General features: G+C 39.5%; 1 protein-coding gene and 1 long non-coding RNA gene across 4 annotated transcripts; one reads left to right on the forward strand and one right to left on the reverse strand.

Moving 5' to 3' along the window:
• Positions 1-7,258: 7,258 nt before the first annotated feature.
• Positions 7,259-60,388, reverse strand: LOC120762173 (uncharacterized). 3 transcript variants are annotated; one of them, XR_005703851.2, is made up of 4 exons: positions 60,256-60,388; positions 10,952-11,037; positions 9,162-9,462; positions 7,259-7,338 (listed from the first exon to the last, which is right to left on the reverse strand). It is a non-coding gene; the product is annotated as an uncharacterized LOC120762173 (long non-coding RNA). The 3 variants fall into 3 exon arrangements; XR_005703850.1 differs by having other exon boundaries at positions 7,325-7,456; XR_009208466.1 differs by lacking the exon at positions 7,259-7,338 and having other exon boundaries at positions 8,493-9,462.
• LOC120762172 (testis-specific serine/threonine-protein kinase 1-like) lies at positions 13,186-14,160 on the forward strand. The gene has a single exon (XM_040084296.1). The coding sequence runs from the start codon at positions 13,186-13,188 to the stop codon at positions 14,158-14,160; it is 975 nt and encodes a 324-aa protein (XP_039940230.1).
• Positions 60,389-72,089: the final 11,701 nt, after the last annotated feature.

Raw genomic sequence — 72,089 nt, forward strand, 5'->3', positions numbered from 1 at the left:
AAATGCCTGCTTTTTCTTCAGCATAAACTGAAGCATAATTATGCAAGTGATGTTTCTGCCATACCATTTCATTATCTGAGTGCCACCAGAGAGGGTTTCTGTTCCCTTTGGATGGAGGTACCCCAGTCAATCCAGGCTGTGCCAGCGTGGAAAAATCTGAAGTTGCCCAGTAATTGTGAATGCAAATATAAATAACAGAAAAACAGAAATGGAGCATTTGTAGATGTGCATGCTTCCTGAATAGCCACCGTTATCTGGAGATAAAGACTAGCAGAGTTATCCCAAAATGCATTTATAGGGTGCAATTTCCTTCTGGTAACTTCAGGGGTTGTTGTGTTTCTGTTCCCTACAGTGCACATAAAACTTAACTCTGAAGTTTGCAGACCATGAAAAACGAAGCTAAAATAAGGTACTCCAGACTAAAGTAAATCCAGAGTATAAAAGGGCAAAGAAGGGCATGTGATAAAATGTCACCCCAGCCGCAAAATAAGATTATCAATAAAAATTAAAAACAAGTATTAAATATTTTCAAAGTAACTTCAGCTCCACTCCTTTGATCTGGAATGACTACTCTTAACATTACAATATAAAGCTCCTAAGACAGAATTATATACTTCACAAATGGGTGAGGGAGTGAATACTAACTGCCTTATATTTTTCTAGGTATTCAAACTGTTTTCTTATTTTTATGTGTAAGCATTAGGTGCTTGCAACGGTACTAAAAACATTAATGGATGCCGTCAAGCTCCAAAGTAAACTGCAGGAACTTTTTAACAAATCTGTAGAACTTTTAAGTTTGCCTTGTGCTCAATTTGCATGCTAAATACGTGATTAAGTTACAGCATCCCACAGATGTAAAATGACTAGAGGAAATAAAAGGGGAGGGGAAAACAAGGGAACTTAATTTTTACATACACGGATAAAAGGAGGGCAGACATGGCCGTGAAAGCACATTTGCAGAGAGCAAAAGCAGGGGGAATTCAAAGTAAAGAACACCATCTGGGTATCCTGGATGGTGCCATGCTTCTGTCCCCTTTGTCCAGCTGGCTAGGGGCTGGGACGTGGTGCAGCTAACACTGCTAATGTATCTGAGAACTCGGCCAGCTCCAGGCTGCCCAGAAACCTTCGTGCCTGGCTGCAGCAGGAACGAGGGCACTGGCACTTAATGTGCCAAAAATGCGGCTCCTGTGATTCAGGATCGCTTTGCTATCACTTCAATCAGCATCAGATCAAGCCCTGAAGTTAACTGGCTCAACAACACCCATCGTTTTGAATTAGCTTCTCTTTGGATTGGTCACTTCTTTTAGGGACTAAACTCCTAAAGGAGCAGACTGAAGGAAAACAAGAATGATTTTTCGTGTTTGCTACTGCAAAGAAAAAGTCTCTCAGCTGCTCTCTGTGTCCATTACATTCAGAGGAGTCATAATGAAATGAAAGCACAGCGAGGAGAATTTACACGGGATTTTGCCACATTTTCTGATTAGGGCAGTGGACATCGGTAGAAGCCACTGGGGACACTGTGGTACCCATCACTGTATGTTTTCAATAACACGTTGGAGAACTTGGAGGGAAAGCTTTAGGTGCAGTCCACTCTGATTCAGGAAAAGATGATGGAATGGTTGGAACAGCACAAGCTCTCAGAACCGCTCCTGACTCAAATTCTTATGACTGTGACCTCCTGGGGTAAACAAAAATGGTGGATATTTGGTGAGATGACTACTTCTAACACACAAAAATACCACCCCTTTATGAGAGCGAGTTTCAGTAATTTTGCTTTAAGTTATAATGCAGCTGTCTTCATTCTTCAGTAACATTTTTCTGTTCTGTTTCCTAATTATCTCTTAGAATAATTACCATGTCATGGCTCGCAGTCTTTCCTCAGCTGTAATCAGCAGTAATTTGTCTGAGAAAAAGACAGCAAGTTCAAATTTTGCAAGGATCTGAGGACTAGGACGACCCCTCCAGAAAAAACAGCATCACAGGATGGTCTTTTATCTGAAGTGATTCTTTCAAAGGGGCAGAGTTAAACTGTTAACTGTTAAACATTCCAAACATGACAGCAGAGTCCCAAGGAGTCCATGGCTCTGCCTGAGTGTTTTGCCAAGTCAGGATGGTGCTACTGTTGGGTTCATAGGAAACTACCTTTTGTGTTTCTCTTTTCTGCACTGCCCTTGCACCCAGAAGTGACACATGACCCCACACCTGTGTTGTCTACAGCATTGAGATGGCCACAGCACTCAAGAGTGCTTCTTTAAAAACTTCAGGGGGCCTCAAGTATCAGTACCTCGATACCTAAAATACCTTCTCTGCGTTGCAGTGTCACGTTATTTATAAAAGTTTTCCATACCTTTGCTATGTTGCAGTTCCATGAGTTGCCCTACACAGCTCCGGCTCTCCATCTTTTTTCTCTGCATTTCCAGCTCACTGCTTTCTGTCCCTTCCTCCTCACAGCACAGCCAACAAACTCCAACTGACTCTCTCCCACCAAATTCACTCTTTTATCCCCCACGGCTGTGAGGGCAAAGCTGCTCCCACTCTTGGGTAATTAACACGGCTGAAACGCATCAGGGGCACGATTGCCTTCAGCACCGCCACTGTCTGTTCTCCCACACACCTGGGGTTAAACCGGTGGAGCAGAGGGTCTTTGTACTCAGCCTGTGCTGACCAAAACCAGACCAGCTCATAACCAAGAGGGTATTTTTCACTCCTGTGCAGTACATGACAGCTCACAGCAGACAGGTGTCAGCCAGGAGTTCCTCCTCGCACTGAAACGTGCGCTGTAGAAATTGCACCCTTCTGTCCATCACACCTCACAGCGTTCAGCTATCGCCCAATAAAATGTATATGCAACCTGAATATGCCAAAAAAAATTCCTCCTGAGAAATAAGTGATTTCATTAACTATGCCTGAAATAGAATGTGCAGGTATAGCTCAACCAGCAGCTTTTTCCAGAGAGAAATCAAGAACCATTGCCAAATGATATGTCAATTGATGTGATCAGGAACAATGATATTAGCGTACAATTGTCACCATTTAATAGTTATCTGGTGCCAGATGCTATTAAAATTCTTTTTAAAACCTCACTTTAATACAGATGTTAATATGCAAGATATGTTGGCACCATTTAACAAACTTCCAGTATGAGGTTGTCAAGAGTGTCAAGGATCAAACAGAGGTTAGTGCGAATTCCAGGCTGTCAAGAAATACCTGACAGAGAATAAAGAGCAAAATTCTGCAATCCGTTTTAATTTGACACTGATGGTTTTTACCTCAGAAAGAGCTAAAGCATGTAAGATTTGCTCTAGGAGGTGCAACAGTAAGGGATTTAGGGCTAGACACAGAAAATGCAGAAGGTATTTGAATATTGTGCTCCCAACTGGTATTTACAGACCCTTATAAATGCACAAACCATGAGCAAAACAACACAAAAAGAAGTGGATGGTGGAAAAAAAAATGCTGAATGGAAGGATGGGAATGAACAGTGGCTGCAAATGAACATAGCTACAACAGTACCAGCTCTACCTCCAGGAAATAAATTAAGTTTATAACTCTCAACTACGTAACACCCCATAAGCAACAATCCCCACGTGCCCTCCCTACTGGGCAAGACTATTTATTAATCCTGCTCCAAAACAAAGTGACCCAGGGAAGATGGAACTAACCCCAGAGAAGGCACGTTCTGAGTGGATGCAACTGGATCTTTATCAAACCATTTCATCCTCTCACTGTGTTAGCTGAGGAAGGTTAAGCAGGCAATCACCTCACACCTTTTGGCCCACTAAACACAAATGTCTTCCCTTGATTCTGCCTATAAATAGCAAGAGCTTTGTACAGTAGAGATTTTATTTTATTTTTAAGCTTAAAACTGATTCTAGATTGTTACTTTAAGACAGCACAGTCAGCTCAAGATGTCATTGGCACCAGGCCACTCAGAGATATTCAAACCTCCCATGGGCTGCCTTGGCACATGTACAGTACACAGTGTTTTTGTTCCGTAAGTTCTTAGCAGGAAAATGTAAAATTGAGGTATTACAATTTACAAAAAAGGTTCTAAGCAGCTAATTCAAGTAACTTCAGGATGAGAAAATTTATCTCTCCCAATGCTCAAGCGGTGAAATGAGCAATAGCTCTTAAAGTAAGAGTGGTGTTGGAATCCATTCACTCCCTGGTGACCTTGTATTGGCATTGAACTTCAGCTGGCACCGAAATGGAGAGGAGAACCAACAGAGCTTACTGATGAAACACAAAATGAATGCAACCTGCTTGCTGGGATATCTTCTACCTTGTGCAAATGTTTTGATTTTCTGGTATCTCATTAATTCTCTTGCTTCTCCATTAGTGAAATAATACTAATTTTTATTAATTTTAGCAGCTTGTTATAGTGCCTTTATAGCATGCTTAAAGTTTAAAAAAATTATCATGATCCTGATATAAATTCCACAACCATTAAGCTGTTAATATCCAAAAAACTAATTTAAAACTAGAGAACTCATTTTGACCTGTAACACAGTGGAAACTTATTACAATAGATAAAAAATTATGCCTTGAAAACTTCATCTGTTTTGCAGCCTACTGTAGCTGAAACAGACTTATACTAAAAAAATTAATGCATTCAAACTAAAATTTAAGTGGCCCATTCTCATTTACTGCCTGGGGTAATTAGATTTTTTTTTTTCTTCTTTTTTAGAGTTCAATTACATTTCAAAAATACTGTTTGTTTTCTTTCACTGATATAATGAAACGGGGATAAAGATCACCTAACGTTCCAGCTAGAGGGCTTTTTTAATACTTACAAGATGAAGAGCACACAGATGACAGCGAGAAAGAAAAGATGGCTTTTTGTACTGCCATGAAATACGCTGAATATATGACTAAGAAGTTGTTAAAAAGCAAAGAAAAATTGTTGAAACAAATTTGGTTTGAGGCTATGTATGTTTCACTAGGAACATCCTTATTATTTTTAGAAATAGGAAAAGTATCCTGAGCTTTGAAAACTCAGATAACAAATGCTATTGAACAGGAAGGTATTTTAATCTCTAAATTGGTGTCCATTAATTCAACAGGGTCTATCAGGCTCTGTTTCATATTCTCAGCCAAACCTGGCTCACAGTACAGTTCGTTATACCCAAGAGAATAACAGAAGGGACTAATTTTACTGATTTTACCAAATTTGGGTTAACACGCTTGTACTGAATCAGTTTACTGATTTGAAATGTTACATCGCTAAGATTGCACGTAACCACACAGAACACCTATCCCAAAAAGGAATAAAAAGATATTCAGAATTTCCTCAACATCTTGGTAGGTGTAAGAGTACAGGTAACTTGTTTTGAGTTGCAATCCACTGATCAGTGTTTGTAGCATCATCTGGCATGGAATATCACGTCATGGAAATACAAATTTCTCGTTGTCCTTCAGAAACCTGCACCCATTAAAGTTAATTTCTCCATTGACTTTATTAATGAAATTTAAAAATGTGGGCAATACTTCTCTGCCACATTGTTTTCTTTTCACTCTGCATAAAAAAAATAGGAGCAAATGATTTTTTCTTTACACAATCTGAGCATCCACTTACATTATCAATAAAATACATCTGTGTCATTTCTGAGCGCCAGAATCCCTTTCCTGCATGCACAACACCCCAAAGGGAGATTTTTTATTCCAATTTCTAATCTTAATAAATATTTTCCTTCTTAATGTAGTTTCATGTGAACTAGAATGGAACTCAGATAATTTTCTTACGAATGTCACAAAAAACTCAAGATGCCCATTGATTTCTGTCCCTCTCCCAACAGGATCAAAGTTGCCAATTCATTTATACAAGATGCTTTTGTTTTCAAGTCATGTGGGCCAAGCCAAAATTTTTAACTTGCCTTTTAAATTCTTAGTTTAACACAAAAACTTTTAATGAACACTGGGGCTTTTCTCGTTTCAAAGGCTGAACATAGCAAAATGCACACTGCAGTAGTGGGATAATATTATTGGAAAGAACAGAGTAAATCTGTTTTACCTGTAAGAGAGTTAATGTTTCGTTTAAATGCTTAGTCCGTTTGAAGATGTAGAAAGAGCACGATACTAAAATGTTTATGTTAATGCATTTTGCCTGATAACCCTGCTTATATTTGTTTACAGTTCAGCAACACATTAGCAGTAAAGTAGAATAAACATCATAAAGTAATGGTAAGACTTGACTGCCTTAACACAAATAAGGAAAAGGTTTCACACCACACTGAATTTATATTAAAACCTCTCAGTGTTTTGAGAGGAGCATACACACAGACACAATTAGAAAAGGCAGAATAGGTCCTAAATTAGCTCTGTGAATTCTGTCTTACCCTTCCTTATGCACTACACCAATAAACTGTTGGAATAACCATGCTGGTGCCAAGGCTCCCATTGTGTTTAATAAGGTTTTCCATTGACAAAGCAAGTGCAGCCTCATGCAGGCAGGTAAAAGCAGAATACTTGATGGAAAGTGTCAGCTCTGAAGGGACAGAGCTATTTCTGGGTCCACCAGGAAAACCAGCCCTGCAATGGCCCAAACACGGTAATTAATATCGTCATCCAAAAGCCAACTGGCAGGAGAAGTTCAATCAGCTTTACCTCTTAATAAAAACCTCATTAGCTTGATTTGGCTTCTATTATGTTGTTTTCACAATTCCTGTCTTCAGCCATTGTTCCTCCCCTGGATTCTCTGGGTTACTCACAATTACACTTCCACTGTGAGACCTCAACAGGAATGAGGAAGCCCTTGCATTTCAGAGACAATACAGAAGCTTTTCTACTAATTCAGCCTTTGACTGACAAAATTATTCCATCATTTGTATGCAACCTTGTGAATATCTGCAAAGAACCACAGCATTACTTATTCACAAACTAGACTGTTTGATCATTAGGAAATGTCAAAGTGATTTTGGGGGACTTACACTGTGGTGCCAAAAACCTGGGACCAAAATTTATCGTAAAGTCTGGCTCAGTTTTGCAAGGAAAAGCTCAGAAATAGGTCACTGTCACACCAGAGCCAGCCTCAGCTCCCTGCCACGCTTTTGGTACCATCACACAGCTTTGTAGTGCAAAATAAAATAACTACATTAGTAGCTGCATCCTGAAAAGGAGCTTAACTCTTTCCAAGGCTAAAAACTGATTAGCTAACACCTACCAGAGACATGAGTTGGAAGAAAAACCAGTCAACACATTAAAATATAAAACACAACTTGGGAATGATTAAAGATGCCGTTTTCAACACATCACCTTCATGCTCCATGCTTGCTGCTCCCTTTCTTTGCATTGAATCTGTGGCCTTTGTCCAGATGAGGTATGAGATGTTCATATTTCTGTCTGCAAAAATGCAAAGACCCATGGAGAAGTGAGGAATGCAGGCCTGGTGCAACCCAGACTCCACAGAGCAATCACCAGGGCAGCAGCATCATCTGCATCCTCCAGGGCAGGAGCCTCCCTGGAATGAAGGGACAGAGCATAATTTATCTGACTCACAGGTATTTATAGCTGTTCATTGCCCACCAGAGCCTACATCCTGTTTTTATGATGGAAAAAAATGGAGGATAAAACACAGTCACTGGTAAAAAAATCCAAATTTGGAGTTTGAGCTAAAAAAATCAGATGAAGTGGGGTACATGAAAAAACTATTTGCAAGTCCTTGGAAACAATATTTCATATTGTACATGATGACTTCTACCCTTAATGATTTAATGTGGTTTGATCTGTACCCAAGAACTCCTAAGACAAACAAAAATACTGACTTGCAAATCACCTGTAGACACAGTTAATGATTTCCAAAAGTTCATGTTACTGAGTTTACCAACTTTCAGACTATTAAGTAATTTTTTTCTTTAAACTATAGTCTGTGAGCTATTGTTTGTCTTTTGCTCTACATCATCCTTTTGGACAGTTCTAAACACAGCTCAGACACTAATCCTTCATGTCCCTTAATTAGTTACCCACCCTCTGCTGTCACTTTTTTAAATGCATATAAACATCTGGTTTGACAATTATTGTCATAACAGTTATTTTATTGGAAATGTCTTTTTTTCCCCACACTCTCCTCATTTCTTTAGCAAAATTCTCTCAGAAAGCAATTGCACGGGTATCAAGGCAATAACTGGAGTCTCTTGGAAGCATTTAACTTGTTTGTTAGTTTCAGTGCTCCTTAATATTATTCCTTCTGAGTCAGGTCATCACACTGCTGCTCTCTGCTGTCCATAAGAAGAATCCACAGGAAATTATTACAGACATGGCATTCATTTTAGGCTCTATAACAAACGTATGTACACTGCAAATTTCTCATTTCTAATTTTTCTTTCTTGCGAAAATCAAATCTAATTGTAACTGGCAAGAAAATCCATGTAATTGCAAATGCCACGAGTTAAACATGAGAGGAATCAGAGGGTTTTGCAGAGCAGTTGCACTCGCACCTGAATTTTGTACAAACTACAGAATACATGGTCACCTTTAGTCCTTAATTCTTTATTTCTGTTTCACCACGACCTGATGAAAAATTCATTCAACAAATACTTTTTGGTATGTAATGAATGGATAATTAGGTCCAAATTTCCACATTGCAAATGATCTCTGCATGGGCCGACTTCAAAATAGTACAGAGAATACAGCTGTCACTTAACAGTAGTTTGCATACCTTCCATCATGACAAGGCAGAAAATGAAACTTTTAAGAACAGGAAATCACTGAACACCTCGAAGATTCAACAATAGAAGATGAAAAACATTACCATTCTTGCATGATTTTTAAATTGGATGGTTAGAAGTCATTAGAATGAATCCATTTCCAGGGCAGGAATTCTTCTAAAGGGAACAATCTTTCACAGTGAGTCTCTATACTGGGTTCTCCTACCTACATTTTAAGAACAAATGCTATATACGAAAGAGAAAACAATTCTTGCCAACTGATGGCACAATCCATGATAGATGTAATTGTGTGAATACATGCATCGAGTGAAAAACCTGTACCTGACACAAGTACAGCAACATTTGTGAGAACATAGGTTTAGCCTACAATAAGAAAAACGATGCAACTGAAAACAGGAAATTTTACAGGAAGTGGCATTAGGTGTTCCCCATTCCTATGGCTTTATTCTCCTGCGATTCAGTTAATGCTGCCCCCCTTTTCCTGTGCCCATCACTTACCATTTCACTTTAATTGCACTACCCATGGCCTCCTGAATAAAACCATCCAGTATCCTGAAAATCTGACAGTCATGCCTAATTATATGTGCAACACCAAAGAGAGGCACAGCTTCGACAGAAGTTGTGAATCTATTTTTGCACGGGCGTATCAGAGATATTCTGATTTAAAGTTTGGCTGGGAACACAGTGAGCCTATTTAGATTTTGGCCTCTTACTCCAAAAATCCCTTCATCCATTTTATTTAGGATGCTTCTTCTGTTCCAGTTCTTGATATGACGGCGAAAAGAGCCTCTAGAAATGCCTGAAAAAACACCAATGAAAACAACTCACAAATAGAAATTTTTCAGCATTCTGAGTTAACAATAGCAGCTGGATTGTCCCCAACACATGGATGGGATCAGTCAGTCTTCCAGGTGCTCATGGCTACAAGCAACAAACAAAACTGTCTTAATTATGATTTAACATAAATTAGGATTAGCATGCCCAGGAAGGCTTAGTGGGTTATCAGCAGCGTGCATTTTACCCAAGCTAGCATTTTGTGTGCTCTCAGTTCTGCCATCTGTTTATCTCCTCATGTAGGTTGACTCTGACACAAAAGGAATCCATGACAGGTAAGGCTGGATTTATTAAATTCTGTATAGAATAAAATCCTAAAAGAACTACCACACAAGCAGCCATGTACTTCATCCAGCATGTGGGATTTGTTTTTAATTAAAATGTTTATTTTCAGCTTAAATGTCTAAAAATGCCCTACATACTCTGAAGAAAATGTTCCCCAAGTAGTGGTCAATACCTGTGACAATTTCACAGAAACAGACTGTTCTCATTTTGTTTTTATGCAATGTTCTTATGAAACCTGGACTATTTTCACGCTTGATGTTCACAGCATGTGCTTATTCCAAGAACTGTGTTCATAAGCAAAACATTTAAAAAATTTACAAAAGGACTTTTCTAGTGTTCTTACACTCATAAGTGACAAGCCTGAAACACAAATGTGTTTCATAATTGCTTGAAATTTTTCTCTTTTTTTTTTTTTTTCCTTTTTGCTTGTTTTTGAAGTCTCAATTCACTGAACATTTATTGTGGAAAACTATTTTGATAGGTCTCAGAATAAAAACACCTGTCAATCCAGAGAAGAATATCCACAACATCCAAGTCCACCCAGTGGAGAAGATGAAATATAAGGATTTCAATTTTCAGAATTCTGAAATCCCTAATTCTGACCCAAGAATCACCTTTGGGTCACCAAAAAACCCCATTCCCCTCACTAAGATTAGCAACTGGCTTTTCAGTGTCCCCATTCTTGCCAGATTTAGGCAAAATATGATGAATGGCTTTGGCAGAGCTGTCACCACCAGGATGTTAACATTCTCCCAGGAATATCAGCAGCTCCAGCTCTCCTACAATGCAGAATTACAGAGGAGAACAGAAAGCTGTGCAGAATTCAGACCACACAATGAAATTCTACCTTAGGGTTTGCACATAAGATCTTGCACTTTAAGAACAAAAACCCCACACGTGCAAGGTTGGAAATAAAAGTCAATCTGGAGTTTTATATCTCCAAAGAAATTTTATACAAATAAATCATATTTTAGAGTCCCTTCAGACACTGAAAAATATTCCAGGAAATTGCCAAGAAAAAAATTTGGTGCCAGCAGAGTGCTTCCCATGACAATACTCTAAAAAACCCACTCAATTTATTGTGCGATAATTCTTCCATATTAGAAATCCGAGACAAATGCGTTGTGAAACATCTGCGAAAAGAAATCACAAATACTAAAAATCAATACCTAATTCCGGTAGGGCTGGAAAATGCTTTCAGTGGTAAAACCCAGGACGGCAACTGAGCCCCACGCAGCCTCTCACTCACTTTACCCTGGGGTGGGTTGGGGAGTGAATAAAAGTAAGAGAACATGGGTTTGTCTCAACCAATGGATGACATGGGTTGAGATAAAGGCAGTTTAACAGGAAAGCAAACCAAGGGACTCACTCCCCACTCCCTGCGGCAGGCAGGTGCTCCATCACCTGGAACAGTGACTTGGGAACACAAACACCATCACTGCAAGCGTCCCCCCTTCCTCCTGCTGCCCAGCTCTGCCTGCTGAGCGTGATGCCAGATGGGCTGGGACATCCCCTGGGTCACCTGTCCTGGCTGTGTCCCCTCCCAGCTCCTTGGGCACCCCCAGCCTCTCTCTGGTGGTGAGGAAAGAAAAAAAGCTCTGTGTTAGTGATGCTCAGTGATGACAAAACCAGCCCTGAATTATCAACTGCATCCCTTTATATAAATTTCAGAAGGATGACGATAAGAAAATACGCAAAGAACAGGCAGAGCATGCGTGATGCATTTTGGGTAACCTTGCACCAAATATAAAAACGTCTAGATGCAAAACGGATTTCCTAAAGAATTAACAGGCTGACATGAAGATCAGCCATCTACACTAAAAGCTGGAGTGGTTTTAAGCATGAGTAGGTGATATGAGGCCATCCAACATTTAATACAAGGCCACATTTTTATTTACACCTGAAAAGAGCCAATTAAATTAATGCCCTGGAAACAACCAGATGTAATAGTCCGCTGTAAATCTTTATGCATTCTTGCATGTATTTTAAAGACTTTTCCCCTTCCTTGTTCTTTGCAATGTCATCACAATGGTTTATGCCTTCCTCTCACAGTTCAGATATTGGCTGCACCTTCAGGACAAAGGCATGATGCTGAATAGTTACACCTATAATTTGAAATTGTCCATGCCCTTAGGAACATTTGCTACAGCATAACGTCAGGAGTTGCTCTTTGCCCCTTCCCCAAAAATTTTCCCTTCTATGTGGCTGTTGAAAGACTAAAACAAAAACATGCAGGGCAGCATGTGCTAAATATCCACTGGAAATCCTCCTTAAAATCAAAACAAAAGACTTGATGCAATAAAAATATCATCACTTAACATGGAAAAACCCCAGGTTTAATCCCTTGAGAACATTCCAGACCTGCAGTTTAACTTTCTGCTTTGTTCATATTTATTGTAACCTTAGAGACTCTGGAATAAAATCTTTAATAGAATGCCATCTCTTTGGAAGCAACCCAGAGTATTTTACCTAATATCAAAGAACAGAACTACAAAATTATTATTATTACTGTTGTTATTATTATTATTATTGAAAGTGAGTGCAATTTTCTGTGATTTTCAGTATTTAATCTGGTTATGTGGCTGTACCCTGCAATGTTGTTGTGGCTAATAAAAATTAACTTTTCTCTACGGTTTCTTGGGAGGTTTACCAGCACTAAGTGCTAAAAGCAAGGAATGAAAGGCACATACACTGTTCCTAAAGGGAGATTATCTGCAGTGGCAATTTTGAATTCCCATAGAATTATTTTCTTCTGAAATGAGGAACAGATTCCTAGAACTCCAGTAAGAAGACTGACATAAAACACTGAACTGCTGGGACTCCAGGTACACCCTGGAAGACTCAGGTCGGTCACTTGTTATTGCAATCAAACTCAAAAAACAGCACTTATTAACAAACCAGGATCTATCACACCACCAAAAAAAAAAAAAAAAAAGAAAGAAAGAAAGGCTTTTGAATGCACTGCTCCACAAATTCTCATTCCTCAGCTGGCTTTTGTTACTCTCCCAAAAATCACACAGTATATTGCAGTAACAATGCACAGCAACGGCACAACTGAAAAAAAGCGTTACAAAACGAAGATATAAAACAGTTCCCCTCCTTGACCATCTTAAAAAAGAGAAATGCATCTTTGAAATGATCTGTTTTCTGATTGCCATGCATGGGGGCAACCGCCAGTGAGGGCAGAGCAGCCAGTGCCCCCACGCCGAGGTTCGTCCTCCGTGATGTCACAGAGCAGTCCCGAGAGGCGACAGAATCATCCTTCCAGGGCGACTGCTCGCGAGATCACCCGCACACGCTGGCCACCAGTGCCCCGGCAGGCACCACCGGGCGCGGAGCACAGCCCAGCAGCACAGGATGCAGAGCAGCTCCCGCTGGGGCAGGTCCCTGCAGCTCTCCCAGCATGGACACTGTGGTGCTTAAGAAGAGGGGCTACAGCCTCGGGGACGCTCTTGGAGAAGGCTCCTATGGAAAAGTGAAAGCCGCCTACAGCCACCGCCTGAAGCGCAGAGTGGCCATCAAGATCATCGACAAGAAGAAAATTTCTCCGAACGTCCTGGAAAAGTTTCTCCCCAGGGAGATGGAGGCTTTGATGCGACTGCACCACCCCTCGATCATCGAGACCTACGAGATTTTTGAGACGTCCTCTGGGAAGGTGTACATCGTGATGGAGCTGGGGGAGAAGGGCAGCCTCCTGAGCTACCTCACCAGCCAGGGGGCCATGGAGGAGAGCGTGGCTCGCAGCAAGTTCCAGCAGTTGGCTTCTGCCATCAAGCATTGCCACGACCTGGACTTTGCCCACAGGGACCTGAAATGCGACAACATCCTTCTCGACAACGATCTCAACTTCAAGCTGTCGGACTTTGGCTTTTCAAAAGCCCTGGCTCGGGATGAAAATGGAAAGACCGTTCTCAGCAGCACCTTCTGTGGGTCTCTGGCATACTCAGCCCCCGAGCTGCTCGAGCACGTTCCTTGTGACCCCAGGATTTCGGACATGTGGAGCCTGGGCATTATCCTGTACGCAATGGTTTTTGCTTCACAGCCATTCGATACTTCCAACGTCAAGGAAATGCTCCAGGTTCAGAAACAACAGAAGATCCCCTTACTCAAGTCAAAGCATCTCTCTGCGGAATGCAAGAACCTCATCATCCACTTGCTCCACCCTGACGTGTCTCAGAGGCTCTGCATAGACGATGTTTTGAGACACCCCTGGCTGCAGCCCCCAAAGCTCACGCACAGCCTGCGAGCTTCAGGAGGGGGTGACCCCAAAGCCAACGGCAAGAGAAGCCCAAAGAAAAACACGATATCAAATCCCATTGTGCGTAAGTGTAAGGAGTGGAGGAGGAGATCAGATTCCCTTAAGGATACTTTCCTTTAGCAGGGCCACAGCGATGGCCTCGCCTGTGAACTGCGTTAGTTTAAGCTCACATTAAAGAGAACCTGTCTAAAATTCCCTATGGCAGTTGTGTCCCCGCTCCTGCACAGCGCACCTGAAGGAAGAGCTTTAGCACCGCCAGAGCCAGGACCGTGAAAGAACGGGGGAAATAATGAGCGGGAGAAGTTTTAGAACACGCAAATAAACTGCAGAGGAGCCCTTTGTATGTGATACTTGAAGGAGGAGTGTATTTCAAACGTGACAATGCAATTTTTTTAATATATCTGAATGTCAGACCTGGTGTGCTTTATAACAATTTATAACTATTTTACAACTCAGACTCTAGGATCTGCCTAGATGTACTGCTTATGAATCAAAATTTAGCTGGTTTCCTCTTTCAAATTTGAGTCTTTCAACAACAACAAAAAAAAGTGCAATGGAAACCATCTCCCTGTATTTAAAAAGTAACAAAAATTACAAATCAGTTGTACCGTAGCAGAGGTTTTAAGTCAAAAGGAATGGGGGAAGAGTTTTCATTAATTAGCAAGGGAAAAATAGAAAAAACACAGATCCAAACATCAGCTGCCTTTTAACTGAATCTTACTGCCTGAGCAAAAGACATGCATGAATAACAGATTTCTTTTTCCTGTAACAAGAAATATTATGTTAGACATTAAAAGATAAAACATCTACGTTCAATGCTACGCTTGTTTAGCCTAAAACTTAAAAAATAATGCTAATTATTTTATTTGCATTACAGTCCTTCAAGGTAGTCCTAATCAAGGGTCATTTTTAAAGCCTGCAAAATAAAAAGTCTTCTGTCCCACTGGTACATTTACCTCTAGGTCCCATAGGATTGATTCAATTGGATAAGTTATGTGAGCACACATTTACAGCCCAGTCGCTTCCCGCAGAAAAACACCAAAAAATGTCATATAGGTAAAATCTGATCCCAGTGGAGACTGTGGGAGTTTTATTACTCAATTCTTTGGTACTCAAATAATTGCCTATCACTAAAAACAAAGCAAAACAATTATAATTTCATGGGTCTGCTTGGCCAGAGACATTGGGCCAATTATTGATCTATGAGGGTATCAATCCAACACCTGAGACATCACCTGCACAAATGATGACCTATTCATAATTTAGTGTTGCTTAGAAAGGTCAGGCTACTACCTTTAACTCTTTATAAAACAGAGAGAAAGTAAAGTTGAAGTGCTACTGAAAAGTAGCAAAGTGTCAGAAAGTACTCTAACGTACAATTTGGCAAGACAAAAATTATGTTTATCCACTATTTCATCCATTACTCTTTACAGAAAATATGCTGTTCCTACCAAAATATTATCCTAAAACATCAAACATAAAATATTGCTATTGACAAAGCCATCAAATAAAAAAAAAAACTTACCATAATTAAAACTATTATTTCCATTTAGTATGCGTGGACAACTAAATCTAATCTGGGGGGAAAAAAAAACCAAGAAACTTTTTGCTTAATAATGTAAGAGATTCTTTTTGATGCTAAGAAATCAAATGCACTCTGGAATAATTACAAACCCTACTCTGAATAGTCTTCTGCCTCAGAGAGTGGATTAAAAGATGGATTGTACAAACAGCCATTCAGCAGAGCTCTTAGTATCCTAAATAATCCAAGGAGAGACAAAGTCAGATCCAGCTCTAATTAACACTCATTGCTCGTGGCAGGAGAACATTGACATGGCACATTTCCACTGCCACATGTTTACAAGTCCCTGCCACTGAGAAGGACACTTGGACAAACAAAACTGAGCTTATGAATTCTTTGAGACGGCATTTCAGTAGAAAGCTTAAAATATAGCTTGTTATTATTTTGCTTTCATCATTTGCATTCATTTACTACCAAAACACGGCAGTAAAAGAAGGTGAAGCCATGGAAAATACTTTCTTATTCCAGTTTAACATTTCCACTTACATGAAGTTTGCATTATCAGACACAAGAGGAGACAACGTGGCTGGCCATGACCCCACGGGATGTGCCACAAAGAAGGTGTGGCACCTCCTCCTGCTGTTCTGGCACCTCCTCAGACGGGATCACGAGCCCCACGCTGCAATGCATATCCAGGGCAGGACTGCTACTACAGTTCAGGCACACTCTTATCTCCCGCTGCGCGTCTGCAGCCAAAATCTAAGTGCACAGCCAAAATCGAAAGGCAGGACAGCTCTCTTACCCAGAGGCCTTTCCAGCTGGATTTATTACAGATGTGAGCTGCTCTGTTGTGGAAATTGTATTAAAGATAAGCCTGACAGGCATCTAAGGAGGGTGCACTTGGCAATTCTGGTTTACTTGGGAATTCAGTTTTATTCCAGTCCTTTTAGGACATGCCATTGAAAACAAACATACTTAAGTCCTAAAAAACCTCTAGAGGAAGAGGAGCTATGAACTGCGTTGGTGAATATCACGATAATAAGCATATTAAAAATATAATTTCAGTTGAATGCAGTAAATGGGATAAAATGTGTCCTGTATAACTCCCCTCAGATTTCAAGAGGAATCAATACCATGAACTAGCACTGGGGAATGAAAATGGAGATTGTTGTAATCACTAACGCTTCAGATACAAAATCTAATTTCCACTTTCCTCTGCACATTAAAAGCGATTAAGTGAGCTTTAAAATCATCTTTTCCTTAGCCAGAAGTGTCCACACTTTCCTATCTTATATCATTGGCGCTTACAATTAATGGTTTTTATCTAACAGATACAGCAGTCATAATAAACGTTGAAGATAACTATTTAAATTTTGTCTGCATTAACATTATAATGTAACGAACCCTAATTTTATTTGCCTTGATAAATCAAAGATTAAACTTACTCAGACATTTTATCTTGCTTGCCCTTAGAATAGTTAAAGAAATTTACTTTAAATATGAATAATATGTCTTCATTTTATGAGCTTTGTTCATTTCCATGGATTTAGTTTGAAAATAAAATTATTTCTAGTACTTACTGGAATGCTGATAATGAATCTATTGAATTGATACTTTTTGGTCTATATTTAAAAATCCCTTGAACTCACTTGGAGGGGTTGGATTCTTAAAGGAGCACCTAACTCAATTTATGCTCCTTGCTATGGCACTCAAAGCCATATGAACCATTATGGACATTTCATTAAAAAATAAGGTTCAGAAAGTTACAGTTTGTCAAAAAGTCTCTCTGTACCATCCCTTCGAAATACCATGCATCGAAGTATATTTCAAAACTCAGCTTCACAATGAAATTTTGATAGATCCCTTTCCCATTCCTCACAGGGTTTTTTTAGTTCAATGCGAATTAACAGTTTTGCTCACACAGATACTGTTTCCACAATAAAACCTCTAAACATGATCACGACAGTCTCTGTACAGCCATCAGAACTGCTTCAAAACACAAAAACTCCATAATGAAATAACTGTAGAATTTTAACTTAAAGAATAACTTTTACAAAAGGATCTGATTTGGTGGAATCACACAGCATTTGCAAGCAGAGACCCAGACCAATTTGATAGGGAACACAGCGTCCAGGACTGTTCAATATCCTTCAGTATCATTGCATTTCCCCCAAAGAGGATTTATTTTGAGGTTTAATTTGCCGGTTGTGTGAGGTGTGAGCTGCCCCCCTCCTTGCCCTGCTCCATCCAGCTTCCTGGGGACTCTGGGGACAGAAAATGGCTTCAGGGCAGCCAAGGGCTGTCTGGAACAGTGACCCAGACGTCTTGCCACGATGCAAATATCACTATCAGTCAATCATTCTATTGCAGACACTGGACAGCCCACTGAGCTCTCCTGCGTGGCAGTGGCTGCACTCCAGGAGCTCCCCTTGAGCAGGGACAGCTCTCAAGGTGACCCTCAAGGCTGAAAGGTTCCTTGCCACAACAGATGCTCAGGAAATGACCAATAGTGTGTCCTAACCTTTGAAATCACAGCCAAGTGATGCCAAGGGCTGACTGCACACATAAACTCCTTGGGACATAAACCACTGGCCAAGTCTGAGACTAGGACTGGATCTAGCTCAGTCTGAGGAGTTCAGAAGGCACGGGGTTCCTTCCTGAACCTCGTGAGAGTCTCCCTGACAGCTGCTTCTGACCCTGTCCTTTAGGCACTGAATAGTCAAGTGTACCTCCCTAAAGCACTGTCACATTTACCATTTCATTTTAACTTGCTGGTTTATGTTACCAAGGTTTGCTGCTGCTTCTCTCTCTCAAGTGAAGTGCATCTCTCCATTCAGGACAAGGTGCAGTGGACAGAGGGAACAGGTGAGAGGGGTTAAACAGAGCAGCACTGGAGGAAATAAGCACTTTCTGATTCTCCTAACACACAGAAGGCAAGATATCTGTTATGCCACTTGACAGCCTGTAAATGGATGAATGACTGCCCATAATAGTGGTGATATTTACTGCCTCAGAAAGCTAATTCCTTTGACCTGAGCAGAAATGGTCACAGTCATTAGAGCTACATAAATACAACACTCAAACCTTCTTGAAGACGTAGCAGTCCTATGAAAAAAATCACAAGATTATTCATAGACATAACCAGAGCAAAAATTAATTTTTCAGCACCTCAGTGTTGAAAATTGCTCATGACAATTTTTAATGGATCAAAAGCAAAGTTCATTCAAGTCATTGGGAGTCCTTGGTCCTGGTATTTGAATCAGCACCTAAAACTTCATCTTATTTATAAAGATAATTCATATTATGCTAAGTTTTACCCAAGCAATTTCTGCAAGATGAGAACATCTAGACACGTTAGGTATTTAGTTTACTAGACTGTGTTAGACACCTAAAATTAGCATAAGTCCCAAGCACATTCCAGCATTTAATGCGTTTATCTCACAATATCCTTGTAAAGAAGAAGAAGAACATTATCTCAGCTTTACAAAGTGAAAATGAAACACTTTTAAAACATATTATGTACTCAGATCCTGTAAGCACTGAGTGCCTGATTACTGTTAAGTCTGACTATATGTGTTATACAGACTAAGCCACTGAGAAACTACCTGTGGCAAAAGTGGTCTTAACCAGGAGCACTAAAGTCATGAACTATAGTGAATAGTTACTGTTGCCTGTTTTTTCTGCCTTTGATAAAATCTAACTAAAAAAAAAAAAAATAACAAAACACCAAAAAGAAAAGCCCAAACGAAAGAAACCCCACCAATTTCAAGCATCCCTCTTCCATGTCTAGTTGAAATACGATGATTACATCATCTCTTTGTTAAACACACAGAGCTTTCCAAAGTTTGCCAAAGCTATACTTCAAGTCACTTTTACCTAGCATTACATAAAATTCTTTGAAAAAATGAGCTGAATTTTCTTCATGCTTTAATCATTATCCTTCACTCTACCAATACCAAGAGGTAAAACTAAATAAAATGGGACTGGTTTGCTTGCTCTGCAGCATCAACCTGTTCAAATAGTTTATCCCTCCCAGTGCTGCTCAACATCAGCAATCAGCCTTGAGATGTGATTTTTGTAAATGCAGTTTAACACAGAATCATCAATCCAGCAAAGTACCTGTCAAGATACATTCACCTGCAGTTTTAAGAAAATTGTGTGGGTTAATCAGAAAGCAATCTCTGCTTTCCTGATGCAAAGCTGTGAGATTTAGATTATCTTAGAGCATGGGCAATCCACCAAGGAACTGCATATTCAGAGTGTTTTTAATGAATATGTATACATTAGTCTTCTTATATTTTCCTTTAAGGAAAATCATAACATCAAAGCAAAACTAGTTTGGCCTACTACAGAAATTATTTCTTCTGTACACTTCAGTGTATATCAGAAACACATTTTCTTAGTAGTAAATATTTCCTACGAGGAGAAAGCAATATTCAGTTCATTATTTTCCAAATTCATTAATGTAAAAAAGGCCAAAATCTAATCTTGATTTTGTTAGACTATTTTGTTTTAAACTAAGCAGTGATGCAAACAAAAAATAAAATCACTTAAACAGAGCAAAATGATGTTTTCTAGGACTAGCTTCTTCCATACCTAGCCACAGGACCATGTGTACAAATGAATTAAGAGTGCCTGCATCTTGTCCTAACTTGTCATCACTGTTCTGACATAGTCCACAGCTCCAAGGCTGTCCTGCAGCATTGTCTCCTTTGTGTTCCTATCCCTTCACGTCCTTCCAAAGGATTCTTTGCATTTCTGGGAAATATTACAGAATTCACAAATGGTTGCTCAATATCAGGTTGAGCACACCTGTTGAAAGAAAGATTTAAGGACAGTTCACAGTATGTTCTAGTCTTGTACCTAGTGGTTTTTTTTTTTCTTTTTTCATGTCCAGATGGGACTGCCATTATCCTCCTTCTTCTGCTCTATGATTCATCACCAAAGATTTCCCTCGTGCACTTCTTACAGCAGGTGTTCTACCTCTTAAATGTATTCATATGGAAACCTCTGAGGAAAAACTAAGACAGTAAAATAGCACTGAATAGCAGGAATTTCAGCAGTAGGAAATTATATGGCTCATGACAGTCACCTCTGGTTTGCTATGCTCTAGTTACAGTTTAGATTAGAGGGGAACCACAGAAAACCTTGGCAAGAGTAGAGCTCCACACACCGACCCAAACTTCAAGCCAGATTTTCATGAGGCCACTTCCAGACTGACGTGTGCAACTAGAAAAATGCAAGGAAAAGGGAACATAAAACCCATAATGAAGTTCAACATCCATAAACCTTCTGAGCTAAACTAGCACACTTCAAAGTAATCACTAATAAAATTATGTGTAAGTTTTATTTACAAAGTGATTGCTTTAGAAACACTGAGCAACGGTGTACTGTGGCAAGAATTGCTAGTACAGAAGTTGTATCCCAAAGGAGATGTTTTTGTCCTCACTTTTGGTCTGTTATGGAGGGTTTCATTTAGAAAGATGGTGCTCACCTTCCCACAGTTCAGGCACTCACTGTCTGAACAGGCAGCTTTTCCTCAAACCCAGAATCTACTCACGGAATAAAATACCACCATGAAAGCTTTAAGCTATCATAAATACGAATGCAGTACACCGCATTTTAAATGCAAGGGTAAGAAAATCTGGTTTAACAAGCTGAACACTTCAGAAAAAAAAAAATCTTTCCTAAACACTAAGGGCTGCCATTACTGTACCTGTTGAACGTTTTCCAGGAAGGAAACTTTCCATTCACATCTAGAAATACTCAGAGATGTGTTCCTGGAAAGTAGAAATCCCCAGCTAGTCAGACACAGGCACTATTGAATTTCCCATTATTTGCTCATGGAGGCACAATTTTTCTCAGTTAAGCTGATGTTCCAGTTCACAGCTAAGGCACAAGAAAACTGCTGGTAAGCATTCAATTCAAATATAGCAAGATACTGCTCCTACTAAGAACAAGTACTTCTCAAAAAGCATATTAATGTCCTTTTGTATGGTTTAAAATCCAGAAAGAATGTCAGTTATCTGAACAAGTCACATTCTGTCAAGTGGAAAAGCAGATATTTTCTTTTTTGAGGTCTTTAAGCCACTGTAACTGCACACGAGGCATTAAAAATCCAAACAAAATAATTTGCAAAGCTCAAAAACAACTCAAAATTACCACTGTTCTTCAGCAATTACTTTTGAGAGCTGAAGTAGGAAGAAGCAAGTAATTTTCTTCATCTTTCACAGCTCTGAATTTTCCTGATGTCAAGGGGGGCAGAGTCACCTCCTTGGACCTGCTGCCAGTGGGGTTTTTTGGGGCAGGGCACCTTTGGCTTTCTGGGCTGCAAGGGCACATTGCCAGGTCCAGGTGAGCTTTTCATCCCCCAGCACCTCCAAGTCCTGCTCCTCAGGGCTGCTCTCCATCCATTCTCAGCCCAGCTTGTGTCTTGGGCTCACCCTCACCCAAGTGCAGGAATTTGCACTTGGCCTTGTTGAAGTTTATGAGTGATGCCTTGAGCTTTATCTTTCATGTATTTCACGTTCTGTGCTGCCCAGGTGCAGCTCTGAGCTCACACTCAGGGTCACTCAGCTCTCTGCACACAGCAGCGACACAAAACAAATCCTTTTCCTGCTGCACACCAAGGACAACTGGTACAAGTTTTCACGCCCCAAAGCACAAACAAGGGTGGTTGGAGGGAGGAACAAGAAGGATGGGACCTCACAGCCTGGAGCTGGAATTGGACAATTAAACCCCAATGTGCAAATGGACCAAAACTGATCAAAGTGTGAGAACTCGTGACCCTTTGTCCGTTTTGTGCCCATTTTGGGTCCACCTTGGGTGGAGCCCTGGCCAGGCTCTTGTCCTGCCCAAGGTGGATCCTAAAGGCCTTTCAATAAATATATACTTTGTTCTCTGGCTCTGTGCAGTCTCTGTTCCAGGTCACCTTCCCAAGGCATCACCAGAGCCCACGTCTCAAGCCCACCCAGGTCCCTCTGGGATGGAATCCCTTCCCTCCAGCGTGCCAGTCACTCCTCACCCTCAGAGCTGTCCCGCTCGCCCAGGGTGCCCTCAGTGCCACTGTCCCTGCCTGTGCCAGCCCAACACTGCCTGCCAAGGTCACCCCCCATCCCTGCTCCCAGACATCCAGCCACCGACTGCCACCCTGAGTGGGACCAGCCAGCAAGACGTGCTGAATTTTAAAGATCAACTATACTCAAAAAATTGGGGCTTATCAATAACGCAAAGTAAACCCAAAGCAATTTGGCAACACTGTGGTTTCCTATAAAGAGGCCCCTGGGTGAATAAGCGACTGTTTCAAGGGTAGCACTTGAAAATGTGCCAGAGCAACAAATTTATTGATTTAGAACAATAAAAAGGCCATATTTAGATAACTGATGGATCCAAAGCACTCTAAAATCATAAAAAGTTCTGCTTGGCTTCAGTGGGTCCTGCTTGAGGACACAGTTAAAAATAATACAAGGTTATTGACTGCAGGACCACGTAATGCCAAGGAGTTATACACAACCACTGCCTTTTAAAGGATAGATGTGCTATGACTAATATTGACTTTTCTACTCTGCATGGTTAGTGAAAGATTAGCATAATCTGCTCTTCATTTTGATACTGAATTTAGAAAGATTATAGAAGATCATTTTGTCCTGAAGTCACATAAGACAGATGTGGAAGAGAAATCTCTTCAAAGATGCCCCGGCTTCTCACCCATCCTTAACCCTTAAAGAGAGGCTCATTTTCTATGGAGTGAGAAAGGAAATAGATTCCATTTGACCTGAAAATAACAAGGACTACGGAAGAACTTGTGTTAGTCTTTCTCAGGATTGTTATCAGAAGGTATTACTAATATTAAATTTCGAGAGCCCACCACATGAAGACTTGCAATCAGACAGAAATCTGATTCACAGGAAACAGTGCCACTCACAGTCTGCATGCAAGAATATGCAACACTAAAATCTTTACAAGACAAGAGAAATTCTTAACTTTCAGCTTTCTTAAGTTTCTTATCCAAGTACCAATTGCACTTTATCTGAAATAAAACTGAGTCAATGGGCATCATTAGCTTTGTCATCCCTTTAATGAAGGGCTCCACAATATAATTTGATATTCTAGTTCTGACCTCTTCAATAAAACTTCTTGCGTGGTGACAACTACTGAAGACATTTAATAATTCCACAATATCCAGCTTTACTGACAGCACCTGAAGGACAAGTCACACAGCTGGATCTGTTTTCATTGATGCCTCACAGTCAGAAAAGCCCAAGCATCAAAATGAAAGAAATTAAAATTAAATATTACTCTTTTTGAACAACATAATTTCAAAGATTATAAATTAGATGTCACCTTGGACTATTACAGTAATTCATTTTTTTTCCATTTTCTCTTTAAAAGCTGCATGTTATTCTATTAGATTTTTTATTGATAGTCAATCAGTCTTGTAATAATTTGAGTGCATCTGGTTCTTCTCTTTTATTTCTACCCTAGAGCTTGAGTCATAGAGGATTTCTCAGAAATCATGAATATGCATTCCCAAGTTAGTAGAGGACTCAAATCTCAAGGACATTAAAAAGATGGTTTGTTTTGGAAGTCTCCTTTCCACTCTGCCACCAGAAGTAAAAGCAGCAACATTTTGCTTCTCGAGGTAAATAAGGTCTTCCTGCTGACAACATGCATAGAATGGAGACAGGATGGAGATGTACATCTGCAGGGAAAGAAATCAAGTACAGCAGCATGAAAGGACACTTGAGTTATCTGTCAGATGTGGCTCTAAAACCTTTAAATCTTCTCTGGTACAGTTTACTTTCTTAGTTGTCTCTAAGTGGCATCCATTACTCACCCAAATTATCCCAGTGTTGATTATCAGACAGGAATAGAAACAAGCTGCACACCAGATGTGAGAGGGTTTACACATAATTGTGTCGTAATTAAAACTATGTTAACTGGAGGGATTATGGCAGCATGTTCCTGCTGTGGTTACTTTCTCTCTTATCACCTCAAAGTTTGATCACAAGGCCAAAGCAGGATGATTGCTAATTACTTTTACCTTCCCATCTGTGTTCTTTGAAAAATCACACCGATTTGGTAGAGTGGGAAGGTTTCAATGTTCTACTACTCAATCCAAGATCTGGAGACTGACAAAACTGCTGGCCAAAGTGGAAAAGATAATCATTGCTGTTATCTGTGAGTTCTTTAGATTTCAAAGCAAAGCCTAAAGCACAGAACATGCTGACCTAGTGACAACCACAGTGCCTTTAAAACACTCTTGAGTGTGTGAATGTACTCTTTCGTAGCACTCTAACCCCCTGAATGCTGAATTCTTTAATTTTTCAGGGGAACAGAGCTGTTTCATATATGCTTATAGCTGATCTCAATTATTTTCACTACTGAAACACTCATATTTCCCAATCTATAAAACCCAGAGCAAGATCTCAGCACTAATTCTACTGTCACATGATGTTAAAAAGACTTTAATCAGGGATGCTTTGCCCAGAGATGATAAGACTCAGAATTATACAAAGATGAAGCAGTTAAATCACTCTGCTTTATAAATTAAAGCTGATGGTTTATTACTCTCAATGAAGCAGGAATCTTCATAAGTGAAATAGCCCAAATTAATGTACTGCTATACTTAGTGGGGAAATGAATGCAAGCCCTCTATCCTGGAGAATAACTAATTTAAACATGTTAGAATCTCATACTCTCGGATTCTCCTCCCACTCAGTAATTTTGCTCTGGTGTAGCCAACGGATTTCCAAGAGGTCACCACCAATTCACACCAGCATCAGGATCATCTGGTCCAGAGAGTTAGTGAATGGGTATTTGAAAACAGGATGCTGTAAAATGAAAAAGGTTGTGCTAAAGAATGAGAGTTTAAAGTGCATCTATGAAAACAAAAGGGACATGAAGTTAGAAATCTATATCAAAGCACGGTAGGCAATTGAAAACAGTCATGATGAAGGGAGCATGGGTGTGAAGGGTAACCGGTTTATCCAAACTTAGGAAACCTTTAACGTGCCTTTGTAGGGTCAGTACACTGCAAAAAGTTACCTGAATCCATTCAGAACTGACAAAGATAACAAAGAAATGTACTTTTACACTGCTGGTTATAGTAAGTCTGAAAGGAAAGACTCTACAAGCCCCTCTTTTTTATTAAGCTATAACTGAAAAAACTCCACTATTAGAAGAAGATGATGTGATCCTTTAAGAAGTTCAGAAATCACCCTGCTTTCCAAAAGTACAAATAAAGTCTTTGAGGCCAGCTATCATGAGTGTCCATGAAAGGTTCTACATTAACCTTCCACTCATACATAAAAACTGATTAACAAATCAGAAAGCTAAACCACCTGAACAATAAATACAACGAAGTGTCAAACACTTGCTTTTGACTTTATTTTATAATCACTTTTGTACATCAGGAGCATTGCCTGTGACATGGGACATCAGCCAGATGAGGCAGACAGAAAAATAGCACAGCAACAACGAGGCTTAAATACACAACATGCCCTTCTCCAGGGTCTTACGCACAGAAGTGCCCTGCACTGTGGAACCTCTCCCCTCTCACACTGGAACCTCCGGTGTTCATTCCTGCATTCAGCTTTTTTCTCTGAAGTTTAGAATAAATCACAGTGTTAAAAAAAATATTCAGGAACAGCTGAGAAGTTCAAGGAGCATTTCCCAGGTCAGATTCCTCATTATTTTTCTTCTTTAATTCCCTTCACAAGCTGCCATTCTCACTGGCTCCTGAAGAATTACTAATGCAGCACTGTAAGGATTCAAATTATATTCACTTTTCTCTCCGGCCTCTTTCTGACCACCTCATTATTATTCTGCAATCAGGAACCTCATGTTCTTTGTCCATTTCAGACACAATCATTCATCTCTCCCAATTCCTAGGTATTCCAACTCTGTTTCTGTCTTTGGTTATATTTCTGATGTTCAGCTCTTGGTACATAAGGCGTTACATGCATTTTTTACTCCTAAATTTTCTTGGTAACTTCTGATTTTAAGATGAAAGTGCCAACATTTAAAGTTGCAAGGTTTCCATTTTGTCACTGCCCATCTGGGGCTAGACATGAGCACAGTAAGGCCACAGGAGAAATTTCCAAACACTTCATATCACAAACCCTCCTGGAAGTGACATTGCCTGCATGTTTCCTTCTACAGTTATAAAACAACTGCATTTTCTGTATCAAGCCTTTAGTAAAACTGCTTGTCAATGTGAGATTCCTCTCATTAACTGATGTAAGCACAGTTCTGTATTACAGGGTAAATTTAAAAAAGAAGAAAAATGTGATCTACACCCTTTAGTCTCCAAGTGCAATGAAAATGGTTCACCTTTTTCCCACAACAAAATTCAGCATCTTCTGCAGATCCCAAGCTCTGTAAAAGTAGTCTGAAAGAAGTGGCATGCTACTGCACTTGCACTGCATTCATTATAGATCAAAGCACTTCCATGGTATCTTCCACGTTAGAAGCTCATGTTCCACCAGCAGCGGCTTCCCTGTATGCAAGACATTCTGGGAACAAGAACTATCAAATTTCAGAAACCTCAGCTGCTGGCATAATGGTTATTTCTACCTACTTCTTTCATTGCTTTTCTGTAATCACTTTCTAATGATTTAAAAATCTCCTGGCTTTGTTTGACAGAAAGGCAAAGCGGCTGCTGGATTGGATCACCATCACGCCTCTGGCACGCGGCCAAGGAAAGGTTTCTTTGCAAGGACTGGTAAAATTTTGTCTCCTTTTGAAACAAACAAACAAACAAAAAAAAAAAACCTATGAGACAAGTTACTAAGCTAAGCCAACTTGGTGCTAATTTGTATAAAGCTTTGTCTCTGATCCCTTGCAAGGTTTGTAGAATGATGAGCATTAACCTCACACAAGGCTCATTTCAGAGGCTGGAATAGCCATAAATGCATTTTCTCTTTGATTCATCGCTGGCCCGCACGTTCCACGCTCGGTTTCAGGGAGGCACAATGGCTGTTGAACTCCACAGCTCTGCGTGTTTGGGGCAATGAAGATCCTTTATTTCATATTTGTGACAAACTAACGTTGGGGTTCTTTAATACCTTCCGTGCATGCGTGGATCTTTAACACATTAAGAACCTTAATTGCACATTATCCCAATGTCCTCTCCGGTTACAATTCTATCATTAACACAGAATTATACTGAATATTTCTAATATAATGAGGCTATAAAAATCACCAGGATTCTGTAACTTGGAAAATATTTCTCTGGGCCTCAGCTGGCTTGTAGATTATAAGATGAAGCTTAATACTCAATACCTCACTGAATTCTAGCCACAGGAGTATAAATGCCAACATTGTTTTTGATATAGACCTACACCCTTAATTGTAAAGACTTTTAAATGCTAAGAATACTGGGTGTGAATGAATTGCAAAACTTAATTTTGTACTACAATTTTGAATGCGTGCTTCATCTAATTCTGGGTTGCTGATGAAGCGATCCAGGTGGTGAGTTTTAATTTCAGATGCCTTTCTCTGCATATTAGGCTCTGTCGATTCATCAGTTTATAACTATTGGTCATAATGACTTTTTTTTTTTTAAAGGCAATGAATTCCCACTTCAAATTAAAATTCTAGATGTGGAGTCTCCTTCTCTGGAGATATTCAAAGACTGCCTGTGCAACCTGCTCTGGGTGACCCTGCTTTCTGCCTGAATACTGAAAGTAAGAATACAGTATAAAATGCACTTCAGATAATTCTGGGTAAAAATGTTTGAGAAAAACTTCTCTGAATGGATATTGGTCACACCGTATTATTTTTATGGTGTTTGTGTACAGCAATTAACATGCAAAAAATTACCCCATTTTGCCAAACAAAATCATTTTCAGAAAATGAAACCACATATTAATTTAAAGAAGGCAAATACAGCAAGTAGTTACAGTAGTTAAAGCGTCAATGTGTAGAATTTCCTGCAGCATTAACATTGCAAATACCTAAGTATTTAAAAGTAAAACTTGTATATGTATTACCAGGTAGACTGTATATTAAGATCTCAGAAGACATAAGGATTTTTCTGTTCTTTCAGCTTTTATGGCATGTCAGGAGCGTACCTTGCTCTCAATAGAATAAAATTCTTTAAATTTTAAAGGGATACCATTTAGCACAGAGCCCATGGTAAGGATAGCACGAGGTCCTCCTCATCAGGTCTGCAACCTCATAAAGACACAACTACAAGCAACTTTAATCCTGCACCTCAAAGTGACAATATTGTGGGTTCATCATAAAATCACTTTGATTTCCTTACTCTACATCTGACTTAAGCCTTCATTAATTCTAAGAAAATCAAGTAGGTGATTAAAGCAATTAGCACATTTTGATTTTTCACAACTCTGCAGCTACTTTTAAGCTGCATGTGATCTTTCTATCATTAGCTTGGCATTTTTGTTGCAACTGAAATCCCATCTAAGCCTCAATAATCACAGCCATGTGATTGCAAGCAATCAGAAATCAGGTGAGTTACGACAAAAAAAATTACGATTCACACGAGATTAACACATTGTATTACCGTGCTCTTTGCTAGGAATGGCTATTGATATCCAAACAGCGGGATAGAGGGATTTACATTGTAAAGTTATTTATTCCTAATGCACCCGTCTCATCTGATTATTAATAACACTGCTGCTAGGTACATTTATTTTATTCGTGTAGTTAAGCCCAGTATTTGGGAGTAGAAGGTCACAAGCTAGGAAAAACCTGCCTGATGAAGGTAAAATCTTGCCCTAATATAAAACTGCTCTTCTTATTCTATCCATTAATTGCTGTTAGACATGCTTCACTAATGATCCCCTAAAACAAATTCCATGGATTTTTATCTCCTCACTGCAGATGGAGAGAGAAGATCTTTGCAACAATCCTCTGAAGCAATACATTTACATATGTAGCAACTCTCATTAATTTTCATTTTCATTACTCAAGACAAACTGACATTTTTCTCTTCACCAGTTAAGTAAATTCTTTTCACAGCGTTTCAAAGGCTGTTTTTAGCCCATGTTTTTGTCAGCACATAAAGTTTTCTAGTGTTTGAGGTTGACAAGCATTAGTATCCAGACATTTACACTGCAGTCGAGCTATTCATGATAAAAAGTTTCAAATCAAACCTCAGGAGCTGGGACAGTCTATTTTTTAATCACTAAACCAAACTTACACAACCAGACTTAAAAAGATAGGGAGAAAAAAAAAAATTCAGAGCAGTTATGAATTGAACTTAGAGTGAAAAATAATACAAATAAAGACCAGCTTAGTATAACCAGCATCTGATAGGACACCCAAATGCATCTCCCAAAGTGGAGTCTTTTAATATATTAATTACCTTGGGTGAAAATCATAAGTCTGTTAGAAGACCTGAGAACACCAACACATCTTTTATTGTTCCAAGAGCTTCTCTATATTCTATTCCTTCCTGTGCTCAGGCATCTCTCAGAGATCTCAGGCTGCTCCAATGATTTTAAAAGTCATGTTGGTCACTATTTGACTGAGATAGCTTTTCTAAATCAAAAGGCCATGCCTGGAGTGAAATATGAATAGAGAAGAATTCCTTGTCACTCCTTCCCCAAATAAAAACTGCATCTCTAAGCTTTCCTCATTAACCAAAAGAGGTTTTAATTTAAAACCCTGGAGAAAGTTAGAAATACTTAAATCCAGCCTCTTTTCCTGATTTCCTCTGGGATTTAAGGCAGGCTGTGTGATCCAGCTGCTCTAATTAGCACAGTAAACTGCAGTTTTGCTTATAAGAAGAAACAAATTAAAACTTTATTCTTCCGTTTCTCAGTAAACTGTATTCCCCAAATAAAATAAATTCTCAAAAGAGTACTAAAGATAGAATACATTTCACATAACTTTACTTTGACCAAGACAGGAAAAATGTTTCCACCTTTTCCTAATTTATCAGCTTGATTTTTCACTGATATTAATTCTCTGTTAATTTCAATCTGACAGTCATGGAAACACATAACAAATCGTACTAGGAACTGAAAGGTCTAAAAGAAATAGGTCATGAAAATATTTCCATTTAGAAAAACAAGAATAACAATATAATATGTGCTTCTCAAGCCCACTCAGCTCATAGCACACTGCTGGTAGGTTTTTCTTTTTGAGATTCCTGATGGAGAGCAATGCTTTTAATGAATCTAGATTTGGAAGCACACCTCACACCTCCAGAGGCTGAAGTGGTTTTAAAAATTCCACTAAAGCTTACTGTGTACACCATAGCTTCTATTCAACTAATTCAAAGTCAAACCACATTAATCCAGAAATGCAAATTTAATGTATTACTACTCATCCAGCTCTTGACATTGCTCTGTGTGGACCCTGGCTGGACTCCATTTGCCCACCCAAAGCTGCTCTGTCACAAAGAAAGGCTTGTGGATCAAAAACCAGCCAGGGAGATCATCACCAGCCACCATCACAGGTAAAATGGCCTCAACCTGGGGAAATTAATTTAATTTATAACCAGTCAAATCTTTAAAAATACCTTCCCTCCCTCCTCCCCACTTCTTCCTGGCTCAGCTTCACTCCTGATTTCTCTGCTTCCTTCCCTTCAGTGGCACAGCAGGACACACACACAACAGCAGGCCCTGTCAGCTTGGATGCTGGGGATAAGAAGTTGGGAGGAACAAGTCCCAAGTTAGCATTTCTACTCCCAGAGGTGTTCCCCAGTTCAAACTGCATCAAATTTTACACTAAATCTAAAGCCTGAGACTGCCATGGCCCAGAGATCATGAGTTTGAGTGATATTCTGACAGAACCAGAATATTTTATTCCAACAGCAACTGAAATTTATTATCAGAATTGATATTTTATTAGATTTGTAGGTGCTACCCCATTAATGCATGCCAGGAGGGAAGCCCATATAATTAAAATTCTATGAATATAAAATTAGTAGAAACTCAATTACGAAGCACTTCATGAACAGAAGAAAACAAATAACCCAGAAAAACAGCATGAACATCCTGCCAGGAAAACACTCTATTTAACACCCATTATTTTATTAATGGTGCGACATGGCAAACGTCAGTCTCCCCAGTAGTTTGATTTAGACTGACCTAATAAATTATTTGCCAGTGTAAGAAGATTGTTTCTTAATTCATAAGCAATTCCACACGTATTTATAGAATAACCCCACTGAGATCAGTGGAAGCAAGAGTAATCCTGGCTGGCTATATCCTCTTTGCTGCAAAAAATGTGCCTCCTGTAGCACAAAGGCAGGGTGAAGATGGGAGTAACCTTACATTAATTATGGAGCTTTCTAAACAGGTGTTTAAAAAAGTCTCAGCCAAGAACATAAGGATTCTTCTGTACCACTAGGAAGGAATAAAAAAAGTAAAAAAATGACAATCTAGGGAACGTTTGATGATCATTTAAGCACTGTTTAATCACCATTTACAGGTGACCAATAAAGGACGGTCTGTGTAAGGAAAAGAAGCAGGAATTGAGGTGGTAGCTATCAACTAAACACCACTCCTACCATAAACACTATGAAATTAATATCAAATATCTAGATTTGTGATTCTCCTCACTTAACTCCTTTGTTGATGTTTTTGCTATATATTTTTCTAATAAACATGGGTGTTATTAACGAGTGAAATAAATCAATCCTTCTCTTTATCCTACAGTAATACAAAATATTAAGCAGCATACCAGAAATTCCAAGCCTCACTGCACACTTTTTAGATGTTTTCTCTCTCTTCTCTCTCCCTCTATTCAATAGGAAAATGAATGAGAAAATATGGCCTAAATCATCATTCATTTTCAGCTGACCAGTTCTGATCTTTTTTGGCTGCTGAAGCCTGACCCAAACCCCACCAAAATCAATAGCAATCTGTCCAGTCACATGCACTGCCAACTTCACGGATTGACTGTTTCACCCAGCAGTGCTTCCACTGCTTGTACATGAGACACCAGAAAACCTCAACTCTCACCATTTGTGAAATTCTCTGCTCCTACACGCACTTGTTCTGCTGACAAGATTTATTTGGTGAGATCTTATTACACAGCAGCTAATGGAGTACGAGAAATGGCAACTTTCTCATTTCCTTATTGATTTTTCCCTCTTTCAGCTCTCAAGCAAGTGCTTCTCAGCACGCTGAATTTCCCTATTTGGAAAGTCAATTACCATCTACTTTCTCCTGATGTTAAAGCACTAATAGAACAGAAGGGAAGGGCGGGGGGAGAACAACAATTTTGGTGTTTTCCTTTATTATACAACACCTTGGTTAAAAAAAAAAAAATAGCGTTGGCAAAGATATAATCAAAACCAGAACTCAATTTCTAGCCCGTCCAGGCAGGATTTATTGTACATCCCTCATTTAATTCATCCATATCAAGATTCATTAGGCACAACACTGGTAGCCAACTGTGCTGCTCTGGTAAAACACGTGCATGCACTGCCACTGCAGACAGGTGAAATGAGAACCAGCAGAAATCAACCCTGAACATCTCTTTTTCCCTTTCAATTCCCAACCCAACGTAGCCACACGGTTTCCCTTGAAAACCTCCATTCACTGTGTAATTTTGAAAAAAAGGAATGCCAAGACAAACACAACTCAAGGTACTTTTAATCTAAATGCCAGCACTAGGTGTTTAGTCAATTGTTATAAAAAACCTTCAAGAGCAGGAATAGATTTTTAAATGTTGAGAGTGCTGCAAATTGGACAAAACACATTTTATGTGTAGGCTCTAAGTTTAATGTCTGGAAAAAGTTCAGATACAAATAACACATTTTTGTTGTCAGAAACAAGATAAAGTATTTTGTGTTCCATAAGAAAAGAAATCATGAGAAAGAGAAAAATGCTTATCTTAGAAAGGTCTATATTTTTGCCTACGTAATTAAATTGTTGCATTAATTATTAGAGGTGCTCAGGTCTCAAACTAAGTGTATTTCGTAACAAAGTCAATTACTTATGTCATGGAGATTGCTGGTTACCCACATACTCAAACCCTCTGTGTTCTCCTGTTTAATCACTGCTTTATTTACTTGGAAAAGTGAAGAAGAGGTTCAGGATTGTACAAATGCATTATCCTCCCCTGCCTCCCCAGGTTTTCACTCATTTCTAAAATGATAAAACATAACAGTCACTCACCCAAGTCAGACCACGATCTAATCCTGCAATCGTTAGCCTGAACCTCCCAAACTTTCCTCTGCTCCAAGGAAAGGTGGAAGAGCAGCAGATTTTGAACAAAATAACTTACAAACATGGGGATGTCTTACACGTGCAGGCGCCAAGTGAGAGGTTTGGGAGGCCAAACGACTGCAGGCTCCTCATTTTGGAGCTTCGGCTGGCAGAGACCAAACTGAGCTCATGTGGAATGAAAAATGCATCACCTGTTACAATATTAACAAAGGACTTCCTGACACAGGGCTCTGTTTCCCCTTCCAGAAAGCAGACGCTGCTGCCTGAAAGCTGAGGCTAGTAATGGGCAAAAAAAACCCACTACCACCAAAACCAACCCAAAACCTGAGCCAACTGGCAAAGATCTGACCACCTTCACTGAAAAATCTGCTGTCTCTTGAATGATAAAGATTATTTCTAACCTTTGATAAAAAGCTCTTTTGAGGCAGCATCATCACACTGCTGCTTCTTAGGGGCAGCTGATAGAAATTATCATCAAGAAACTATTTAAGTGGCATTTGCAGCATTTTCTCTATTGAAGAACACGACCTCTGATGACAAGTAACTGTAATTACATATTTTAGCCTGATTTCAGGGCTGAACAAAAGAGAAACTTTTGACAAACTCCCCCTCTGCCAAACGAGCTATACAATATATCATTAGTGAAAGTAAAACTGGTAGGGTTCAAACGGGGCAAAGTCCTTGGAAAGAGTGCTGAGCTTGCCAAACAGTAGCAGCTTGTGTTCTTTGTGCCTCGTGTCTAATCACTCGTTTGTGGGCTTGGTGTTTTCCTGGCAGCTGCTCTATGGACACAAGATCAAAAACTGTAGGTGTAAACAACGTAAGATGTGTTAGAAATGAAGATTCCATCAAAAACTACCTCTGCAAAAGGAAAAATAAAAGCTTAGATTGCTGTTTCTGTTTGGAAGGCAAACCTTGCTGAATTCTGCATGAAGTCATTAAATCCATACTACAGAACATAGATTTATCCCTCATCGGGCATTTTTTACAGATTTCCAGATTAAACACCCTCTTCCAAGTGTACAAAGAATCCCTGTCATAACAAATTTTCTTTTATGCTGCTTTGTAAAATAGCTTGAGAAATTTCGGTAGTTCCACACTTGGCCTTATGCTTTCAGGTTAGGCAGCTCTGCTGTTATTGTTGTTTTGGTCCATCTTTACATTACAAAATAACTCAAAGAAAAAGAGTAGAGGCAGACTCAGAAAAAGAAAGGAACATAGCAGACCATAGCCAAGGTCTGAATGTGGTTTCAAGCACAGAACACAACACAACAACAACAGAAAGCAATGATGATGTCCAGTCCACAGATCCCCAGGAGAAGTCCTGAAGCTACAAATCTTCTGCTCAATAATCACAGCAATCAGGTGACAGTTAAAAAGTTTAGAACTGGGGAACCAGCTAAGATTTCTCTGATGATTCTCTTCATTGCAAAATGTCTGCAGATGTTTTTAACCAAATATCTGGCAATGCCCTCTCACCTGAGCTCATGGATTGCAAGTCAGCCAGGCAGGCAGCAGCCCATACAAAATGCCCAGTTAGTCTCAAGCCTTGCCCAACAAGGAGATTTTTCCTAAGTTTTCCATACAATATAAGCATACAAGTAACTTCTACTTTTCAGGTCTGGATTTTAGGAATGTGAGCAATCCTACATCTACAGGAGGCACATATGGACTACAGACAAATCAACTACATGTACATAGTACAAATATATTTTCAGTAAGTGCAAAAGAAAGGTTATTCCCTAGGTCTATAACAAGCGTGACCTGGTCCTACACTGAATCTGAGTAACACAGGTTTGCTCATGAATGTTCAGAGACATAAATTTTAGAGACACAGCATTGCTAATGTAACTCAATTTTCAGTCTTTCAGTATGCATTATTACAAAGACTTATCAGCAATAAATTTACTATTATAAAAATGGTTTTCACATCTACAATACCAAATTAAATTTTGGCTTGTAACCAGAATCATGTACTGTCTCAGTATCCTATGTTTTATGAAGCAGGAAGAAATTGAATTGTGTGCTAAATACATAAACCTCACATAGAAACCATTTCTTTTACAAATAATACCAGCTAATACAATAATTATTTTTTTGAATCTCCAATTACAACATTGAAAATGAGTGATTGCAATAAAAGTATGGATTTTTCTCTGCCCTATTAGATACTGGTACAACTACTCCTTTATGAAGCCATGCTTAATATTATTGATATCAAATTATAATAAAGTTTCCCAAGCACTAAGCAGATACATGGATTCAGTAGAACAGAGCAATCCTGGCTGTGGCATTAATCAATTTAATCAGCCTTTTGCTGCTGTATTTTATGAATCTATATTTCTCCATTTATTTCTTCTTTATTTACAATTGTTAATCTTCATAAACATGTCTCAATAGGCTGAAGGGAAAACCTGATTCATTTAATTGTTTAAGGACCTTCTTATTCACTTGCATCTGAAATCTAGAATCCCATTCACTCCTGTAACCTTTAAATCACATTTCTCCCACACCACACAACCTGACAGATGTCAGTCTCAGCTCAAGATGAAAGCAGAGATGTGTAAAGCACAGATGAAGTATTGTGACAGGTCTGTCCCTAAAAACTACATGGTATCTATCTCACTAACCAGCACTGTTAGGGTACCAAATGCTAACCTGCATCCCTGCTTTCCACAGAAGTGTTTTGGAACAGAGTCTGGTGGATTTAAAAAACAAACCTGTGTCTGATTCTGCCTGGCAATGGCAAATTCCCCCACTGAGAATTCAGTCCAGCCCTGGACTAGAAGGGCACAGTTTTACAGGAGTCACTTCTTCCAGCACTGATAGGGAAACGTGTTCATTACACCACCTCCCAATTTTCTTCATCCTCCTTTGCCACTGAAGCTGCTGCTGCCCCTAAAGCCAAGTTCAAAGTCATAAATAAGAAATACAAATTCCATGCCTAATATTTGCATTCAGGCTTATCACATCCACATGCCCTATAAGCAAACACTGCAAGATGGCCATGAAAAAAGGTCACCAGAAACCAGAAATGTGCACAGAGCTCTGCACCTTTACTTGGACCCATTCCTTCTTAAATGACCTTCTTGTGCTTCTTTTCTAAAGCTGTTCTGGGTATTTTTGGGCTGCAAATGCCTCAATGAAGGTTTGGGGTTCAACCTCTATCCAACACCTATAAAGAGACAGTACCTGTGACTTACTGGGGAATATTTATGTGAATTCTGCACTGCTAAAAGGAACACAACAAAAGGATACTTTAGACAAATGCATCAGAAATGACTAAGGAAGAAATTAATAAGACAATTTATCCTGCCTTATGGCAGAGGAAGAGAACAGCAGGCCTCAAATCTGTTCTCTGCCATTCTGTAACGTTTACCATGTTAAAAGGAAAAAAGGTTCTTTTATAGGAATTATTCCATGCAGTGGGCATTCAATACATGGGACCTGTTTCGCTGAGTCCCCAAATGAAAAGATTGTTCCCATGTTTAAAGATGTCAGTCACATGGTGCTATTTGCAATGGAAAAAACTCCAACTAATGCCCAATACCCATGTTTAAATCCCCTCCTAAGCATTGTAAGAACCAGTCATTCTTTTTAAATGCATCCCTGGATGAATGAAGATTATTTTAAACATTTACAGCCCACATTTGTGCATCTCATGGCTGAACCCATGATTGCAAGTAACTGGTAAAATTAATATTATGCTGGAGTTGAAAGTCATTCACAGGGCACCTCCTCAGTCCAATCCAAACCTTTTTATGACTATGAACAGGTAATCAGCAAAATATTCTGTAATATCTTAATAATTAGAATCTTATTTGATCACAAGCATTCCTTATGAGTTTACAATGTATTTTCTTTGCATCTTAAAACTATCAGTAACTCTTACTTCTGAGAAACAAACCACAATTTGATTTAGAGCTTGATTCAGTATTTAACTACCAAGCTGCAAAACAGAAAAAAAATACTCAGTCCTCAAAAAATAAGACCACACAACATTAACTGAAAAAGAAGCAAAAAAGTAGAAGAGCAAAGAATATTTCACACCCCAGTGATAGCAGGGAAAATGTTATAGATTTTTCTGTGTTTTACTACAACCTTCGGCTCATGAAATCGGTAGAGCTAGAGATTTCCATCTCCGAAATCACAAGCTAATACTGGCAACATGTTAGGAACACCTAAAAACATGTCCATACCTACAGAAAGGTGTCTGTTGTCTCCACCATTTCTAGATATCCAGTGACTGAGACAACTCAGAGCACTTCCTTCCATGGTGGTGAACAGCCAATCAACACAGAAAATAAAAGCCAAGAAAATATCCTGAGGCATATTTCATTAAAGCATCTATTAGTCACTCCATTTTTAAATAAGAACATGTATTCAAATAAGAACCTCTGAATAAAACACACTGAATTTGCAGGCTATGCTTCACATTTCTTCTGAGTTAAAAGAAACTTGCATTTCTCTACGGAATACACAAAATGATTTTACCCCAGCTCAATACTCTACTGGCTTTCAGTCTCATTTCTCCTTCACCCAGCACACGTTTCATTTCTGAAACTAAGAGTTTGCCTTTGTGAAGTTCTTCAGGAAAATATAATTGGATAATACATAATTACATTTATATAATTTTATATAATTAGATTTCCAACAACTCGTTTATGGGATAATATGGCACTCACACTGCAGAATCAATGCAGCTCACAAATTAGTAGTGGATTTCATCTTTGCAATGCCTCAGCAAAGCATTATATAGAGGAGGAGCTGAAGCCAAGTGTCACTTAAATTACTTGCTGCAGCAGCACAGAAAGTCTGTAATTGATCCACAGATGTAATTGGAACCCTGAGTCAATATTCACTGTCCAAACCTCAGATAATGATTCCTTTCACAGTAGATAAACAGGAGAGGATTTGGCCATTGGGCCCCCTTTCCACTGTACCAAATGTGAAATGTGTCACAGTCGAGCTCCTCTTCACCAGGGCAATTCCTACAAGTTCATATCCTACTAAGTTTGCCCCACTCTAGATATAATAACAAATAAAAACAGCAATTGTTTTGGACAACCGCTATTTATCAGTGAAATCTTTACAGATTTAAAGAATCAGAGATCTCCTTAATGATTTAACACCAAATGGGTTGCTATCAACATTAGCTAAGTTACTGCTGCTTTATAATTACTTCTGGTTTGATCAAATTTCTATTCGAATTTAGATCCATCCAGGAGGGCTGAACCCACTAAATCCTCATCAAAATTTTCTGACATCACTAATTAATTAACATACATAATCTATTTTGTTCAAGCATCCTGAAATTGAGTCCATGTATAAGATTTTTATCCTTTTGATTGTCACCTGAAAATTCTCAATAAGGATGCCAGAACAGAAAGAACATCAGCTGACAAACACAACTCACTCTGACAAATTACTAAGCTTACCACAGAAAGAGGTAAGCAATAATAAAAGTTTTTTACAGGAAAGCCAGCTTATCCTTAGCCCTTTATAAGACACTCATAAGTCTTCAGCAGACCTAAAAGGAAAAAAAAAAAAAGAAGAAAAAAGACAAAATAATATCTCCAGTGATAGCTCAGAATGCTTTTAAAGCCTTCCTGAGTAGTTCCTATAAAAATCAAAGCTCCTCAAGCTGAAGAGCTCAAACTTCTGGAAGAAGCATAGCTATAACAGCCAAGGAAAATGTGAAATACTTCAGCCTTTGAAAGGTCACCTCAGCACATACAAAACTGAACATTCCTTCAGCCTGTCCCTCTGCAAAAAGAAGAAACTGGAGACAGTGGTGAATAGACAGGTTTTCATGCACAGTTTGGAGCAGCTGATATTTACAAAACCTTGTCTTGGTAGAAATAAGATGGCAAAAATGCCAGGACAGCCCCTAACATATTACTGTCTATTGAGAAGGGAAAGCTGAGGTGTCATGGCCTCGATCAAAGCATTTTCATCAAACTTTGCAGGCTGGTTAGCTGGTCTGTTCAACAGTGACTAATCCTCCTCGAGGGCTTCCAGTTCTAGAACGCCAGAAATGTTTTCATATGCTTCGAAAACACAGAATAGCCCTTATCCTGTACCCAAAGCACTCCATCTTCCCAGTTACAAATGCTTTTGTAGATAAAAGGATGGAGCTTAAGGCTATGCAGTTTCCTCTGCTTGACATCCCTTGGTAATCAGGTACCAGACTGACATCCCTGCAATATTTCCTGATCATATCTGGCTCTTTGGCATCTGCCACTCAAATAAATCCAGTCTGAACAATTCCAGAAAGCTGCAGCACAGATCTCCCAACTGAAACTCTGCTTTAGCAGAATTTTTTGTTAGCTCCTGAGTTCATGATATAATGTATGACAAAGTGGTGTCAAGGTTGGTTCCTAGTTAAATAAACAGGATTTGGGTTTTTTTTATTTCAATATGGATGCATAGAAAAACAAATTAAATCCACTTTCATGCTTTGTTTTTCCTACATTAGAAAGGAAAGGAATTGGTCTCCCTGTAAATTCTCCCTGTAAATGAAACTGGTTGTGGTCCTTGCCCACCTTTCTCTCAATTTTACTTTATGTTCATTTTTCAATCTAGAGGATGCCCATAAAATGGCTCCTCAGTACTTCTGTCACAACACTTATGTAAAGAAAACCCTACTAGGCTGATACTTCCCGAGGCTGCATTTGCATTTTCATGGGACCATAAGTAGCTGATCTTGAATAATTTAACAGGATCTCTTTTTTTCCTATCTGATCACCTCAGCTTAATTTAGGATATTTTAATTGCAGGGTCATTGAGGCTTTTTATTGGTGATGGATTTCTGGGGTTGATTTTGGAGAGAGGTTTTTTGGTTTTTTTCCTAATAGTTCTTAGAATTATGCAATTTCATCCACACCTTACTCTAACCTTTTGCCTAATTAAGAAGAATATCTTGGACTCCTGGACCACTAATTCCAGCCTGGGAAGCTCCAGCAGCAGCCTCAGCCACACTGCCTCTTCCTCAGATGTTCCTCATTGATCTGAATCCTTTCCTCAGAGCAACACCTTCACAGGGGGAACCTCTCTCGTTCTGGGTTGATGGATTTGGTGTAACTGAAAGGCTCATTTCTGTGGCATCAAGCACAAAGACAAAGCACCAGGCACAAAGAGCATTCCTGCAGTGAGCACAAAGATGTGTTGAAGAACTCAGGGTGGCTCAACAAATAAAAAATCTGCAATCGGCAATCAGAAATTGAGACAAAGTTTGTATTTATGGAGCATTTAGATTGCACCACGGAACCCGAATTTCATTTATCCTATGCCCAGCACATCAGCAAACAGTCACACTGAGATAAAGAATCATGGGTTTGAATTGTTTGGCCACTGTGATACCTTCCTGCAAAATGAAGCCTCTCAAAACTGCCATTTCTCAAAAGTGTTTTTGCTAAACAAAGCCCTTGCTCATCTCAAGATCCCTTTCCATGTGACAATGAGTATTATTCAAATGGACAGAAATTAAAGTTATTGCCTTGACAGAGAGGATGAAAAGAGCACAGAGAACTAACAACACTGTCAGTGATGCAACAAATCTTCCACTGCAAAAATAAGCAGCAAATAAGCGTTTGCAGGTGGCCAGACAATGTGATCCTGCAAAAGCACAATCAAACCCCATTTCCATGCACGTGATTCAGGTGCACTCAGAGGGTTTGTGCAACCTTAAATACTTCCAGCACCCCAGAACAAGACTTAACCTCACTTTCAGGGAAATAGCACGAGAGATTAAAGAGAGATGAAAGCTATTCAAATCAAGATAGTTTTAACCAAGGTCTTTCATAAAATACAGGGTATTTTAAAACATTAAGAAAGATAAAAAGGACTTTCTATGCATATTATAGAAACATTGTTTGATTTTAACAAATCATACATGGACATTTCCAACTTTTATTCAAGCGATTTTACCAGGGTCTGAAGCTGAGGGGGGCATTTGCATAAATACCAACATGAAGTCCCAAGTTCTGCATTTCCCAGCTATAGTTACTGCTCTTTCCTCAAAAAAAGAAGTTTCTCAATTTTGAAAATAGCCTGCTATTTAAACTGGCATCTAATTTATCAGACCTCTTTTTTCTTATATGGGAAATTAGTCCCCCTTTTTTAAGTGTTCAAAAATTAACATTTTTTTCATCTATTTATTCACGTATGAGCATTTACCTCTGAGTCAAAAAAAACCCCAAAGAGAATAGAAAGCATTGAATTAAAAAAAAAAGCAAATTAAAAAAATAGAACAGAAATCAAGAACAAATAACTTTATTCCACTGGTATGTCATCTACACATTAAAAAATACATATAGATTTCTACTATGTTAGAAAAGCAAACACATCAAACCAAGGAGTGGTTTTGGGAAATCCTTGGAAGAAATATGAACAATACTCCCCTAAAAGAAAAAAGCTACCAAACAGGAACAGCTATTGTGGTCTCTTTTCCCTAATTCAAGGATGGGAACTTTGCTTCCCAACGACCCCCCATGAGACAAAAGAAATATGAACAGCAGCAGGCAGAATTCTGCAGCTCTAAAAGAGGAGAATATGCAGTACAGCCAAAGTTAAAGGCAGATCAAAGAATCAAAATTATTTATGCTATGTGTGTGCATAATGGGTTCAATACAGAAAATACTTTTTCTTTTCCCATTGTTCGGGAGCCGCTGTGATCCTCAGAATATTTTAGTGTTATCCATGTAAAAATGCAGCCACACACGTAGCTGAATGCTTTCCCCTGCCACTCAGTAAAACACCTGGGATGCACAAAATGCACTTTAGCACATTTCCTTCTGTCTCGCTATTATGTTGGCACATTTAGAAATGACAGAAGGATTACGAAGCAAATAATAGCCCAGTGCACCTTTTTCTTCAAAAACATCGTCTCCACAAGGGGTTTGGTAATTTGCAGCATTTCATTTCTCATTCCTAGTAGTTACTGGACCAAGAATTGAAGCACTTTGCCTGACTAGTTCATTATGTTACACTTTTTAAAAGTTCGGGAGAGTTTCAGATTAAAACAGATACACCAGGCAACAACAACAACAAAAAAGCATAGGCAGAGCAACAGCCACATATATTTTGTGTCATTTCCTTAACACTTGATCAAAGAAAAAAGAACAAAGGGGAAAAAAGCAATGGGGGGAAAAAAAAGAAAAAAATAACCAAAGCAAAACCCCCTCAGAGCTACAGAATGGTTTTTATTTAAATGAAAATGCACATTAAATATTTGCTTTAGTTGCGTTTTCTCTGCTCACAGTTTGATCGTCACATCTCAGGACTTTTCAGAGTAGTAAACACTCACTGTCCCATAGGAAGCAGTAATTTACGTGGTGTTTTGACATTTAAGATATAACAGTTAAAGTTCCCAGTAGGCATAATTAGAGCAAAAAATGCACTAAAGTGAATAACCAGATATCATTTGTGCATTGATATTTGAAGAAATAAAGTCCTAACCACAAGGGTATAACCAGTCTTGAGAAGTATTAGACAGAAAAAGCCCAGACAAACTCTTAAAAGAAATGGTCAAAGAAATTGGGACTGGAAGTGCATAATTTAATCCAGATCCCAGAAGATAAGTAATTTACTAAAAACCTGACTTGTTGAATTAATGAATATATTGTTGGAAAATAAAACTCATTGCTATTAGATGAAGAATTATTGTACAATAAGCTACTAACTCACCTCAATAACTTTATAAAAAAATTCTTGTTTACCTTCTCACAAGATATACAATTCACATTTATCTAGGCTGGGGAGAAATCTTTAGGGTGTTGTCAGATTTGAAGAATATAATTTGAAGATACCCACCTTCTTTTTCCCCTATTCTCATGTCTTTGATCTTACATTTCTAAATTTGTCATTTTAGAGCCCCTGAATTTCCACGTTTCTGCTTTAAGAGCAACTCACTAAAAGCAAGCTTAACTATTTAATGCATCTTTTAGACAGACTAAGCAAGCCTAATGTTATCACCAAATTTATCATGATTCTTATACTCCAAAATCTTTTGTCCTCCCTCTCCAAGGAAAGCTGAAGATTAACATATTTTTTGCCATTGGAAATCCACATGGATGGGAGTTGCACACCTTCAACGTATCTGCTTCTAGAAGGATTAAAAGGGAGAAAATGCTAATTTCAGGTTTTCTGTAGCGAAAGTTGTCAACTAAAACTGCACAATACTGTCACAGATGTTATTTCTGCCTTCCCAGCCTTCCTCCAGTTACTTCAATAGATGTGCTCAGTACAGCCAATGCCACCAGTGAGCATCCAGTTAATTACCAATGTATGAACATCAAGAATTTTGGATACAGGAGAGGAGCACCCAGAGGAGCAGATGTTAAGGTAATCAGGGTGTATCAGTTTTCTTCATCTGAATTTAAGCACCTGCCACACATCAGTTTGCCTAAGAGCAGTTAGAAAAGCTTTTATTTCAACCGAACTTTTCAAACAGAGTTAATATTGTACTGAAGGAGCCTTTCCCCCTGCCCCCACAGGACATGAACCACACTAATAAATCAGATTAAATCAGAATAAATAATCAGAAGCTGTATCAGACCTTGGTCCAAGCTGTGTTTCTATCTCACTGCATTTCCATCTGCCTGCTGGTGGTATAAGGTGCTTTATCCCCAATGCCCCACGTGAAGAGATTTGTACACTTGGAGAAGATTGTGCAGTTAAAAAGCTTTTTCCAATACAACAAACAAATAGATCAAAATTCCACACTGAACGGCATTTATATTGACTCATAAATAATTAAGAAAAGCGGAAGGGGATTTTTTGTGATGACGCAGTCATTGAAGACATTAATACACATGCATATCTACACTTCACTCATATTACTATTCAGTGTTCATAACACCCAGTTTAATTTAAAAAAAGCCCCACAGTCCCCTGACAAGACTGTAGACCAAAACTAGTATTTGTCTCTTCCAAAGAGTTCAGAAGCCATAAGTAATTGTTCTGTTTGTGTAAATCATGAATGTGAATCCACATTTCTAACACTTCTGAACTTTAAGAAGGATAAACATCCAGATTTCAAAGGCAAAGCTCGGATCTTGGGATGAATTTGGAGCTTAGTTCTCATTTCCATGGATTTCAAGGACACAAAATTTTGGGAATTAAGCACAGGCCTCTAGATAATAATCTTGATTAAGCTCTGTAAAGGAAATATGAAGAAAGAGAGTACGACAACTGCATTGCTGTTTGGTTTACGAAATGAGAAAAACATCACCAGCAAAGGATACACAGGATTTAATGTTACATAAGCAAATAAAAATGTGTGTATGTGTCAGTCAGCTGTCAAACAACATATACCACATTAGGAGCACAGGAAGAGAGGAGCAGCATCACACAATAAAACCTCCATAATCCTTCACATTTCATTCCATGGCCCAATGATTATGGGGCTGGAGTGACTCGGAATAAAGAGATTAAAGCCTATTCTTGCTTTCCCATCAGTCTGCTGAGTAATCTTCGGCAAACCATTTGATTTTCTACACATCAGCATCCCAACATGACAAACTGCTATGACATTTAATTCCTTTATAAATCACCTTGACATCCAGTGATGAAGACAAGCTTTATTGTACAAAAAAAATGAAAAAACCTCAACAGTTGGGAGCCATTTAGTAATATGCTTAATAAGACTTGTAAAAAGACTTGTAAATGTGTAAGAGTTTGACTTTTGTCAGCTTAAAAAAGAATGAGCTTACTAGTTCAAATTAGTATTTTTACTTTCCAAGTCAGCTGTTCCATCTCTGCAATTGTTCCAACCCTTCCAGGATATAAGACAATTACGAAAAAACCCTTCAGGTTTTGGGGTTTTGTTGGGGGTTTTTTGGTGGGTTTTTTGTATGTTTTTGGGCTTGTTTTGTGGGTTTTGTTTGTGGGGTTTTTTGTTTGTTTTGTTTTTTGTGGGTTTTTTGTGTTTGGGGTTTTTTTTTTTTGACATGGCAGTATCTGAAAAATATTTATGAAATATTCTCATATCATACATTTCAGAAACATCCCCTTAGTCTACACCATATAACTTCCACAAAATAACTAAGGATTGGGAGCCAGCTATGGATCACTACCTATTTATGATGATTTTGTTCTCTTCCATTTTAATTCAGGAAGACCAGGCCATTCTTCCAGCAGTGCACTTATAAGTAGGATATTATACTTTTTTTTTACAAAACTTTTACTTTACATGGAAATAATTTTGCCTGAGCTTCATCTGATACAATTTTAAAATTCTCTTCACATGGCACACATACCTTCTAAAGAAAATGCAATGTTGAAAATCCACGTCTACCACAATTCTATCACACAGTGCACACCAAAATACCTCACCTCCGCTCCTAGAATTCCCATTTTGTTTTAAGGAACTGGATTGAAGGAGACCCTCTCTTCCAAAAACATGACAATGTTTTTAGCTTCTCCACTGAGGGTTAAACAGCTTTTAAATCACCCTCCAACTGCTTTCATCTGCAGACTACACTAAAACATGTGTTTCTCACAAATTTTTACATCCTTATTAAGCACTCCTGGTTAGCAGAAAAGCTTTTTAAGCTTGGATAAGCTTTTCAGAGAATCCAAGCTCAATTTTTGAAGAAAGTGATCAACAAAACAGAGGAGAACATTTCAGGATGAAAGAAAAGGCTCAAGAGACCACTAGGTTGTTTGTATTTGCTGATAAATACTGGCTTAATTTTGATTAAAATGTTGGAGATACGGGAACATAAGTGCAAATTTTACTGCATCTCACACATTAAGATGAAATCAGGTTTCCTTTAAATAGGCTCAATGTTTCATTAAATTTTAAAAGTGTGGTAGCTGCAGCTTCCCAATTAGACATGAAATATGAAATAAGAGCTTTACACACATCAGTGACTCTTTGAGGCTATAATTGCATGAGTCTGAATGTCTTGTGCTGAAGATACCTCCAAAAAGCCTTAGACACGTGGGGAGGTTCTCATTTTCCTTGTTTCCATAGAATTCAGGTAAAATTATCAGCAAAATAAAAAGCAGCAAGGTTCCACTGTCTCCTCCACCAGAAATACCAAGCTTTACAGAAAGGATTTGCAAAACTTATATTTAGCAGCTCTTAAATTCCCACAATCTTTTCCAACACGTACATTCACGTAACATTAAGAGCGAGAAAATACATCTAAACTTTAAATTAACACTGCCACATTCCCACACAGACCAATGACTGAAAGAACTCTGCTGAGCAGCTGGCAGACTTCTCCATTTAAATAGCCTGCAATATTTTAATTAAACATTACCTGGAATTTACTGCGGAGCTCTTAAATAAGAGTCTATTCCAATAACATTCCAAACTAATTTAGAATACAATAAACTTTAGCTTTCTATTTTGTTTTCTGTAGCTCGCAGCTTTAGATAAGTTTAGAAGAAAATGCTCATAAAGTCTTTTATTTATGTATATTTTTATATCTATACATCAGTAGCTAGATATGGATACACCTGCCAACTTGAAAGAATGGAAGATGGAAATTATTTTGTGAAATGCTTTGCCTGACAGAAGTTACCTTCAAATGAATTCGTATTTCAATAAATAATTTTGACTGCACACATAATTATGATAAATATAATGGTTGAATTCACCAGGCAACCACCCATTACCCACATCTAAAGCACTCACAGCTAGATATTTATAGAGATGTATCCCTACAAAAGCAAAATAAATCCTCATACCAAAACACACAGATGCTAGAACACAGATTTTAGTTTGATAAAAAGTGATTAATAGAAAGTGATTTTTGTTTTCAAGTGTGTTTTTCAAGAGGGGGGGCAAATGGACATGACTTGGACCTAACAGCAAAAATCCTATCAATTTTGCTTCCTCACCTAACTTGAAAACGTAAGTGTGTAGGTTTATTTCTAAAAAGACAGATATATATTCACATATTCTTATTTCTAAAGCCACACCTACTTCCCAGGCCAGATGAGTGAAAACCCTAATACACTGTTGGGACTAGATAAGCTAAACTTTTTAGGTACTTTATGAAGCACAAATTTATGTTCTGACAGAAGAAAAATAAAGGTGTTTCATATTGCTGGACTGGCAGTGGCAATAATATTTAGAGATACTTGTGCAGGTATGCTTATGAACAACAGCACGGATATGATGACAGAGCAAAAAGCAATTGAAGAGAGAGAAGAATGCAAAGCTGCCAAAGCAGAATTAAGGCTTTCAGACTAGCAGAAAATATCCTCAAAGAGAAAAAGATTAAAAGATGGTGCCTACATCCCCAAACATTTCTAAAGGTAGGCTTTGATGTGAAAAATGACTCCATCCCCACAATGGCTTTGAGAGGAAATGGATGAATTCCTCTTTTAAAAGCATATATTTAGAATAAAGCAATGACAAGAACTGCATCAAGCCAAGTTGCAAGGGCTTCCATAACCATGTAGAATAATTAAAAAAAAAAAAAAAAAAGGGAAGCTTGTGAAGACCAAATCCAAATTTTCAAAATTCTACGGGTTGGTTTTTTGTTTTTTTTTTTTTTAATGAAAATTCCTCTCTGGGCTATACAGATAATACTGCTGTAATTTAAAACTCCCCAAGCTCTTGCACAGCACACATATTAAAAGATTGAAAATAAGGACTGTGACAACAAAGGTATTTATTAATCTAAACAAAATTATGGCTACCATTTACTCAGAACACAGTAAACGTTTAAAATGCTAAAATAAGTCTTTAATGGTCTTTGAGGTGGGTTTTTACTGGTTGTTACCTGGTTTGTGAGGGAGTTTTGTTAATTATCGGGGGTTGTTTTTAAACAATCATCAAAACAATCCCAAATCCCAGAAAAATGAACTCAATCTTTAACGCTCCTCACTGCCCAAGCTGATTTAGAATAACACCCAAAGAAGCATCTCCTTTATTTGGGATGTCCATTTTTTCTGGGGTTTCAGGGTTTTTTTAAGCAAGCATGATACTGTTTTTCTTTTTAAATCGAGATGAACTGTGCTAGGAAATACAAACAGGACATTTTTCTCCCTCACATTAACAGCAACCAGACAGCAACATCAAAAATGTAAGGGGTTTTTTTTTATTTATTTACTGAAAGTAAGAAAAAAAAATAAAGGCTCTTTGACCATGTCAAAAGTAATACAGACATTTCTAACTGTTTGAAAACTACAGACAACAGCAGAACAAAAGATTGTCTGAAGATGCAAGGAAAGCACTTCCAAAAATGCTTTATCCTTCTTCTGTCTAGGAAGGTAGGAGCAGAAAAGAACTAGCATTTTTTTTTTTTTCTTTCAATACTCTATTCCCAAGGATGAAAAGTTTAGACCCAAGAATGTAATTGATAAAACAAATTAAAAATACATGATTTTCATTCAACAGAAGATATTATTGTTCAAACCAGTGGAGGAAGCAAAGACTGAAAAGCTTTTCCAGGGCCTTATGCTTCAGTGAAAGCTCAGGGTTTGCTCCAGATCTCATCTGGCACCAAGTGCACATTTAAAAACAAAGTTCTCAGCAACAACCTGTGTGCTCACAGAAGAGACTCAGATCAAAGTGACCCCAGACTTTGTTTTCACACATTTCTCAACAATCTGGCCGCAGGAGCTGGGCGCACCGCGGGCAAGGCCGCCGCTCACACCAGGCCGCGACGTGCTGCTGGCGCTCTGGAGGGCTTTGAGGGCACGCCTGGAGCCGCTGAGAACTTCGGGATTGTGTAAAAGCTGTAAAGACGCTAAAAGGCATCCAAAGGAGGCTGCAGAAGATGGTGCAGGGTCTGCAGGAGAAACCTCCAGAGCAGCAGGCACAGGTCTCCTCACCCTCACGGGCGGGACTCAAGGGAACGGGGTGAAGTTGAGGCAGGAGATGTTTAGTTTGGATTTTAGGAAAAAGTTCTCCACCCAGAGGGTGCTTGGACACTGGAACAGAGTGCAGCCCCTGGGCAGTGGTCACAGTGGCTGGACAACGCTCTCAGCCTCACGGTGAGATTGTAGGAGAGGTCCTTGGAGGGCCGAGGGTGCAGCTTCCATGACCCTCGTGGGTCCCCTACAACTCCGGGTATTGTGGAAGTATCTGGAAAATATTGGTACTTGGCCATCTTGCTTTAAATACACAGATGAACATCTAAATGAAGGAATGATCTGTATGGAATAAAGTCATTGCTATTACCACACTCAATTAATTGTAAGCAACACTGCAGGGCTTCATTTTTTCTTACACCCAGCCACAGAGTGAAGTTGACACGAAACATTCACCTTTTAGAGAGAAACTGATTTCTAGTTACAGCTTAGCATTTTTATCAACCAGTATTCCGTGAAAGTTGATAGATATGGAAGGTAAGGTACCTGAAATTACTAAGATCAAGGGTTAAAGCTCCAAATGATTTCCTAACCAATTCTGTTTCGTAATCTAAATATGACAACAATTAAAATGGTACATATGTTGTCTTTTCATTTGAAGGGAAATCAAATCAATTTTAAAAAAAGCCCTGACATTTTAAACTTACTGATGATGAACAGAAGACAAGAGTAATCCATGTGTCAGAATTTATAACGACGTGGGAATAGTTATAGGGGAAAATACTGATATTTTCCATATTTACTGCATTTCCTGGTTGCCCGGCAACTTGAAATCACCTTGTGATTGCTCAAGACTCCAGACTAGATGCAGCAAGATACTTGGAAAGCCTGAGCTTAAAGCCCTTAATTAGGAAGCATTTCCCTCTCAGAAATAATTCAGAAGTACAGTATCATCCTTATGCAATTCCTGGGGAAAACAACACAGAAATTTCAGGCCACACAGTTCTAAACAGACAGCAAAACCTTCCAAGGTGACAAAAAACATAGGAGTTATATGTAATCCTTCATTTCTCTGGGGAGTAGATACAGAGCCAAAAGCAAAGATTCTGCAGGGTACCTGGGGCAGAGAATCCACCCATGGGCAGAGCACCCGCAAATGTTCTTTTAGCGATCAGTCAGAAGAAAAAGAGTGGATGATCACTGTACCCCCTGCAAACTCCTCCTGCCGAAGGGAAGCGTGTGAAGAGAATATCAAACATTGGCATTCTTAAAAACACTCTGCCAGAAGAGGGCTTCTGATTAAAATTGGTATTATTCGTGCACAGAAAACATGCAAGCAATAATCCTCCTGGTTTAAACCTGAAATACAGTCTGGATTTTTACTTTTAATGTCTCATTGATGGTAAAAGATGTGTTTATTCTTAATTTTATGACAGAAAACACCTTGGCCTATGTGTGTAAATGTTTTTTTCTGGGCAAGTCCATAAAGAATTTGTTCATCACCAACAATCACATTCTGAAGTGACTGTAATAGAAATACAAGTACAGAGCACATTTTTCATGGTTTTCACAAGTTCAGCACTTTGGATTAATCCAAAGACTTAAGCCAAGTTTCATGTTAACACAGCAACTAATTAAACTCGGTTTGAACATGAGGAGCTCTTCCAAAATTGCTGCTTTTCTCTATTTTCACAATATGAGATGAGAATGAAGGCTTTCTCCACAAGCATAGGAGCAGTGGTAAATCAAACAGAAGAACTAAGAGAAAAAAAAAAACCCTGATGCTAAATAATTATAAGCCAGGCCACCTCATAGGTGACCCAACAAAAGATGTCCCCATACTCTTGTCAACACTGGACATCAAAAACATTTTATCTCATGGGGAAAACATTCCTTCCATGTCACAGCAGGAGCAGATGAGCACTTGGGTATTTCTGCATCTTGGGGTTTCTGGTCATCAAGGAGCAGGAACATTTTGTGCTCATTGTAGTTTTCCAAAAGTTCACAGTGAATTCAGGATGCTACTGACTAAGAATGGATTTCAGACAACCATATCAGTTTTCAAGGCTCTGCTTAGTGCCCACCAACCTACTTCAGCTAGAAATTTCTATGCTTCCATTCCACCTCATTACAATCAGGAAGCTACCAGCTGTGTTAAGAACAAAAGTCACTTGTGACTCCCGCTCCCTCTCTCAGACACATACCATGGTTTGAGGTTTAAAAATAGAGCAGACAAAACCTCCCATGGCATTTTATGTCATTTAATTTTCATCTCCATCTGATTTTGAAGGCCTTGCAGTAAACAGCAATGACTGAAAACAGCAGATGCTTCTATTTGGGTTTTGTTTAGGTAAGTATTGCAACAGAACAAGTCCACTATAACCATTACTTTTGACATCTTTGAGACCTGGCCTGCCCTGTGCATTAGCCTGCCTAACAAGATAGCTTAATTACACATATTTGACTAAGCATACTTACATAAGCATCCAATTATAGCTTAAAACAACACTCAACATGCATAGCCATCTGTTATTGAATGTATCTGGTGTTCAGGCATAATGGTGCGCTCAGCTTCTTCCTTTCCAAGCGTATTAAATATTTTCTGCAGCCACCAGTAAAGAAAAAAATGGCAAAGCAACCACTTGGAGTGCAACAACGCATTACCTTGACAATTGAAAACAAATTTACAGGAAAATCTGCCAATATTCCCTAAAATCCCCTCAAATCAATGTCATTTCCTTTTACTAAAAAATTACAGATAATACTAGAACCAGCACTTGCCAACAACAGAAGCAAAACTGACTTGAAATTCTTCTACCTTTTCTTTTCAAAATATTGTTCAATGTCATTTTCCTTCTAGGATAAACTACCAATATTTCTGCCACCGAAAGATGAAATGACATTTAAATACGTCTCAGGAGGAAAGGAGTCAATCAGCACAGGGAGAGATAAATGCAAGATGAGATATATTTAGAAAGCACTGTAATGACACACTGTTTTGCAGTGGGAGGCATTAAAAACCCTACTATTAGTCACTTTTTCTAACTAGGGAACGATGATATTGCTTTTACCAGTCAGACACGGTACCAAGCTGCAATTACCTGCAGAGCTTAATGTTAAATTGCCAGTGACAATCACAGTACACACTCACCCCAAGACTCAACCACCATTAACATAAACATCCACATCATCTGCACCTAAAACCAATATACTTTATCTCAAAAAGAATTATTTCTCCCTTTCAGGAGACTTTTCCCTCCCTTTAGTTCAACCTTTGTTCTCTGTAAAGAAGTTTTTGTAAAAAGAGCTGCTCTAAGAATACACTTCAAATCACAAGTTCATTCCAAAAGAAGCTGAAAATTATTTCATAAAATCAGTTTACAGGAATATGGGCATTTTCACAGTGAGAAAAGAGAGGCCTAAAAACATGCCCTACACTCCTAGAAAAGCTCAAGAATAAAACCTATAATTTTTCTAAGTTTAAGTGAAGCACCTTAATTTTAAATTAATGCTGCCTCCCTAGGGTGTTCCTTATTTCATTATTTGATGAAAGAAAAACTCTGAATATAATCCTTTTTGCTTTAACAAGCTTTTCTATTTGAAACATTTTTTTGAAAAATGTTCTAAAGCCCTCTCCCTTCAGCAAAGAAAAATGTTTGTTTCTCCTTCCAACACCTCTGTAAAATCAGTTGTAACACATTCACTTTTTGTCAAAGGAGGGAAAGAAACAAGACAATGATTTTTTTAATATACATTAATGTTAAGCATTAATCCATAAATTAAAAAAAAATTAAAAGGAAAAATTGTATTAGTGACTCACAGTAGAAAAATTCTTTTCCCCTCTACCTACATACTGAAGGCCATTAAAGTAACTTACACCAGGCAGCATGGTAGAAGAAAGGCTTTGGATTCTATGTGCCACTGGACTCAATTTTCAAAGGCATTCAAGAGCCTATGTCTGAAATTTAATAAAAGTCTTCAACCGCTTTGAAACCTAATTTCAATTCAAGATATTCCCTTCGAAGGGCAGGACACTTCCAAAAAATATGTAGGAAACTGCCCATAGGGGAACAGGAAGAATCATTAGATAAGGAATACCTGCTGGCACGTAAGGAAAGACACGAAGAATGAAGAATACCCTGTTCCAAAATTCCCTAAGTGGGGTGAGGAACCGATTTTCATGGTCAGATGCAATGCATTTATTCAGGCTGCAAGGAGGTTTAAAATAATGCAGCTAACAACAATAATGCCGGAAAGGAATTCAATGGCTGGCTTATGAAGCTTGTGGAAGCTCATCCCAGCTTTCTTGAAAGACAACCAAAAAAAGCCAAACAAAAAAAGTCCAACATTTGAGACACATGTTTATCAACCTAAAAAAACAAAAAACAAAAAAAAAATAAACCAAAAAACAATACAACAACAAAAGCAAATCTTGAAGTGTAGAGGTTGGGCAAGACTTTTCCTTGCTCACATCACTCTCCTTTACCCCACCACATCCCTATCCCCCCAAAAGCCATCTCTTCTGTTGCATTTTCCAGTTGATCTGCCAGAGGATGAACTCCTGAACAGCCTCTGCCAGCCCCTGCTGACTTCAGGTGTGCACAAAAGCAGGAAACACCTGCGGCAGAGCCAGCACAGAGCCTGCAGCACCCTGGGGCTGCTCTCCAGACTCAGCCACCTCTGTGCTCTCCCTGTTCCCCAGTCCTGCACGAAAAATGCTTCAGCAGCAGTCCTTGAGTGCAAAATTCTTTAATTAGGCTTTGAGGATTTTTTTGTGTGTGTGTGTGTGTTCTTATTTGCTGTTGTTTCGTTTTTCAACACAAACAGATTGGCTCTGTGGAAGGGAAGAGTTTAACTTCTACCCTCGTCCTAAAGTTCCTTGGGAGTTACATTTTCTCGTTTAATGATTCAGCAGCGATAAGGGAAGCATACACGATGCAAATCTGTTAAATATTCAGCATATTTTACTAACCAAATGACAATCTGCAGGCTTGAAAGCTTCTGTGTGATAATACCCCGTCGAATGACCTCTCAGATTTATTCTCTAGAAACCATGCATTAGACTCAATAATCACACTTTGCCATTATCGTTTATTCTGACCTAAAGACTGATTGTGAGTCCACAGGAGAAAACTTTTCCTGATAATTGGTTGTAGCCCACAAGAAAGGACAAATTTCCCCTTGTTTAAGGTGCCTCTTGATAACACATAAAGCCAACAGGGGAGGCATGCATAATTTTCTATTTTTTCTCAAGATATGCATGTTTTTCTCCTGAGTTTGCACCACTATTTTGTCCAATCACTTGCTATTCTACTTCCCTCAAATAACTCTGGCATAGAGACACAACCAACTGGGTTCTTCCTCTTCTTCCAGGGGAAGCTTTGATTTTGACAGGATAATAAAATTAAGTCCTTGACAAAACCTCCTTTGCATACAGGGTTGTATGCAAAGATTTTACTTTTTTCCTAGAGGTCAACAGTAATTCCAAGAAAACTCTACTGAAAAGCGTACAATGAATTTACATGTAACTGAAAACACAATAAATAACAAAATACACACAATACAAACTGAAATATTTGATGACCCCCTAACTTCTACTGCTGTCTCCCCCCTCCCACCAAATAATTTGTTATACAGCTGAGGCATAAATCAAAACTGGAGACCAAATGAAGTTTTTCCTCCTTCCTTGTGTATCAGTTTGCCATTACCACTGTTAGAGGTAGATTAGTTCTATTCTGAACATAATTACAAGCGCCTGTTTTCACATTAACCAATATATATATGTGTATAACCTCAATAAACATTAAAAAATGAATGAGAGCCAAGAAAAGGCATCAGATTTGTACCCTGCAATAATATTTATGACACCAGCTTGGATGATTTATGATCACCAACAAGTTAAAGTCTAAAACGGGTGGGAAGAATCAGGAGGGCCCTGAAACAGAGGAACTGAATGATATTGAAATACTAACATTGTAGCAATATTTCCATCTACTGGGGGCTAGAGATAATTAGCAAGCACTCAGCAGCTGCCACATCCTCTTGTTCCAATTAAAGGAAAATTGATAAAGTAAACATACTTTTTACTTGTATGATTGCGCAATCTGGCCCCATGATTTCACATTTTTCATACATGTCCACAACATGAAGACATAAAAATAACAGGATCTGTTAAAAGCTGCTGAAAATAAGCAAGAAACCCAGGTGATTGAGAGCTGCAGATAATATTCAGACAAACTGTAAAGGATTGCAGAATCAGATTCTGACAGAGAGCAAGCTGTTTTTTCCTTCCCATTTAGCCTGTTTCCATTTTAAGTTTTACAACTTATTTCTCTTCCATTCTTAGTTCCTTTTTCAGTTCTTAACATAAAAAGACAGAAATTGAGAAATATATGAGAAGTCAGTAATTCCATTTTATGGATAACCCTTCAATTTTTATCTTTGCTAAGCAGAAGAAATACCTTCAGGCTCCCAGACCAGCTTTTCAACTCCAAACTGTGTAATCTGCATAAAAACTACGAATCTTCTTTTCATCTTCCTTATATACATTATTGTCCCCTTCTTCCTATGAATATTGTTACAATGACAAGTGGAGGAGCACCCACTACGAGAGACTGTGTAATTACACAAAACTCTTTTCCTTGAAGAATCCTTTGGGTTTGGCTTAAAGGCCACATTTCAGGGAATTTGCAACAGACACGTGCATCCAAACCTTCATCAACTATTTTCTTTCTTTCACAAAATAAAAGAGTGCTATGTTACATTAAATACTTTTTTCACTGCTCAACAAGCTAATAACTTTTCCCACATTCATCTTCAGAAACAGCTGAAACTTGTCAGAAGCTTTCCGTAACAACTCCAGGCACACCTCTAGCACAAGGTTTATTACAGCAAGTTAGCAAATAAAAACATGCCTGTCCAAGGGAACTAAGAATTGCTAAATAATGATTTACAGCACAGCCCAAGAGCATGAAGAACCCAAAATTTCCCACTGCCCAGTTCTCACATTTTATAGAACACCTCTTTTAAAGAAGCACCAGAGTGAAACATCAAAATGGAGTGGTGCCATCAAAGTGACAGTGAGTCAGTGACAGTCACTGGGTACAACTTGTATTTTTGTGAAGCATTTGGCATCTGAGCTGCTGGGAAACACAGGCTGTGGAGGAACCTCATTCCTCATCAGGTCTCACGTCAGTTGCTGTAAAAACAAACCTTGCTAAATAAAATGCAAGCGCAATAAGTTATCATCTCTGGAGTTTATATACTTCTGAACTTACTCAGCTGCTGCCAAATAAAAGGTCCTGCTCAGGCTTTTGTACAAGTCAAGCTTGCAAACCTCTATAGAAAAGTTCTGGAGTGAAAAAAAAAGGCAAAAATTTGGCTACACAGATTTATAAGGCTTGTTGCTCTCCCTCATCCACTGTGCTTACAAACTGCTTCCACTTCAGAAATGCTGGCAGTGCTTCATGATCTCTCAGAAGTCCAGAGACATCTCTGCAGCACTGGCACAGTAACTCATCTGATGCTCTGCTTTGCTGAAGCTCCATCCTCTTCATCTTTTCATTTTGCTGCAAAAAAATTATTGCTAGCTGTCCCTGAAGTGGAAGAACAACCAGTTTATACAGGAAGGGGCTAAAGAGAAATCTGAAGTTATCTCAACCAGCTGTTTCCAAGGGAGTTTAATTTTTCTGTGGCTTGATCCCCTCAAGCAGTTTTTATTGCCTTACTATCAACATCCCAACTCCTCTCCTCAAAGCAAATACACACAGTGCTTTGGTACGACAAAAACCTGCTCCCAAAGGACCCTGAAGCACTTGGCAATAAATTGGACTTCTGAAATACCATTTTTTCTAAATGATAACAACTCAAACCTAAGAACATAAGCCTCTGTAGAGCAGCAATCTAACAATGACAGCAATTTGACTGGGGTATGTTATTTGACAGATATTTTGCACTGGCAAAAGGAAACAGGGAGCCCCACTGCAGCAAAGAGAAACCCTCGTTTTTTTACTTTACTTCTTTTCAGTTTTACTTCTTTTGCCATTTAAAGTATCTCTAAATCTGAACTGAAGGTACAGATCTCATTTGTATTTCATGCTGCTCAATCGTCTGGTCTTTCACTAGAGGACAAAGAGAGCGTTTTAGTTTATCTTGTAGGAATCTAAGCAATACTAAACTATCTCTACCAAACCAAACAAGGTCTCACAAACATTCCCAAATATAAGTATGTCCTTGTAAAACATGCCTGTGAGGACCCACTTTACAATTAGCCTGAGTGATTAAACCACGTGTGGAATCTGGATTTTAAAAGTGCATCCTCAATCAAAAGACAGATCTTGGTGGTTTTAATGGTAACCCAAGAAATTCTTGTCAGCTCTTGTGAAACTCCAGCTATTTGAACTTCAAATACTTCTCTGGCTAAGGAAAGCTGGTTTTTTCCACTGATTCACTCTCAGGGTAATTTTGCAGCCTAGTTCTACGTGGGCTCAGTTTGATATTAAGGCATGTTTTAAAGTTTCAGCAGCTGCATAATCCCCAGGAAGGTTACTGCACAACCTGCACTTGGCACCACCTCACTGAGACCTCTTACATTCCCTTTGCGGGATCTGCCACCACTGGGGCAGGTTCAAAATGTGAGAGTTCAGCCCTTAACTTCAAAAGAATGCTAATGAGAAAAAACGCAATCAGCTTTGACAAACTCCAATCAAGCAAGCTGTAATTAAAAGGCATCTCTCCAGATCTGATGAATTACATCAACATCTATTACTCTCCTTACCTCACTTGCCTTCCTCCTCAACAGGTAGATTATATTCTTTACTTTTCTGCATCACAGAGTAACAACCTGTGCCAGCCCAGTTGTCTTTACCATGGAATTAACGTCTGCATAATCAAAGAATATCAACTAAAAAGTACAGGGTCCAGGAAAATAAAGTATTTCCATCATTACTTTGATTGAAAGGAGTTCAAGCATAACAGAGCCAGCAAATTCAAGCCAACACTGCATAATGCATTGTTAATACGTAAACTTCACTCAAATTCCCATCCATTAAAAATTTATATTTCTAAGAGGAGCTCCTAAAGTTGTTACTATGATACTATCATATAACTCTTACAGATAATAGAAAACTAAGACATCTGGCAAGGCTTTTACCAAAATTAAGCAATCATTCTTTAATTTCTGAATGCTTGCAATGAACTATCATGAACAATTGTTAGTTGCTAGTGCAGTAAGCTGGTCATTTCCACATTCAAGCATTTGGTGAGTGACTTGTCTATTATCTGCAAACAGAGAAGTGTTAATTCATGCAATAAGTTTGATTCAGCCTGACTCAATCATGCTGCATTTCAGGAGGTAAAATAATTATTCTCCCCTTCTAGTTCTTCTCTGGAATATAAATAAAACAAAAATCCTTCTTCAGTCCATCATAAAGTCAGAAAGCACTAACATCCCTATCTGCTCTATATTCCCTCTGAGCACTTCAAACCAACTCATTACCTTCAGGTGTACCTGTCCTGCTCCTGAGCTACCCAGGCTGCAGTCTGGGGTCTGGCTGCCCAAAACCTGGCAGCTGGCAGCTCTGGGGGGCTGTGCAGAGATTTTGGCATTGGGGCTCCTCCTTTGTGCAGCTCACCAGCACACAGCACCCTGGAACACGCAAGTTCATGTATTTTGCTCAGTTTGACCTGAAGTAAGTTTCTGGACATCAAAAATAGCAAACTTCCTTGCCTGCAGCTGGCAGCCCAGGCTGCTCTCCTGGCACATGGCTGAGGTTTTCTGGCAGCACAAGCCCTGCCTGAGCCCACAGCAGCACTCCCATCAAAACACACTTCACCCCTCATCTCCTTCACTAAACAGCCCATTCTTATTTTACAGTAAGTCCTCACACAAAGTTTTCTTTCTTTCTCAAGGTTTTCAAAGGTTGGGATGTTCACAGGAGTATCCAGTGCAGATCAAAAGCAGGAAAATCCGACTTTGCATCTGGTTGTGCCTCTGCCTTAACAAAAGAAAGCACAGCTCAGCATCGTGTATTTAGTAAGTTTTTCATGCCACAAGAGCAGGCAAATGTTGGGTGATGTGATGATAAACTTTAGCATCTGTGTGGGGTTTTTTCAGTAGGATGATCAGGGCTAATTAATACAGAAATTCGGAGCTGGCTGGTTTTGTTCTTGGACAGTGCACAGGAATTTAGACTTGTTAGTAAGAGATATCCTTAAAGAAGTCAAGTAGAAGCTTCCTAATTTTCAACTGTATGACAGCTTATATAATTGTGCCTTTAATTAGCCCCAAACAATGACTTGATTCTTCGTGTATCACACTAGTTGAAAAAGAAACTCTCATTAAAATGGGGGGGAAAAAAAAGACAAATAATACAATCACCACCAATGGTTATAAACAACTATACTGTCGAGCAAGTTTCTCTAAAGTGAATTTGTTGTTTCCTCCAGGATATGATGGATTAGCTGTCCTGTCTGATTTAAAAATGCATGAATCACTTCCTCCTCTGTACACAGGATGAGTATTTTAGGTACAATTGCTGAAGTTTTCACACTCCTGAGCGCCCAAGGGTGGCTGCAGGGCTTCTCCTTGTGGGGACAAGTTTCATGTGGGCACATAAAGTATCAAACCACACCAGGCTGACCAAAAGAAATTCATCCAGTTTCCTTTTAAGTGTACCTTTTAAGGGATACCTTTACATGTACTAATGAAAATACAGCGTTTAACGTCTCCTTGTAAATTTAGTAATTTATCATGCTACTCACCTTTCCCTACAGCCCACAGGTACAGAAAATACAAGCTGGAAGATTGATCTGGACATGCATTTTTCCTGTTCTTATGCCGGAAGGTGTTCGGAGTGGTTTCTTGTGGCAAGGAGGGAGCCAGGGCCAGGTGACCTCTCCCAAAGCCAGAAGAAAAAGACAAATGCTCCCACCCTTCCTCTGATGTTTAACCTGTGTAGCCCGGAGGTGTATCCATATTCAATTGGTTAATCAGGCTGTCAGCTTCAAAGCCAGTCACCAATTGGTGTTTGCCACAACTTTCTTCAAACAAGGCAAAACCACCACGTTGTTGTTAAAAAAAAAAAAAAAAAAAAAAAAAAAAAAAAGAGCACTTTCAAAGAACTTTCACATTCTATTGGTCAAAAACTGATTCCTTCACCCAAGTCTTCTCATTTGTATTATCCTTACAGTTCTATGAAACCAGCTAAAACCAATTCATTCCCAATCATTTTTCCATTTTCGATTTAAGCTAATACTCGCCCTGTCTCTTTGTAATGTTCCCCAAATTCTACTAAATGCATAAAACCACGATGCAATTTTTGTCCCTGTGAAATACTGAAATTTACTATATTTACTGGCCTAGTCCAAAGTTTATTGACATAAATGAAAACACACATTTCTTTGCGACTTTCACTTCAGAACCGCAGAGTAAAGTGCTGTCAGCAATTATACCTACTCAGCTCTGAGGGAAAAAAGGGAGAATGTGGCCCTTGTTCCTACATTTAAAATATTTATATTGGCCATTTAAATATTTATATATTTGTCACTTTAAAATATTTATATAACTATCTATTCAGCACTTCATATATTGGTGAGTGAACTTATATAATGCAAATAAATTATGTATTAAATATTTACTAGAGGTTAATATTTTATGAAATTTACTGTACACACAGGAGGAACAAAACTGGCAAGGGACGAGGAACTCCAGAGATTACTTTTGCACTTTCAGCACAAAACAACACGGATCCCTTACTTCTGCACTGCTTTTAACAGAGTTCAGAGGTTTGCTAAGAAAGCACCTCTGTTTAGAAATTATGTAATTCAACATCCTGGGATAATTTATCCTTGGGCAAAATTCCACCAAGGTTTGTGGAATTAGTCACAAATACAGTTGATTCTGCAATTTATAAGCTGGGAGATCAAAGAAGGAATTGAAAAAGGTTGGATATTTTGAAATATTTATGATCAAACTTTCTGAAACTGCTTTTGACTCCTGTGCCTTCAATATGGTTTTCAGACAGGGTACTCAAAAGGCAAAGTAAAATTATTTCCTTTACCCTGCATTTAGACATGAACAGAACTTCTAAACACCAGAAAAACCTGATACACCATGTAGCAGATTTACAAAAAAAAAAAAGTGTTCCTGATAGCTCTAAAGGTTTAACATTTTCTCATCCCATAACTGACCCCCAGTTTTAACCATCAGGCCACAGCTTCTACCTGTGCCAAACTAAAACCAGTCAGAGTCTATCAGAACCTTCTAAAAAATATGGTGTGAATGAGAAAGAAAATAAAAGCAACAGTTCCAAGGACCTGTTGTCTGTGCTCTGGGACACCCAAGGACAATTTTGGGATCTCAGATAACCATGAGAGCATTCTACTGCTGCCAGAGTGTGCAAGTCAGACTCTCCCAGCAAAAACATGTAAGAAATTAATTCTAAAAGGATATTGCAGCACCAATACATCCCTCATTTACATTTTTATGACAAGCTGATATATTGGCAGTAAGTTAATACCGAAGGGCTTATATGACTAGAAAAGTCCTTATGGCTTCAAAATTTCCTTAGAGCTTTTTAATTCTGATTAACAGTCACAATAAACTCTAAGCATACTCACAACCTCGCAGCATTAGACTTTATTAATCTACGTAACATGCCAATTAAGTTAATAAACTTCAATTCTGCCTAGTTCTGAAAGATGTTTTAATTTTCCTGACGAATACGAAAGCAAACCAACAAGCAAATCTCCTTGCTCAGTTTTTGAGCAATTGGCCTCATTTTGCTGCCTCCTAAGAAGTTAACTTCCCAGAGGGAAGCACATATTGCAGGAACTAGGAACCAGCAAGATTCAGAGAGCAGCAGGGATCAGATTTGCTCCAAAGGTGGTGTGATATATGTTTTGAGATAAATTCGTGTTTTATATGTTAGAAACTATAAACTGTATTACAAGCAGAAGGTTTCCACAAAAACTCTGGTAACTTTTCTGCTTGCCGAGATTGATTTGCAATCGTAGAGATTCCAGACAATGGCAGGGCGAAGTCCAAATTACCAACCAAAAGGAATGGGCTAACAGGAGATGTCCCATCCATCACGGGAGGGCTCTCTGCCTTCTCTGGTGATTAACACATGATACCAATCTAGAAGAGGAAGACCCAGAAATGCCCCATCAGCATCCCAACGCCGATTTTTCAGAACCCCATTCGAGCGCTCGATTCTGCCGGGGAGAAGCATTCGAAGCCAAGCGGCCAGAGAAAGAAAGCACATGAATACGTATTTCAGATACGAACTAACAATAAAACTGCCTCAGGAGAGAAAAGCTGTCTAAAACCTGCCCACTGAATCCCGGTGATTGTGAACGGGGGAAGACTGGTTCGTTCGTGACAGCCTCTACGTTCGTTCCCGATTACCCGGGATCGAGGTTGTCTCTTTTATTGTGGCTCTTTCAGATTGTTATTTTTTAAATGGCAAAATAAAATTGCTTTATATTAAATTGGCTATTGATTGTCCATAACAGTGGGATTTGTTTGTTCCCTTCCCCAGGTGAAGTTCCTGCCACATCCCAGCCTCTCTCCTCCGTCCCTTCCTCATCCTCCAGGCTGCTCCATCAGCCCCATCTCCTGTGCCTCCCTGGATTTCCTGTCCTCATCTCCACAGAGCCAGGAGAAAATAAAAACATTGCAGAAGTGAGGGGAGAGTTATACCTGCTGACATCTCTCATTTTTCTCAGTTTTCTCAACTTCCCTTCCGCGCTTGGCAGAACCATTCAACAGCTTTTGTCAGTGACTCACTCACTTGGAGCTTTCAAAGCCTGTGAAAGAGCAGCAGTTTGTGTAAGACTCAAGACTCAGGGCAGCTACAGCCAGGGGCCAGGCAGGAGCCCTGAAAAGCTGCCAGACTGCAGGCTTAGCACGGCAGCCAGTGGGGAGAGAGATAGAATCAATCATAAAGGCCCTTTCTTTGACAATAATGACAATTTAGAGCTCAAGGAATAGCTCAAGAGGTGTGCGAGGGCACCAGGCAGCCAGGAGGAGATCAGCTCCCACTGCCTGCCTCCCCTGTGCCCTGCCTCCCAGGAGGCACAGAAACACAACCTCTGCAGAAAGCAGCACAGGTATCACCGGGGGAATAGAGGCAGGGGGAAGGAGCCGCGGTGATGCTCACGCTGCTTAATGGGGATCTGGTGCATGAGCCCGGGTCAATATGAAATACCACTAAAGTTCTTATCCAGAGTGGTTTTCTGAACGCCATCCACATCCACCAGTGCCAGTCATTGCCTGCACCTCTGGCACATCCTTTTAAATCTCACGCTGACATAACCCCATCAGCCGAGTCTTTTATGTAAATTGGTGACAGTCGGGGAACTCTGAGCACACAAATGAATCAGGCTGCTCAAGTCCTGCCCTAGAACCTCCACCCAACAGCACACCTCTAGTTTTTACCTGTACACCCTTAGCACAGTCAGTGAACAGCCCCGGGGCTTGTCTTGAAAAGTTATTTTTGGAGCGAAATTTGCTGGCTCTGGAAAAGAAAGGGTTTAAAATTCTTTAATAAACCTCCTTTCTTTCTAGGAAAGATTAAGTACTCGTGTTTGCACCACAAGGACTTGCCTGCCTACATTCATCCATGCAAGCTGCACAATTAGTCACAACCAACCCCGGGATCAGAGAAGCCATTTAGTTTTATTCATGGAACTGCGTTGATATAAACAAGGCCAATTCTTCCTTACTGGTTTTACTGACTTCTTTGAAGTGGAAAGACTAAAAGGAATGGCAGACCTTTGCTCTTTGCTGAATGTCACTTTCAAAAACAATCCTCAAACAACCAAAACAACAGAGAAAAAGCCACTTACCAATTCACAGATATGCCCTCCAACTTTTTCTTACTCAACACTAAAAACCCCGAAAAACCCATAAACACCTAGAAAAACTCCCAAATCTACACACAGTTCCTAGGCACATCAATCTTTGACTGATATACTAAACCCAAGCTGCTTATAAAGTGACTCAGTTCAGGTTAATTGAAAGGAAGATTCTATCATATAAACCAGAATATTTTACAGGGTAGGTGTGTGCAATCAATGAGTCACTTAGATTTTATAGTCAACCTAGCCACAACAGCAGATGACCTTGTGCTTTTCACATCCCAAGGATCAAAAGTGTGCACTTCTTAACATTTTTCTTCTTTAATCTCCTAGCTCAGCCCTGCCATCCTCGGGTTTTTATGCTTTATTTGGGGTTTTTTTGGCCAGTTACAGCAGGGAGATTACGAGCAAGATCAATGTGCCTGTAAGGAGATGGAATTCATACTGATCTTCAGCCATGCAGCACCTAGGCCTTGCTTTCTGTAATCCTTCCACTATAAACACAAGAACTGCTCCTGCATGCTGGATTTTTTTCCCTTTTTGCTGCTGTAGTATTGCTCTCTCCTACTGCTGCATCCCGTTCTCAGACTGCTCCTGGAGCAGTTTCCAATCTTTGCTCCCAGCCTTTAAAAACCAAAAACTCATGGCAGCAAACCAGAGCTTTATGGCTGTCCAAAAGATCCAGTCTGATTAATTAGACCTCCCTAAACCAGAACAAGGCTGACAGCTCGCAGTGCAACTTTATTTCCAGTACCTCTCTTCAGGCTGTGATCCACAGCTACACTGGGAGGGCACGAGGCATCGTGGTAAACATGTTCTGATCAGAGAGTGTCTGATGCAGGGCGTAAAGAATCATTTGCACATGGAATCATCGCATTATTTCCGGCGAAACATTCTATTTTCTGATTATTTTATTAATTTTCAGATTATTACTGCATATGGATGGACACACACACTGCTGCGAGAAGTACACAACCCACAAATATGAGCTGTTTGTCTCACAGAGAGCAGCATCCTATCCAGAGAGACCAGGGGGACTTCAAACATTTAAAAAATACAATTTAAAATCATACTTTGAAGCACACCTTTCCAACCTGGCAGTCAGGCTGCGGTACCAAATTCCTGGCGTACTCCAGAATCCCCATGTTGTTCATGATTCCGAGCAGGAACTTAAAATCTGAACATGGGGTACCCCAACTCTGTGAGCCCCAACTGCTGGGTGGTTTTGCTGCTGTTTCTGCAATTTAAAACGAACAGAACACAAAGAAAATGCCCTCTGACAATGAATGGCTCCAGTGTCGTTCTGTTGTTGAGCAGGAAAACTTCCCAGAGCTCATATTCCATAGGATGGGAAACTTATTTTCCCACCCACAAAATCCAGTGCTATGATGTATTATAACATCTAATCACTGCTTTTAGCTGAGCCAAATGTGATGGACGCTGTAACAAGAGCATTACCTTATTTGTTTCATCTTGCTCGCAGAAAGGTTTATAAAAATTCATGTCAGGACAAGGATTTAGTGTTCTTCCTATGAACATCTGCAATCACATCCCCTGCAAGAGCTGACACATCTCCTTACGCTGATAGCTTTGCTTCCAATCATCCTGATTTTCAGTCTTGCAGCAGCTTGTAAAGCTGACCCATGACAAGGGGGTTTTGCATCAGATGGAGGATTTCAGTCCAAATTAATGAATGTCTGCCCATTCACTTACAGGATAAAGACACTTTCAGAGTTTCCTCTTCTTACAGAAGTATTAACTCTCTGCCAGCGTTGGAAGTATTTTTCTCCCTGAAAATGACTCAGTTTAAAAGCAAAGTAGATCTATGCATGCAAGCCACTCATATCTCTAAATGATATGTATCTCAAAACATCTAGATGGAAAGCAAAAGACCCTTAAAGATTCCAAACTGTGTAAAATCATGCAGGTTCTGCCACCAGCTTGGGAGTAGCTCAAAGCACTACTCTGACTCAGCAGTGCCAGCCCTCTACCAAGAAGGAATGGTTCAATGTAAGGAATAAAACTAAAATTATACTTCCAGTCTTGCAACAGACCAGAATTTTTACTTTTCAAAGTCAGTGCCTCCTGCTGGATTATATCCTGCAAACACGAAAGGGAACTTCAAGAACATAAAAATCTCTTGCTACAATTTACAGTAGTTTAAGAAAAGCAAACAAATCCCAAAACCAAATTTGCTCTCCAGAGATATTTAAAAGCACCGATTTTATTTTTTTTTTTCCATAAAGCCAGAGGCTCTTTCTGCTAAACACACCCCTCCATTGCCACAGGAGCAGCAGCACTGAGCCTGGGGGTGCAGGGATGAACGCAGGGCAGAAATACAGCACCTCACCAAGAGAGAGAAGGGCCAGGCAAGCAGCGAGGCAGAGACTGCAGCCTCAGGCCTGACAGCATCCCTGCCTCCTGCCAGCACCAACCACACACAAACTGGGAGCTATTCATTTCAAAATATCTCATTTTGACCATCCAAAGGCAGCACTGCGTTTTTGCGCTTTCAGATTCCCAGCCAGTGCGTTGCTCTCTTCTCAGAGTAAAAATCTAAATATAAAAGAAATCAGTTGTGTGGTATAATAGAGGCAGATCTACCTCCTCAGCAGAACTGCAAGTGCTTCAAAAACTATGGAGCATTTGCATATGAATATTTTCAATGGAAATTAAGCACCTTTTGCGTGTCTACATATAGCACAGTAGTACAAATTAACTCATACTGCTGTTGGTGTGGATCTGTGAAAATGAGAAAGATTTAACAGAAGAGTCTGTGAAAGAGTAGTCCAGAAAGATTCCTGTAAAAATTAAGGCATAAATTATGATTCTACTCCTTTGTAAGAAATGCAGAAGGATATATTCCTCTTTTTCAATGACTGTGCATGCATCAGCTCCCTCCACCGACTGAAACACAAGAGGTGGCACTGCTGACCCCAGAGTTCAGCCACAGACTGACCGAGCTGCACCACAGCAGCCAGAGAACACGCACACGTGGCTGAAATAGCCTTTGGAAAAAAACATTTTAGCATATGGAGCCTGTCTGGCCTGGGCTTGGCTGAACATCCGCTGCAGAAGGTGCCTGTGGCAGCAGCACGGAGTGCTCTGGATAATCCTCTGAGCAGCAGCTCTGACCCTGCTGTAAACTGGACACTGAGAATGCCCCGAAGTCGTGGCACAAAGTGACCTTTCCTTCCCTGCTTCTTTTCATCAAAAGGAGAAAAGGGGTAGAACAAAAAGCCCAGGCTGTGGTGCCCCAGGTATGAATTGCAGGTGAGCAGCAGCCCTGAGGCTGCCACACGCCTCCTGATCTGCTGCCCCACTTCTCCTTCGGCCTCAGAGGGGTTCCAGCGGGGCTGTGGGGCTGTGCCAAAACCAAACCAGGACACGGCACGGGGGCTGCACTGGGAGAGCCAGCAGCAGGAACTGCCAAAGGAGGGGGCCACAAACAGCTCAGACATTGTTTGATTTGCACTGGGGTTGGAAGAGCACCCAGGAGAGCGCTGAAAGCAGCACCAGAAAGCGTCTAGAAGCAGGGAATGGGCTTCAATTTCATCCCAAGGAGCTGGCCCAGGGGAAACCCAGAAAACATCACCGGCAGCTCCTGTCTCCATGCCATGTGTCCACTGCTGTGCAACAATTTTTTCCTACTTTCTAAATGTCATTGTGCCTCCCCCAGCACTCCAGGCCACAGTCTCACAATCAGAGGCACAAATCAGAGGCAGAGGTGTGCCCAGGGTAAAGGTCTCAGGCTGCACTGCTCACCCTGCCCCTGCAGGGTGTGGGGATGAGGTAGCGGGGCCAGTGATGGAGGAGTTTGGGAACAAAATTAACCAAGCCCCAAAGCCTTTTAAAGCACCAAGAGGGTTTTCAGCATAAAGCCCCAGATACACACTGCTGCAACAACATGCATTTGTTATATAAAATCATTTTCCCTTCTCTTTCAGCAGAACAGGGGAAGGAAGGATTAAAATATAACCCAAATGGCCTAAAACATAGCTCATACTTCCAGTGCTCATTACTGGAATTATACATTTCATGTCTCACTGAGGAGTACGAGAGATGGGATTTTTTCTTTTTCCTACTTCCTGCAAAACAACATTTGCTTATTCAACTGCCTTTTAGCAATGGGTATAATCATAATCCCAAGTGACATATGCAGCGAGAGCAACTGACTACTCAGCCTCTCCCCAGCACTTTATTTCTAGGGATGCTGTGTTTAATTAGCTCCACAGTAGTCAGAGGAGCAAACAGGTCACCTCTGTGTCAAATCTCCCAGTAGTCATCTTCCCTGTCACCACCCCCATTGCCTTCATTTATTTGGACATTTTGCATATTAAAAGTAAGGTCGTTAGGGTCAGACAGCTTTTTTTTTTTTTTTTTTTTTTTTCCTCTGTGTGTGCTGTGTTCCTGAATAACTGCACTTTGGGAAAGGGAGTGAATTCCAGCATGCAGAACCTTTATGGAGGGAACACACCACACAAATTCTATATTCAGGCTGACGTAAACAGAACCTTTTGAACAGATGATGGCACAAATGTTCCAAAACACTGAGGGATGGGAACTGGTAGGAGGTTTACCTTTGTCTGGAATCCAAAATCTGTATTTTCCCAAAGCTTTCCACTTTACCAGCTCCTCTTCTTTATTTTTTCTCCTTATGCAGATAGACAAGATCCTTGTCACATCCCCTCCTCTGTCCCTGGACTCGCATCCCAGCAGTGCCACGAGTCTGCACCAAAATCTGCAGTCTCTAAAGCAGACCTGCCACAAAAGTCGAGTCACAGGGAAGCACATCCAGAGGCAATAATGTGCAGAATTCTGCTCTTTGATACTTTGCCCGAAACAGAACGAGCAGGCAGGCAGAGCACAGGGACAGGATGCATTTACAAACTCGGGCTGTGCACAAGGCACAGAGATCATGATTTCTGTGGGAAGCAATCTGGAATCACTGGCTCTGGGGCAAGGCCAGAGTGACTCCAGTCCAACCTGGAATATAACCAGGGTCACCCCTCCTTGCCTGTGCCACCAGTGCCCAATTTTCCCATTTAGATTGCAATCCTTTTGGCAATCCTCCTGTACGGTGGGGATCCACCTGCAAAGCTCTCTCTGTTTTGAAATCAGCTGGCACTCTTGAAAGAAAAGCAATGTTTTGCAAGGCTTGCAAGTCACTAATGTCTTCTTTAGTGTCAGTATTCTTTGATCACCTTACAGACCATGAGAGGCAGACCCCATATGTTACAATTTTGCACGTAGTGTCTGTAATTTCACTACTAATATTTTACATAGAAGGCAAGTTTGTTAAGTGTTTATAGAAACAGAAAGGGATGCAAATATTTCCTTTTTTTAAATGGGTTTGGAGGTTTGACCATCTTGGAAATGAACAACCAGCCTCAGCTGCTGGTACAGAGCTCCACTGAGCTCAGGGCAGCCCATTATTTTATGCAGGCTGATTCCACCTTGAATCTATTACACAGTGAACACAGCAAACACACTGCAGTGCCTAATGTGCCTCTTCTGGAGGTTATATCTCAAAGCTCTTCACCAAGTCTAAGGGGAAAATCCTTCCTAGTTGAAGCTGTGAGCTTTTTATGTGCTGCTCAGTGAAGCATCTCCTGGAGGATTTCCTGGATGGGGTTTTGGGGTTTTTTTGTTTTGTTGTTCTATCAAGAAAGGTCAGTCCTCCTGCCCTGGGTGAACTTCTCATTCAGTTCATTGTTCCCCATCTCTTTGAAGCCCTGCTTGTTCCACAGTGATCAAACTCCCTCACACCTGGGTTTTTCACCGTTAAATAAAACAGCAGGGATTTGTCTCCACATTGTGGCAGTAAGAACCGTGATGTTTCTTCCTGAGAAGGTTCAGTGTCACAGCGTGGTTGGTGGGCTCCTTGCCTGGGAGAGAGCCAATGCATGGCACAGCTGCTGGGGGCTCGTGGGGCTGCTGCTGCACGTGCCTGGGGGTTTGTTGTCTTCTTTTCTTCTGTTAGAGCTGGGATTAAATGCTTGACAGATGCAGTTTTTGTGCTTGGACTCAGTTGTTTATTAATTCTGATCTATAGTACAGTCACGAGTTGTGAGTTCTAGATAGCAAAGCAGAAATTGGCTGTGTCCCTAACTCTTACAGTCTTTAAAGCACAAATTGTCCAATTATGAAATGACACCTAAATTATTTTTACTTTTAACCCAATAAACAACCACCTCTGGCCCGCAATGAGGATTTTTTTACCCAGTTCCAAAGTACCACCCAGACCCATGAAGAAGAAGGTGAAAAGGAAGGATTTAGCCTACACCCTAAATCCTCCATCTTGCTTTATATATATTGCTATATTTTAAACCCTTCAGCTCTAAATTCTCCACCCTGTGATGTCACACGCTTCTATCCAAACTCCACACCCACAATCCCAGTGCTGTCACTCAATTTTGGGAGCTGTTCCATGGTCTCAGGTCAATGCAGTGTTTGTTTGTGGGTCAGTGCCTATCAGCACAGAAAGCCTGGAATTCTCAGCTCCAGGGTTCCAACACGTGCCCAGGTACCCCAGAGCTCTGGCTGCTCCCAGCACTGGCACTCGTGTGTAAGATAAATTATGGAATCAGGAACACAGGCGCCCCTCTGTAATTCAAGGTTCAAGGAAAGCAGAAGGTTTTTAAAAGGGTTTACATCAGATCTTCTGTGCAATCCTATAGAAGAACACTCAGTTATGTCTTTGAAACATTGTATTTTTAGTGGTTTTTTTCCACATCCTTCCATTTCACATAGGCTGACGCAATAGGCACACGAAATGTACTGGCAAGTAGCAGGAAATATCCCTTTATGATCATCCACAATAGGTGCAAATCATCCCAGCTCAGGCTCAAATAGCCTTGATGCAGGGCAAACTCTAGAAAATTACTCTTTTTGCTCTGGTAATCCCTGCTTTCTTAAGCAAAAGAACAGTCACTGCACACAATCATCACACTAAGCTACACCAGGAAAGAGGGCTTGAAATATCAACTCTTCAACACCAACCAACAAGAATTACAAGATTCACTTGTAAGATTAAGCCTTGGAGTTTAATGGATTAGTCCAGGTGACACTGAGGTTGCAACTTTGGGCTACTGTCAACAGCCAAAGTGTTTAATTTAAAATTTATGGACATAGTGTAAGAAGACAGTCAATGCAATAAAGATGTACTCATCTAAAAAAGGATCGCCAAAACAGGACACCAACAAAGAATGATTTCAAAAATTATCAGCTATTCTGCTTCATTCTTAGTTGAAATTAATTATAGCAGTGACTCCCAAGGAGGCAAAGGCCAAACTCAATACATTCACATTTACAGGCTCCTTGCCAAACTTTCCTAATGCCAGTGGTTGTAGCTGTGACATTTTTAAACACAAAATGCATATTGTTTGCAAGCTTAGTGAGGTCAAACAGTTTCAGCAGTTGTTGGATGCTTCTGAGCTTCAGCTACAACCAGAAACATAGCTCAGTATTTAAATCTTGCTATTCTTAACATTTTTGAGACGCTGTTTTACATTATGTGTATTTAACCTTCCACTCTGCAAATGATTCACCACCTGGCAGGCCCACTAATAACAAGTATTAAAAAAATAAAAATATCCCACTTCTTCCTGTTTTATTTAGAAACAGTCCATCAGGAAACATGTGTTGTTGGTTTTTTTTTTTCTTTAAGGAGTGAAATTAAAAATAAGTCATGAATTGTATTAACCTGAATATGAACCTTTTCTTCCTTATTG

Source organism: Hirundo rustica, chromosome 21 (assembly GCF_015227805.2).
Source record: "Hirundo rustica isolate bHirRus1 chromosome 21, bHirRus1.pri.v3, whole genome shotgun sequence".
Taxonomy (NCBI): Eukaryota; Metazoa; Chordata; class Aves; order Passeriformes; family Hirundinidae; genus Hirundo; species Hirundo rustica.

Bases quoted from the DNA above. Each gene is read 5' to 3' on its own strand.
- LOC120762172 (XM_040084296.1), top strand. From the start codon at position 13,186: ATGGACACTGTGGTGCTTAAGAAGAGGGGCTACAGCCTCGGGGACGCT.